The 72,089-nt window shown below is 32.2% G+C and overlaps 2 protein-coding genes and 2 long non-coding RNA genes across 5 annotated transcripts; 3 read left to right on the top strand and 1 right to left on the bottom strand.

Moving 5' to 3' along the window:
- The first annotated feature begins 30,228 nt into the window (after positions 1–30,228).
- Gycbeta100B (guanylate cyclase soluble subunit beta-1-like) lies at positions 30,229–47,237 on the top strand. 2 transcript variants are annotated; one of them, XM_090116680.1, is made up of 15 exons: positions 30,229–30,372; positions 30,937–30,958; positions 31,044–31,117; positions 31,195–31,295; positions 31,501–31,619; positions 36,859–37,014; positions 37,522–37,675; positions 39,086–39,240; positions 39,617–39,748; positions 39,846–39,928; positions 40,053–40,223; positions 40,568–40,805; positions 41,471–41,608; positions 42,339–42,496; positions 47,084–47,237. In XM_090116680.1, the coding sequence occupies exons 2-15, from the start codon at positions 30,956–30,958 to the stop codon at positions 47,199–47,201; spliced, it is 1,800 nt and encodes a 599-aa protein (XP_089972806.1). In that variant the 5' UTR covers positions 30,229–30,372; positions 30,937–30,955; the 3' UTR covers positions 47,202–47,237. The 2 variants fall into 2 exon arrangements, with proteins under 2 accessions (XP_089972806.1, XP_089972805.1); XM_090116679.1 differs by having other exon boundaries at positions 30,934–30,958.
- LOC149897117 (uncharacterized) lies at positions 31,916–32,828 on the top strand. The gene is made up of 3 exons (XR_016458229.1): positions 31,916–32,488; positions 32,613–32,674; positions 32,749–32,828. It is a non-coding gene; the product is annotated as an uncharacterized LOC149897117 (long non-coding RNA).
- stops (SOCS domain-containing protein stops) lies at positions 43,334–45,570 on the bottom strand. Its single transcript, XM_090117003.1, has 3 exons — positions 45,441–45,570; positions 44,288–44,521; positions 43,334–44,127 (listed from the first exon to the last, which is right to left on the bottom strand). Exons 1-3 carry the CDS (start codon positions 45,568–45,570, stop codon positions 43,466–43,468), a joined length of 1,026 nt encoding a protein of 341 aa, XP_089973129.1. The 3' UTR covers positions 43,334–43,465.
- Positions 47,238–58,094: 10,857 nt separating the features above from the next.
- Positions 58,095–58,883, top strand: LOC149897114 (uncharacterized). Its single transcript, XR_016458199.1, has 2 exons — positions 58,095–58,181; positions 58,550–58,883. It is a non-coding gene; the product is annotated as an uncharacterized LOC149897114 (long non-coding RNA).
- The last annotated feature ends 13,206 nt before the right edge of the window (positions 58,884–72,089 follow it).

Genomic DNA, 72,089 nt, shown 5'->3' with positions numbered 1-72,089 from the left:
TAGACTGGGCGTGAATCGGCGCTTTCCTTTATTAATATTCATGCAGTGGAGACCGCGCCTAACTTACCCTTTATCGGAATCCGTATAAAAACACCTTTTGAATTCAAATATGTCGTGGTGTTGAAGTTATTAATGTTATATGGAGAACTAGGTTGAATATTGTATTTTACTGTACTCATGGCCTTGCAGGTTAAAGACTATATCAAAGTGCATAAATGACTAAGAAATATTGTAGAGATTTACTCGTAAAAGAGTTTCTAAATACTGTACAAACAATCAAAAAGTCATTGCTCTTAATAATACCTATTAATATAATGTGCATAGTGCTCTAGGTTATGACAAAAAATATTTATATGTTACATTTTATACAGCACATTTTGAGAATTAAAAATATAGAATAAAAAATCTGTAATATAATCGTTATAGATGACGAAAATTATTGTATTATTGGCGCATAATATTATTTTAAGAACCAACTTTCTCAATCAAAACGTCACGAAACGGAACACACTTGATTGAAACGCGTATTGTCTGAAATTAATCTCACATAGAAGCTAATCTACGAGAAATTGTCACACACAGACACAGGGAAGTATAATACAGAATATTTAAAACTTTCCTTTGAAGTAAACGTTGAGGAGATTTTTACTGCTTCAAACGTGAAATGTCTTTGAGTATACATATGGAGCTTTGTTTTTTCATTAAAAGTGAGATCTCGAACATCGCTGCGTAAATAATAGGATTGATTAACTTTTATAATATAACCTGGGTTCCAGCCCACGTCTTTAAAATTAATTATTATTTATCTTTATTACAATACAAAGTGTAATAATACTAATTTTATAGCGCAATGCAATACCTTCATCCAGAACCACGCTATGCAATGTTGACAAATTAATGAAAATAGATGAAGCAGTTTTTGAATTTGTGCAGAGAGAGACCGATGAGCGGACGACTTTGTTTAATAATATTATGTATATGATAGTCAAGAACTCATTGAGTGTTCATTTTGAGTACAATTTACTAAAACTGTTCAGACGTAGAAGACAGACAGTTTATCAAACAAATTTTGCATATTTAAACAGTATTAGTGGGAAAGTTGACCCTTCAATACTGGTATTGAAAGAATAATTTTATCACATATATTACTGAATACAGTACATATGAATGTTACAGTGAATGAATAAGTAGAATTCCGCATCATTCGACGCTACAATTTAATCTCCATAATTCACATTCCCAGATTCAATAAGACGACGTGACTGGTGTGAAACATACGTCGAACTAACTAATGTTTATTCACTGATCATTTCGGCTATATTCTTTTCAACCGAATTAAAAAAGGAGGAATTTGATTGTATTTTTTGCGATTGTTAAGTACCTCAGTGCGTTTAGTTTTTTGATCAAAAATTATAAATTTTGTAAGACATTTGAAAGTGTGGGTTAATTTTTCCGAAATTGAAAAGGCATTAGGGCACAAAGACCGTGGTCTATTTTCTTTAAGTGCCTTATTATTAGCCCTTTGTGATGTGCCAGACAAAGACTATTTTAAGTGAGAGTTAAATCCAGGACTCCTCTTTTGTAAAACTCTATACTTACCTACTTATACTATACACCGAATAAAAATGAGATGAAAATGCTCTATCTATAGAAAATATTGTAATAGATCTTAATCTTAATACTATTATAAAGGCGAAAGTTTGTAAGGATGTATGGATGTATGGATGTATGGATGTATGGATGTTTGTTACTCTTTCACGTAAAAACTACTGAACCGATTACAATGAAATTTAGCACACATATAGAGGGTAACTTGGATTAACACATAGGATAGGTTTTATCCCGGAAATCCCACGGGAACGGGAACTATGCGGGTTTTCCTTTGAAAACGCGGGCGAAGCCGCGGGCGGAAATCTAGTAATTAATACAATACAATACTATTTAAGACGGCAATACATATTTAAATCCTTGGAAATTCGTTCACTTCATCCAATATTTTTGTACAACTTTAGAACCTCAAAAACGCATAAGAGCATCGTTTTGCTATACCATTCTGTTCAATTTTATTCAAAAACTGCTACTGTTTAACGCTTTTAACTACTACTACTACTACTACTCTGAGTGCACTATTAAAACTATGAACTTATTTCACACCGAAATGGTTTTAAATATAATATTATAATGCATGCTTTCAACATATTTCTCAAAGGAAAACTCTGAAATGGGGTATCAATGAACTGCACGTATTTTTCAATAAAGTAACAGATATTCGCTTTGACATTCAATATTACTTTTAGCGAACCGCAGTGGAGTCAATAGCATTATTTAGCTTGTGTAGATAAATATGGTTTTTAATATTATTTTAGGTATTTTTAGATATTTCTTTAAACACGCTATACTGCAGGTACGTTCATTGAAAATTATTGATGATTTTAATTTGACATTGATAGAATTAGCTAATACTTGTTTTGTACTCTATTATTGTTATAGCAACATTAAGAGCAAAAGCAGCAAAAGCAACAGGAACAGCAACATCAACAGCAGCAACATCAGCAGCAGCTCGTTCAACAATACTATCTATGATATCTTTGTTTCATATTAGTAATATGTTACCTTATATGCTAAAAGAATACGTTTATGTGTTACTTATCATTGCCTTATCACTGATCCTTCTCTCCATATAATCAGCATTTATTCATGGATATTTTGACCAGTTTAATAGATAAAAAACAAAACTAAAACCATGAAAAGTTGGCGATTCATTCGGCGCCCCTTGTCTTAACACAATAGATGATTCAAGTGTTTCTCGAAATATAGTTAGTATAAAGGTTTCAATATCTTTGGCTTTCAAAGCTCTCCATAAATGAATACAATGTATTGTATAGACGTTAAATAAAGTTATTTTGATCCTCATTGGTAAGCTTGTTTGTTGAAATAAGATTCAGGTTGAATAAGACAATACTGATCTGTATAGATCTTGGTATATTTTCTTTAAACAGTTATATTAGATCTCTCTTAGAAACGTTATATCTTCTTCATTACAATTTGGAATAAATGCAAGTAAGGGAAGTATTAGTACTACATATATACGCGAAAAGAATCCGTAATTAGCTAACTAGATACACATACACAATTTAGCATTTTGCTCCGTACATTTTTTTAAATTGTGTCTATATATAAACACAATAAAGAAACGAGACTGCTACAAATCATAATTTACAGCCACTCAGAGACTACGATAAAAGCGAACTTATTCCAACTATCATTTCCATTTAAAAATGATAAATTCCCATCCAATATTAAGCTTCTTCCAACAGACGTTGTCATCAATCAACGCTAGATTAAAACAGCAAAGTTCAACTTTGATTAATTTCTCAGCATTATGAGTATTGGCTATCGATTTCTATTCTTATAATATGAAAACTACTAATGACCGGGTATTTCATAATTGATTTTATTTGAAATATATCCTAGTAATCTTATATATAAAAATGAATCGCAAAATGTGTTGGTAAGCGCATAACTCGAGAACGGCTGAACCGATTTCGATAATTCTTTTTTTATTATATTCCTTGAAGTACGAGGATGGTTTTATGTAGAGAAAACGTAAATATGTACCACGGGCGAAGCCGGGGCGGACCGCTAGTATTATATAAAAATAAACAATGTTCGATACATATTTACTTATTGTGTTTTTAACATATATTTTCTTAAAAACAATCGTTTATTAAACTTTTGAAAGAAAGCAGATACGATTATTTGCCTCCACAAGAATATAATTCCAACAACACAAAAATATTAATACAGAACACTAAATTTCGAAAAAATAACATTATTATTCCATACAGACCGATAAACACAACTCAATTACACTATATTTACATTTCAATTGTAACCCATCAAAAGCATTCTTCAAACTCCGAACCCGTAAATATTTTACAATGTACGATTAAAAAGGGTCACCCGTTCATCATCATGATATCCCTTATCAAAATGCGGCAAATCTAAAATATAAAGCACAAACCAATATTAATCGACCCAATTATTTCATACCAAGCCATGCGAGCGTTACGACTGACAATATCAAAATGCGGTGAAATAAATTCAATGTTTAGTAACATAGCTCTTATTACAAATGACTAAGTGTGATTTTAGTTGACAGACAGTAATAGGGTTGTCAAAGGAATGCGAGTTTTTAATTACAAAAGTAAACTACAGCCCATCCCTTGTCACTCAATTTCATAATTAGTGAGTCGCAGTTTATGTAGAGTTGATAGTATCAATTTATAACAGTTTACATTTAAATGTAGCAAGTTTTGTTTTGGTTGTAGCCATGTTTAAATGATTATTTTTATAATGTGCTTACGGCATGAAATATCAAATTTACTGTTAAAATGAAATATCATCAAATAATTTATAACATAATCGCAAACGCAGACTTTAATTGCTACAATATAAATGTATAATTTTTATGACACCAGTGGGCTGTTATGTAATTTTGAATGCGAATATATGAATTGATAGTAAAAAGTTTATTTTATTTTTTGTTTTATAAACCTAGCAGAGTTAATTCGCAACTAATTAACAAAACTTCACAGTTTTAAATTGTTTATTTAATATTCTTGAATCCCTATCCAACAGAAACATGTATTAACTTAAGTGTACGTATCTTCATAGTTGCTTTGAACAACAAACTGGCAAAGTTGCAAAAATTGATAAATTTTATGAATCATAGAGTACTGAACCCCAGAAAGTTATCAAATCAAACGTATCATCTCCGAAAAAATTACTTACATTCCCGTCTCATTTATTGAGTTTTCTAAACGTAATCATGTTATCCAATAAAATAAATATAGAAAGTTATTCTAGACGTATTTCCCAGTAAATGAGTACGAAAATCACGGATAAATGTACTAGCTAACGAAAAATCAGCTCAGACAGGCGTCACAGACGCAACATGACACGCAGTTTTTGCTGAATCAATACAATTTTAGCGGGAAAGTTTGGCGGGAAACCACAGACCCTCAATAAAATAATCAAAACGGTGGAAATTGGTCGTGAAAAATAAAATGTATTTCGCTGAGGATCTCTTTGGGTTTAAACGGATTGTGGATGATACTAAATAAATTTTATCGTAAATTTTTCAACTACATGAACCCAATTTGATGGGACTGATAATATTATGATGTTTCATATAAATATAGAGCAAAGAAATACTGCATTACAATGGTAAATTATGTGATTGTAATTAAAAGGTTAAGGTTGAAAAGCTTAGTTATATCAGCATTATAAAGGGTGATTTTTTTGCTGGTATATTTTTGGCAATACTGTTTTTGATAGATCACGCGTGAATCATTTCTTGTGTCTTTATCAAACTTGTTCAGTTTGGTCTATAATTTAACCATGAATCGACTTACGAACGAACAACGCTTGTAAATTATTGAATTTTACTATCAAAATGCATGCTCGGTTAAGAGAGTGTAAAGTCGGTTAAGAAGTGCGCGATGCACTTCTTCGATTGGCGATTTTTTTTTTACCCAAAATGGAAGAATTGGGCATTCCTCACATGTGGTTTCAAAAAGACGGTGCCACATACCACACGGGACGCGAAACAATAGCCCAATTGAGAGCCGCCTTCGGCGAACAGTTTATCTCACGTTTTGGGCCCGTCGATTGGCCGCCTAGATCGTGTGATCTAACGCCTTTTGACTATTTCTTATGCCTACAGGAATAAACCAGCAACGATTGACGCACTGGGAGCCAATATTGAAGCATTTATTTGTGATATACCGGCCGATATGTTGTAGAGAGTGGGCCATCTAAACCGTAGCCGCGGCCAGCATTTGCATGAAATCATCTTCAAACATTAAATTATATTGATCGTTCTATCGATTCCACTATAAATTACATCAAATTTTTCAAATTATTGGTGTTTTTTTTGAAAATCAAATCCTATACCTCTTAAAAAATCACCCGTTTTATTATCTGTGGTAATACTTTTTCAGTCAAAAAATATAAAAAGCAATTGGGTTGTTGCAAAACTTTTACATTGAAATAAATGTTAATAATAACACATCTAGCTATTAAAGCGCTATTTTTAAGCGGTTTTTTTACAACATAAAAACAATATTAGTTTTTGTATTATCTAGCTAATCTATTCAATACATCTTGAAACTTGTTTTATTCCAACCATTTTTCTTTGTCATTTCATACAATTAGTGCATCTATAGATACTAGTATAGTATTATATTAATTGTGCTGTAGAGACTGCAAATAATTATTTAAGATAATATACTAGCATCTCTGTATTCTGTTTCACAGAATATAACTTCAGGCCATTTTCAGTATACATGGTTAATCCTTAAAATTACTTAGTTTATATTACAGCTTGTTGGTGGTTTTGTGCAAAATAGATACAGTGCAAAATAGAATAGAGTGAAATAAAATGCAGGTTTAAAGTTTTAAGAAATATGCATTATTAATATAAGAATTGTTTCATTGAGATGCTAATTACAGCTTTATATTATACTAGCGGTCCGTCCCGCCTTCGCCCGTGGTACATATTTCGCAATAAAAGGTAGCCTATGTTCTTTCTGAGGGTCTAAAGATTATCTGTGCCAAATTTCATCAAAATCAGTCCAGTAGTTTATGAGCCTATTCATTACAATCAAACAAACAATATATAAATATTTGTTACTGAATAAATATTTTTGATTTTTTTTAACAAAGTTTTCCTCTTTATAATATTAGTGTAGAAAACGACGTATAATGTAAGTATTAATTGACGATTCACATGAATTTTATTCGAATCTAATTTAATAAAATACTAGGCAGGATCACATGAAATATAAATTATGAATCGTATGACTTATCTGAAAAAGGTAACTAAAAATTAAAAAAAGACGGGTTGCACTCCGGGAGTGCTGGCAGAAGTGAAAACTTGATTATCAAAGCGCGTCACACACGGTGAAGATACTATAATATTTTATCTTAAGATACTGTTATATTTTATACTAAAGTATCTTAACGCATCCGGTATCAGCGTTCGGATCATCATTTTTCTTTTTGTCATTGCGTACTAAGACTCCTGTAGAACCGCCATCCTGTTACAAATGACCCACAAAATTTCGCGTCATTTGTAACAGGATGGCGGTTCTACTTCCGTGTGTGACGCGCTTAACGTTTGATATTTTGGAATGGTATCCGTCTTACGCATGGAATATAAGGGCTAAAAAAACCGTCTTACGCTTTTTCGATCAGGCCACGTGTCCTGACGCGAGTTTAAGATTTTATACCCAACGCCGCTAAAAAAGTATTCACTTCAAAAAAATACAATATTCCACTTTATTAATAAGCTGATGATATTAACAGTTGATTATATGATTAGGTACTTAAAGGATGAGAGAATACTTTAACAAAAGTTTATAATTCTAGATGACCTAATTCCCGCCTTATTTATATTAAGTCTTAACTATAAATCTTCAAACAATGAATCCTTTACCATTGTGTGTAGTGTAAATCTCATTGACACACTATGAATGGAAATCAATATTATGGTAATGACTCATAAAAACAGATTAGGATTTTAATGGCATCCCTTTATGAATTGAAAAAGCCGACAGGATGTGAAACTAGACTTTAAATATATTGTATCAAATTTGGTATACCAAATTTCATTCATCAAAAAACATACTTACAAAAAACATGCCTGGAAGAGATCACTCTTTAGTGATAAGGCCGCCCTGTGTGTTAGTTTAGCTATAAATTTTAGTTTTTAAGTAATTTGTATAACTAGCAAAGTGTTATAAATAAAAAAATAAATAAAATACTTACACGTATTTCCGGGATCATTAAAAAAATATGTCTAAATGTATCACATAATAATGAACATGCAAAACGAAAAGTTATTTGAATAAATTCGATATGAAATTTTATTAACAAAGAAAAGCCATTATCCTGTCTCACATATCACCCATGCCCCCCCACCCGGGGACATGGGACTGTAGATCTCAATCTTAATGAAATAGTTACAAACAAACAGAATAAACTTCGACCCTCCTAAATTCTTATAGGACCGGTAATAAAAATTTATATCCTATACTTTGTAGCGAAAGTATTGGTTTACAGCGTCTAAAACCAAAGTTTGGTGTTTTGTTTATTTATATGTTACTTACCACCCGCTTTGTCTAAAACCTAATAAATTACATACTAAAACCTTCCTCTTGAATCACGCTATCTATTAGAAAACCGCATCATAATCCGTTGCGTAGTTTTAAAGATTTAACCATACAAAGCGACATAGGGACAGAGAAAGCGACTTTATTTTATACTATGTAGTGATGATATAACGAGCTTAATTGCACGCCTCATAAGCGAAGCGTTGAGGTGGGTACTACTGTCACTTCGCGCAAAACATCTGATTTTTCAAACTTAAAATGTCTTTATGTATCATACATTGCACTTGTAAGATAATACATACACACACATATTAAGAAAAAACACTATTTTTAACGTTCATGATATTTTTGATGTCATTTTTGTTATTTAAACTAGTTAAAAAACAGTTTAAAAAAGTTCTGTCTTGGACGTCCGTGTGTCTGTATGTGCGGATCCTTTTTCTTGTTAACACGATAGCGACCGAAATACTTTACTAATCGAGTCTTTTTTTTTTCTCTTACGCTTGAGTATGCTCAGGAATAGAACCCTTTCATTTTTCAGGGTCTGATTCGATGTGGTTTAATTGTTATTAAATAAACAAAAATAATAATTAATAAATATTTATTAAAAAAAAATTATGAGGCGTGCACTTTTGGATTTTCCAAATTATTTTTAAATTCTCCTTGCTTAATACCTATAACCTGTTTCCGCCCGCGGCTTTGCCTGTGTTGTCTATTAAAAAAATCCCATGGAAATTAGATTTTTCAAAGCAGTAAAAAGTAGACTATAATATAGCATCCTAACTAGGTATCTCCAGACACAAAAATCAAACGATACAATCGCTTAGTTGTAAAACGAAAGTGATGAACAAACATACTTTCATATTCATAATATTCTAGTTATAGGAAAGTTAATTCGTTTTCTGACCTAACATAATTTTTGTACAAAATTCTATGGAAAATACAAACACTGATGTAGTTTTTTAAGCTTTCTGATAAAAACAGTTACAAAATATTTCAATGAGTTCACAAAATTCATTTGAATAAAGAGGAATTCTGTTCAATTTTTATTTCAAACTTTTGTCTATTTTATTTTTGTTATTCAAAATTTTTCTGATTCTGAAGTCATCATTCATTTTTGTATTTTAGTCAATGTTGTTATTGAGATTTTTAAAGGACAATTAATTAGAAATATGTTGATTTGTAACGACCCCATTGACGAAAAGGTCACTGATTTAATATTCAATAAAAACGGTACCATGATGTCTTAAAGCAGTATTAATTCCGGGGTGGAAAAATTCCACCGCTATATAGGTCGTCGCTTCCAAATTCCCCCTGGATTTCGACTCCCTGTACCATAGACAAATATAAATGCCTGTACTTACGTTCTGTCGATAACATATATTTAAATTATTAAAAAACAGCAATTATTACATTAATTCGTATTTATATTTTGAAAGAAACATCTTTATTATAATGTTGAACAATTGTAGAGTTCCCAAGGTATAAGCTATCCAATAAATGTTAAAAGAATTATAGACCAGGAGATACTGACACAAAATTTCGAGTCATTTGTAACAGGATGGCGGTTCTACAGGGGTCTTAGTACGCAATGATAAAAAGAAAAATGATGGTGTGATCGCTGGTATCGGTGGTTTAGTCGCGTGGGCGTTAGCCGAACTCGTCGGAAAAATAGCGAAAGTCAAACGATTTGTAACACAAAAATTTTAGTATTTACCGATAGCCCATAAAAAAGAAGTAGGCGGTAGTGTCATGCCATACTTTTCCGGTGTGACTTACAGCCCGCCATACCGACGCGAATATGTTGATTTAAATAAAACAATTATTCAACCATTTGTACCAGGCTAACTTTTGCACAGGTAACCATCGTCGTGCAGCCATTTACGAAAATCGCCATGCCATACTTTTCGGACGATTCCAAATGGTCGCCATACCGCCGAAAATCTGCAAAAAAAATTTATTTCGCCAAACTTTTTGTACCAGTATTGCATTTGGATTTTTGGAGAGTATTTGATAAAATGTGACCATTATTATATTTGCCATACTTCTAGTAGGGGGAAAAAGTCCTGTCATACTTGAAAAATTAATTTAGTATTAATTTATATAAGTGAAGATTTCCAACACCTAGATTTTTGAAATTTTGTATTTATATTCTTTGATCCTCAAACTTCCAGGAAAAATAAGCGCCATACTGTTACAAATCGTTTAACTTTCGCTATTTTCCGACGAGTTCGACTAACGCCCACGCGACTAAGCCGCCGGTACCAGCGTTCACACCATCATTTTTCTTTTTGTCATTGCGTACTAAGAACCCTGTAGAACCGCCATCCTGTTACAAATGACTCGAAATTTTGTGTCAGTATCTCCCGGTCTATTACTTATTATTTCATATTTACAAAATCGGAATAGTTTATCTTACTTTATTATACTATATAAAAAAGTGGATATATGTAATCTCATCTTCAAATAAACCCTAAATTTTTAACTAAAATACGTAAAATCACATTTTTATCCCCTTCACACCACTGAGGTGTCTAAATTTCCAAAGAACATGTTTACAGAGATAATACCCGCATGTATTTGATGTAATTATATTGACTTATCTCGACCTAAGACCTGAGAGATTTTAACAGTTCAAAATTAAACTCTATTTCAAATGGTGAACGTCCAGTTTCGCTTGGTAAAATGATTATTGAATTCACCCGAACTGTTGGAAACTAAGTTCATACCTTTAGGAGATGTTCCTTTAAAAATATTCTGTGATAATCTTTTTAAGGATTGAAATGTTATTTCGATCCCTAATTGCTTCATGTTTTCACGAATCATTTATTTTAAAATTAAACCATTTCTGAAAGTTGTATGTTATATATGCGATGCACAATTTGTGATACAATCATAAACTAAGAAAATTCTAAGAAAACAAAAGGCGATTTACAAGTTTATTTTTCATTAATTAAAAATTCACATTGACATTACAAATTCACCGTAAATTTTCACTTCAAATAATAATTATAGTTCTACAAGAGTCGTCATTAAAACCGGTAAATGAAAACCGGTAAACTATAAACCTCGACCATTACTTGCAGTCAACCGAAACGCGTAGTCTTAATGACCCAACACTCATTCTCTTTAACCGTAATCGTGTCACAGCGTGCTAAAATCTACAAAGGAATTGCAGGCACACAGGTATTACCCGCTTGTAGACTGGGCTAGGGATGTGTGGGTGAATCGATAAACCGTTATTTTAACAGAAACTGAAAGAGTTGATCGCACTGGGCTAAAATAAGATCGTGTATGTAGGTTTTGTTACGTAACTTTTATTGTTTTGTTTATTAATTAAGCTATTGCATAGCTTCGCGGGCCTTGAGCGCGGGGACCGAATCCAGAAATTTAATAACGAAAAACCTCACGCTCCCCACTCCAACGGGCGCGGAGGTGTGGCTTGAAGGCATAGCATGCTTCTAATAATGGCTTTAACGCGGCAGTCCCCGAGTGCCACACGTCTTTTTTATTTTGTTTCCTGCCAATGGTATTGTTGCAAATAAAGTATACCTATACTAGATTTCCGCCCGCGGCTTCGCCCGCGTTTGCAAAGGAAAACCCGCATAGTTCCCGTTCCCGTGGGATTTCCGGGATAAAAACTATCCTATGTGTTAATCCAAGTTACCCTCTATATGTGTGCTAAATTTCATTGTAATCGGTTCAGTAGTTTTTACGTGAAAGAGTAACAAACATCCATACATGCATCCATCCATACATCTATACATCCATACATCCTTACAAACTGTCGCCTTTATAATATGTATTAGATGTTGGGTATGTACCCATTGTCCGTTTAGATGACGTTTCCGATAAAATATACAACGTGAATAAAATAATGCACGTAGAGAACGCTCTTTAAAAAAAGTAAGTGTAAACGGAACTAGTGAAAGAGACAATACTAGTAACAGACTATACGAATTCAATATTTTATCGATATATATAATATTCAATACTATTATTATATCGACATTCTTAAAAAAACGTCGATACCGCCGATATCTCTACATCACTAGCATTTTCATAGCTCGAGTTCATTTGAAATGCACAACGAAGCTTCTCAACCACAAAGGAAAGCACTTGGTACATACATATTAACCAAGAAAATGATATGGGCTCTTCTAGAGAAATAAAAAAAAAACTTATGTTTTTTAAAATAAATTCCTTGTATATTTCTACGATAAATAATTTATTAAATCAATTCCTCTACTTTTCAGATAAAAATACAGAATAATGGAGACAGTGAATCTTTATTCAATAGCATTTCTTCCTGGCTTTACCCGGGTTGATTTGGGATAATCGCAATGAAGTTTAACCCTAAAATATAGGTATCACGTACTAATAATGCAGCTTTCTGATGATTAAATTAATTATTTTAATGATATTAGTGCAGAAAAACCTGTACCTGCGGAGGTACAAGTTATTTTTTTCAATTGGCATGGTACATAAATTTAACTACTTCTCTTTCATAACCTTTGTACTTACCAACTATACATATACTAGCTTACCGCCCGCGGCTTCGCCCGCTTTGTCTAAAACCTAATAAATTATATACTAAAACCTTTCCCTTGAATCACTCTATCTATTAAAAAAACTGCATCAAAATCCGTTGCGTAGTTTTAAAGATTTAAGCATACAAAGGGATATAGGGAAATAGGGACAGAGAAAGCGACTTTGTTTTATACTATGTAGTGATAACTAACCATTACATAATTTACTTCTATATTTTATTAGTGCTAATTGTTCCTCCAAGTATTATCATTTCAATCGTAGGTACTTTGTCAAGTTTATCTTAGTCTGGTTCCTACGCAATAAAACTTTTAAAATGTATTCAGGAAGAAAGATAAATAAAAGATTCGAGACGAAAAAATTAAGACAATACAAATTGAACGCTCTGAATGAATATTCAAAACAAATAAATATTCAAATAAGGTTTTTAGGGATATTAGAAAATTCATTAATTGAAATAATTTTTTGGTAATTGTTGCCGCATTGATTCGCGAATAATTTGATTAGTAAACACTCAATATAAATAAACAATTATCATCTAAGTTATCATCTTTTCAAATTAATTTAATTCTAATTCTTTTATACTGTTATATTATTTTTTATAATTAAAAATACTTTACAGTTAATGCTTATTAAAAAAAATGACACACACACAACGATATAAAATCGACTACTACGTCAGTTAAGTCCTGGATAGCGGAAGATGACACTGATACCTTTAGTGACTTAAGCTTACAGCCTCTACGCTGATCTCTCACTTTACGGATTTCTATGGGATAACGTAATGGAATAGACAGATATATACGAAGAAATGTTCGCAGTGTAATATAAAGCATGAAATATACATTACACTGCAAACATTTATATATAAAATATGGATTGATTACCTATAATTAAAAAAAGAGGTGTGGCAATGCCTTCAAGCCACACCTCCGTGCCCGTCGGAGTGGGGAGCGTGAGGTTATTTTCGTTACGGAATTTCTGGATTCGGTCCTCGCGCTCAAGGCCCGCGATAGAAGCTATGCAATAGCTTAAAAATTTCCAAGTTTTATTTTATTGAATATAATATAGTACGACGTAACATGGGTCTACGATTAGTAGTCTTATGATGAGTAAGTCGCTTTAGAAAAGTTTTTTCAAACTATGTTACGACTAACAACCACTTTTTTTTTTTATATATAAGAGGAGGCAACAGAGCAGACGCGTCACCTGATGTTAAGTGCACTGCGTCGCCCATAGGCACCAGCAATGCCGGGGACATTGTTAGTGCGTTGCCGGCCTTTAAGGTAGGAGTACGCTCTTTTCTTGAAGGTCCCTAAGTGAATTATTATTATTATCCCACTTATTACAATCTTATTACAATGGCTGTTAGAAAGTTAGTTGTATTTTGGATTCCCCGTAACTCAGTAAGCGTGATTTGTACATTAGCTACAATATGGAAGATGGCCTGCTAATTACAATTCCAGATAAAAAGTAATTAATTTTTAATACATAACACCTATGATCGTCCATTACATGACTAGTTGATCAATTTGTTAAAGTAATTCGTAGAAATCATGTAAAAATCGTTACGCCAGTTGCATATATGATTGCGTAAAGTCCCTTCGTTTATTTTTTACAAAATTCCCAATTCCATTAAAATGATATATTGCATACTGAAATGTGCGATGAAAATAAACGCCATCCGAGCAATATTGATTACGTAAATACTTCATTCATTCAGAATACAGTATTTCAACCCCATCTTCGGAAATTGCATTTGCATTTTGCGATTAATTAATTGTATTCAATCATTCTTCTTTATGAATGTTAAATGATATAATTTGCATAAAACAGCGTGATATTTATTACACAAGAACTCTTATTAAATTAATGTTTTTATATGAGTATGTATGTAGTCTAGTAGGTCTTTTAAGATTACACTTCATTAGTCCATGATTCATTATTTGAAACAAGTTTGAAACTTAAAAAAAATAATAATGGGTGTTTTAAAATTTGTGTCTTGTTAGGAGATGAGATAGTAAGGAGGCTATGGAGTCATAATACTAATTATAGAAAATTATATACTTAGCTATTATAAAGTAGCCATTGCCATGAGAATGAGATATTTCATCTCGGTATAAACCGGGATGAAATATCTCATTCCCATGGCAATTTCCTTTATAAATGCGAGCAACAGCTAGTAAGTAATAAAGACAATGCAAGACACACATTCATACTCAAAATAAACACAATAAAACCGCAAACAATATACACTAACAGCCATACACACAAATTAGCTATCCACATCGCAAACAATAACATTGTCTGTTTTTCTGCAATTTAAACTTTTTACGAGAACAAAGCTGCAGTGGCGCTTCGCGAGATTCAAAAGTTTGAAGCCTTAGAAAGCTTTTAAAAGTTCATTTCATTCAATGACACTGTTTCTAAGTTTTATGAGATGTTTATCTGCATTGGAATAACTTTTCTCAATTGTTGTACGTTTATTGTCAGTTTGAGTGAAAGATATCGTAAATGGCTGGGTTTTAAATTGATTCGTTTTGTTTGAGAACATTTCGTGGCTAATGTTCTATGAATAAATTTGGTATGAAGTTTCTGTTATATACGAGTATTATTTTTAGAAATTAAAAGACTTTTTAACGGATTTTAAACGCGATTTGTGAAATGAAATGTAACCACCATTAGTTTATTTTTATACTTTTCAAATAATACAATGTATCACTCACTATTATTACTATAATCTAGAATAAAATATTTGCTTCATAATTAGAATCCTAAGTATGAATAGTCTGCAAATTTTCATGTTATTATAAGTTGTTTGAAATGTAAGAAAATTTACATTTCAAAAGCTTTAAAACGTGCTCTCGCATGTAACTCTCTTACATACGTCAATTTAATACACATTCACTGTTACAACATTATTTCATTAATGTTATTATGTAAGTTTGTAGTTTTTGCTATATATAGGGTTACTTGTAAAACACCAGCAACCTCGCATAAAACAATAAATAAATTATCAACATGTTTCTTAAACTTTAATTTATTGTCCTATTTTTTTAACTCTAAAGCCTAGTAAAATAGTAGCAAATTCAAGAAACAAATTAAATTATTTTACATTTAAGTATAAACAACATACGATCCTTTTATAATAAACAGCTAATATTCTCCACAAGATAATCGTATTATGTTTGTGTGCGTAATATCCAGGGTTTAAAGAAATTAAGCGGCCACTGTAAATTCCATCTCTTGGGTGTGACGCTCTACATTTTGGCCCCTAAATATAACCTATTTACATTGGTCGCTTTACGCTTAGTGTGTGTATGTTCAGACCTCATAGGGGTAGACCCTAATGATTTTTATAATATGAAGCATTTTTATAGTGATTTTATAATTTTAAGATAATAATCCATAATGTATTAATACATATACAGGGTGTCCCACTGTTGGTATACTAAGCTCAAAGGAGGTTATAGTTTTGCATACGCTGAGTACGTAAAAAATAATTAAAAAATTCCAGACGCATTTTTTTTTTTCAAATAGATGAATTCTTAAAACTCTATGTGTACACTACACTGTACACCCATAACAAGCGAGCCGCCCAACTTTGCCACCAGCACGTGAGCTATCTTTTAAGATTATGTTTTCATAGATAAAATGCTCATATTAGAGAAGCGGTATATGCCGGCTGCGCGAAGCTAGAGAAGAAAACATGGATTTTCAGGAAAAATTTAGCAAAAAATTTTGGACGTAATTTTTTTTAAAAGTATTTTTTACGTGATCAGTGTATGCAAAACTACAAGTTCCTTCGCGCTTAGTATACCAATAGTGGGACACCCTGTATATCACTGTGTTTAGCTTTAGATGTGAGTTATTTATTTTTCCTTTTTCAGACCATTGTAGTAAATATGCTGTTATACCGTCCTTAGACTATCAACCTGAAGTTAATTTTAGAAAATTATTAACATCGCCACTGTAAAGGTATAGTAGGCATAATTAAAAATTGCCATTAAAAAAATGAGACCTTAAAAGTAGCCTACTTTCCATTTTTCACTATCATTATATGAAACGTGCCTCATTTTTAGTAGTTAAATTTGCATTAATAAATTAATTTTTGTAAGCTCGTTACTGGACCATAGCTTTCTGGATATACCCATTATTATATCTTATTTCATGCCAGAAAAGCAGTTTTTACACTACAGAGACCTTCCTTCGTCCTTCCGAGACTTACCTTCTAAATTCCATTGTGTCTTTAGCAGCCTGTCAGCGAACCTAGAATCTTCTGTTTTAAACGACGGTTTATTCCAAAAAACTTTGTATGTATTGAAATGACAAGCAATTGCGGTAAGCGCATATAACTCGATTATTGTCCAATCGGTTTACCGGTGACAAACTCGATTATACCAGAGCCACGGGAATACATCAAAGTCCCTATTACCAGCTTAGTTTAACACTAACTTTGTCAATGTTATGTCGTGTTATCGTTTATTAGGATATGTGATGCACTTACCTTGTGGTGACAGGTGTATCTTTTGAGGGTTATGGTAAGTGTGTCTTTGGCTGGCTTGTAGGGATTTTTATGAAGGTGTGAATATCAAAAATAGACTATCTTTACTAATAGTATAAATGCGAATGTGTGTTTGGTTGTTTATTTTGATTTCTTATACGTGGTAACGGAGCGTGTTTATGATAGATATGGTTTTTGTGTCTGGAATTCTGGAGAGTTTTAGGAGGCTAGAGTGGTACGGGCTTCTTTGTTCCGAGGTTAAACATCTCATTGCTATGGGACAGATTTTATTACGCACCAAATAATAAAGACAATATAAAATAGCAATTGCCAATTAGTAAACATAGGTAGCTGTGTTTCACATACATTGCTTCGTTAGTCTCTTCTTAAATAATCAGATAAACTCAGACGAAAACTTCACTTGAAATACAGACAGTATATAATTATATGTTTCGCATACAAATGAACTGTAAGTAATTGTATTTATTATTACACCAGAAGAAATGTAATATAACCATGGATTAACAAAAATATATATATGATAAACCAATCGGTAAAACCTTTACCTATTTGAGATCCTTTGTTGAACAAAAAGTAGATTAACTACTGCAATTTCATATTTTGTATGCAATAATTAAACATGTTTCAATCAACACATTCAGAAAAGAAGTGTCCAATAGTATAAAAACAATCACGTATATTGTACTCAACATGTTACTCAATATTACAACTGTTCCATTTTATACCGTAATAAAGAGAGAAATAAAAAACGCAATAATGAATAGCTAGTTACGCGGTTTTGTATCGCCCACGAGGTAATTACCGCTGACCGAGCGTTTATTGGCGAATTACTCTCATACGGTTAGTACAATGTATGAAACACGACAACTAAATAATATGTTCTAGATTCTAGAAGATTCGATAATTTAGCAGAAATGGTCGAGCCGTTCTCGAGTTTTATACAATTTTAAACGATTCATTTTTTTATACAATAGTACGTCTGAGGTAAGACAATATGTATTAGAATAATACATCAGCTATGTAATACTTGATTTTCGTAAAACCGCGTCACACATGTAGTTACTAATATTATAATGACATCTAAAAATTACCTACTTACCTTTTACTTACCTATTAAAATATACTTAAAAAAATAGTCTTTAGTCTATAAAATACTTATAAGCACCTTTCCTTTGGTACAAGGCTCTAACACGTCGTAAAGCTTAACATTGTAACGAGAAAGTCGTGGCACAGTTATAGAGTTATAGGCCAGGGACTTTCTGAATCTCGTATATATGCTATTAAATAATTGCGTAGTATTAAATGCACCAAAACATTAAAATTACACTATAAAGGACAATGCCAGATTTAGAATGGAAAGTGGCGTATTTTATATTTTTAGTAGTAAGTTTGGTTTTCATTATTTTGTATTAAAAAGCGAGGTTTAGTCAATGGCCGCCTAAAAATAAAAAGGCGCCATTTTCTCTCATTGGTTTTTTATAACAAGAACTCATTTACTCCAATTCTTTAACTACAAAAATGTATTTACAACAAATTAAAACAACCAGCTTTGAAAAAATAATTAGTAGGTTAAATAGCCTCTACAATTTGTACTTTAAACATACAACCAACCGCAATAGAAAGCAATAAAGCGTAAATTCATTAGGATCTGTTATGAATACTAATGGGTGACCTTGGCTGTATTAGAAATGCAGGCTCGGAGGCAGCTCGCGAGGAATTTCATTATGTCTCAGCGTGCGAGCATGTGAGGTCGCGATTTGGCTGCTACCACGGGATGAGCGGGAGCGGGAGCGGGAGCGAGTATTCAAGGAAGTAAGGATATGATTTAACACGAACTTAAAAAATAAATTAATATTTCAGGACAATTTCACACATGGCACGATCTGATCCTATACTAAGCTTTCGTTTGTGTTATGGAAGCCAGATGGCTGATAAACATACATGTATAATTTTAAATAAATATTTATAAAGATAATTAACACCCAGACACAGGGCAAACATCAAATGGAGAAGTTATAACTAAATTTGTCTAGGTTGTTTGAAAAGTATTAAAAACATAGTATATATATATATATATATAGTAACAAAAACAAGATACTCAAATAAAAAAATTGGAACTAATATAATATGTATGAATAACGATTTTATGAATAGATAGATATAGATTTTACTACTAACTACTAGTAAGTATAGTACAGTTGTAGTATATGTGTATAAACAAGTAAAAGCAAACAATTTTTCTCTTGTATCGATATCAATGTTCAAAGTTTCATACTCTATGTTTAAATACTTATAATAAGTGATTAATCATTTTATATATTGTTTGTATTATTTTTTATACCATAGATTATAGATATCATATTAGTGACTCCTCCAGACGTTTCCAGTAGTCGCCACCGCTTACGCCTATCTGCAACAGCAACCTAAATCGCTTAAGGATATCGACAAGGTCGCCTATCTTTAGCCTGTGTTCTATTAAACTGAATTGAGTTAGCATCTCTTTAGTGAACTACCTTCAATCCGGTAGCTGATAAAACAAGCATTATTTATGTTTACTTTAAAGTTCATAATTGTGTGACCTTCACGTAAATATATTGGTTGCTTCAGTTCTATAAGACAATGATTATGATATTCTTACCACCCTTACAAATATTATAAACGAAAATGTGTATCTATTTGTTTGTTTGGCTTTCTTTTACATCGAACGGAGCGATTTTATAATATCATGATATATTTGGTGTCTAGTTAGGAGGCTAAAGAATATAATTATAGGCTTAATTTTACCGCGAGAAACATTTCATTCCCATGGAAATTTGGGCAAAACCATTTAAAAACTTAGTGATACATATAGATGCACGCATCAATAATTTACGAACGCATTAAGCGCGTCACACACGGTGAAGATACTATAATATTTTATGTTAAGATTCTCTAATATAAAATATTATAGTATCTTAAGGTATCCGGTATCAGCGTTCTGACCATTATTTTTCTTTTTGTCATTGCGTACTAAGACCCCTGTAGAACCGCCATCCTGTTACAAATGACCCGAAACACTGACACAAAATTTCGGGTTTCTTAACATAAAATATTATAGTATCTTCACCGTGTGTGACGCGCTTTAATACTAATAAAATTGCATAAAATGTTAAAGAAATATGTCATCTAACAACTTCCTGTAAATGTGTTAAAATCTTAAACATTGAAACCTAGATAATTAGGTCACCTACAAGCCATATTACCTGCTAATTAGACTCGTGATGCATGAAGCCGTTTTAATTTATAAGCGAGGAGAATAAAGCTCATTATGACTTCGTGTATATTCATTAAGTCTACACTTATTTCCCTTTGTCATTTCTCTTTGTAATAATTGACCCTTGTCACTATTGTGTTGTGGGGATAAATGCAGATAGTGTATATGATAGATCAAAGTGTTAGTGGTTGTTATTTATTATAAATTAATTTTTAGTTCAATGAATGGTTATCAAATAAATTAACTGCTTTCTAGTCTTATTTATTTAGTAGTGAAATTAATTATTCATACAATGATATTGCTTTTTATCCTAATTGCGATTAATTATTGATGAATTAGAAAATTAAAGCTAAAATAAATGATATAACAACAATTTTATGCTATGACTACAATGGCTCGATTCTTTGCACGTATTTTAGAGCGTCCTATCCAAATACTGCGAACATATATCATTATTTTCCTACTACAATGCAATTTTGTCAAATGTTTCAACGCGATACGTGCAGTGGATCACAGATGAGAGTCGTCAGAGTGAAAGAGGTCGATTTTTGGCGGACAATCGTAGAATGTGCTACGGCCTACGAATTTATTCGTAGCATAGCTCTACGCGACTCGAGAATGCAGCTACAATCACAAAATTAATTGTATTTGAAACCTATACTCCATAATTAAATGAAATGGCATTAATGCTACGTGTATGTTTTTGAGGTTTTGATTTATCCTTTGTGAATTTAAAGTACCTAGTTGAGACATGAGCTTTACAAGCGTAGGTTCAGCTTTAGGTGTGACTGCATCAAAATATGTAAGATTTTTTCGTACAATCTGTTTTTATAAGTTTAATATTATGTTTAAAAATTAACGTTAATGTTAAAATTAACGTTAACGTTAATACCATCAGGTGACCCACCACTCCTTTGCCTACTCTTACAATCTAAACAGTGTAGCGAGTCATAGATGTGTATTACAACTCAGAATTAATTGAATCAAGCCCTTTCCCACTACCTGAGTGAAACTAGGTTATACAGTGTCAATAAATCGCTCTACAATGGGCTATGCAACGGCATAGTTCCAAAATCAGTATTAACTACACTACACAATGGGTACATGTAAGTTAGAAGCTCTACAACTTAATGTTACATAAGTTCTGAGGTAAGTAAATGATTTATTGTGTATTTGTTGACGTATGTGGAAATTATTTGTGTGCTATTTCCGTTTTGAGTAAGATAAAAACGTTTATCCAAAATACAAACTATCCGTATGTACAAATTTTTATCACAATCAATAATTTGATATTTTTTATTTTATGGCATTCAAATGCTTTATAAATATAAATTTATAAATAATATATTTACAATCAAAGTCTTTTAACGGGAGTATACAACAAACAAACAATAGTATCGGGCTATAATTATACAATATTAGTAACAAAAATTGGATTGGTTAGATGCGATGCATAATAATCGAGATTTGATTTATTTCATTAGCTACTATCAAAAATTGGAATTAATAAACCTTTATTGTATTTTTTTATTCCCTTTCTGTCTATATTCAACTATTTTAATTCACCTTTTATCAATATTTTGTCCAACCATCATCTCACTTTGCAAACCTTAACATGTATATCAAGGTCTTTGAAGCTGTAATTGGCTGTAAACAGATATACGACACAATATACACCGTACACGCCTCGACAAGACTAACAAGTTGAATTAATTAACCCGCTTTCAGAACTGGAAGCAATACATGTATAATTATTCCTTTGGTGCATGAGATGGATATGTAAAAGAAGAGAGATAGAGACAATAAGAAAAGGGAAGAAAAGTTTCAATAAAACATAACGGCTTCGCCCGTGGTACATATTTCGCAATAAAAGGTAGCCTATGTTCTTTCTCGGGGTCTAAAGATTATCTGTGCCAAATTTCATCAAAATCGGTCCAGTAGTTTATGCGTGAAAACCATACATACATACATACAAACCTTTCCTCTTTATAATATTAGTATAGATTATTGTAAAATAAAATAATATTGAAAAACAGACGTCGTATGGTATGTTGAATGTTGATAGAAGAAATTTAAACTTTGTAAAAGATAATTTTTTTTGATAATATTTCATATTTTTACATGTATTTAAAAAAACAAGGAACTTAAAACTTTAAAAGAAGAATTTGTTGCTTATTTCCTCATATAATATGTATTATAGTCTAAGAGCCATAAATACCAATAAATTCACATTTCCATCGATAAATTGAAACGACAGACGCACACTAATTTGAATAATAATTGAATATGCATGTTCGTGTTATTGATGCCAATGTTATTTTATGGAAAATATAATTAGCGCTCAATCAACGTACAATTACATCTTGTGATGTTTGGGAATTACTTATGGATTACCGTTTGAAACTTAACTGTTTCATGTGGTTAGATAAACCTGTGGTAACTATTTAACCGTTGCCTGGAAGAGATTGCTGCTAGCGATAAAGCTCCCTCTGTATTCGAAACATATAATACAATCTTATGAAAATGAATCGCAAAATGTGTTGGTAAGCGCATAACTCGAGAACGGCTGAACCGATTTCGTTAATTATTTTTTTATAATATTCCTTGAAGTACGAAGATGGTTCTTATAGAGAGAAAACTGTATAATTAATCTAAATTAATTTAAGGATACCGATAGTATATTTAAATAACTGTATCCTTAAATTGGTGTATAATAAAGTATGTTTACTCTTGGTTTACTCAATCATTCGGAGCTTTTAAAACCTTAATAGAAACGAAAATGTATGAAAGAACTTTCGAGAAAAATTCAGCATGAATTTAAAATCAGGAATCTATCGTGTCAGTAAATATGCCTGAGGGAGTAATATATCTACACCAACGATTTTCAGCTTGATTTCTCTATCCTGCAGGAGAAATTTACTCCCATAGGACTTAAAGTTCTGTGGAAGTAAAATAGTGTCTGGATAGTGGAAAGTTATTTATTACTTTTTCTTTGTTAGAAATTATCAGTTAACTTTTGTAGTAAAATGTAGTTAACATTAGAATTATGTGTGATAATTTAATTTAATCCTAGAAGATTATCGTACTGTAAGTCGAAACTAAATTAACTATGTACAATGTACATCTCTGTTTATTAGTGCAAATTTTTCGCGCTTAAATAAATTATTATTAGGAAGAAGAAGATATCAAAAATGGAGCCTTACATTTTTGATATAGTCGCGATCGATTAATTATCGATATAAGTTGAGTTTGCATGTATCTTCATAAAATTATAGTATTTAAATAAAATAATATTCACTCATATGTCTGTGTTTTTATTATTTATTTTGTGATCCCTGAATACAACATTCCGTTTATCTTATGTAAGAAATAGTCTTGTTTAATGGTACAACTTAAATAATGGCCGCTGTTAGCTAGTGAATTCTGGACGAAATTACATGAAAACATGCGAATTTGCCATATTATTGTGTTTTATATAAAGAGAACTAATTAATAGTACTTAAGATCTAATAAAAATGAAATTATATGTTATATTGTGTCTAGGTTATGTGGGAAATACTATTTTCATTGATAATTTTTTAACTATAAGCTCAGTTACATAGTAAATGATAATAACTACCTATAATACTTTTTAACTAATACGTAACAATTTTCCAAGAGTAAAATTTCGTGGCTGCATAGCTAGGTGCAGCTAGACCTTAATAATATCTACTATAAACATATAAACACCCTTATCTTACCTGACCCTTACCTGATCTTAATATCTACTATAAACATATAAACCCACTATAAACATTTAAACCCGAATAAACAAGGTACAAGTACAAAAAAAATCTTTACTACCCCTAGAGAAACCAACCACTCAACTAAACTAAAACTCACTCAAATAAATGACCATCAAAACTCTCGTTACATTTTTTCGAGTCACTTCAGCAAATGTTTCAATGCAACAGCATTTATAATTGAAATCCGCGAAACGAGTTTTAAAACAACTCAAAACTAGCTTTTTAAAAACATTTAATTAAGTTACAAGCAAAAGCAGGAGCGAGCGCTAAAATACTGCTTTGGGAGCTTAGTGAATTTATTTAAGAGGATTTAGTGATTCAATTTAAAACTGTTTTTATTACAAATACTGTGGGGTAGTTTTGAAATTTTATAGTCTGTGAAAATAGACTATCATCTGCCTTTATGCGCATGAAATGATTTCGAAATGGTAAGTAAATGTGGAAGGAAAAATAATAGAATAGGTAATATGTTTTAATAATTAATACCGTTTTAAATGTTGTTTTTGTATACAGACATGTAAAATGAAAATAAAGGAAAGTTTTTGTAAAATAAAGAACAACTTTATTAAACTCTCACTTCTCAAGTCCAACTTGGAACCATCCGAAAATTAATAAAAACACCGTAAACAATTTCAATAGTATCAATACTATTTTTCTGTAAACAAAAAGGAGACTTAACTATTTTAGTTAATGCTGTTTCGTTTTGCTTTCTAAAGTTAAAAGAAAGGTGAAATAAAATTGTATGCAGACTTGGGTGTGCCTTGACATAGAATGACACCATCAACGGAACAAACTTTTCACATTAGAGCGAGCGCGCACGAGCAACTTTGTCTCCGCAACTATTTTGTCTCTCCCATCAGTTTGTATGGGGAGTTGCGTCGCTACGTGCGCGCACTTTCATACTAGCCCATGGGTGGGAGAGACAAAATAGTTGCGGAGACAAAAAAGTTGCGGAGACAAAGTTGCTCGTGCGCGCACTGTCTTATAGTCAATTTAATGCATGACATGCATTCTCATTTTATGGTGGGTTCAGACGCTTGCGTTCAAAGTGACATTCAACAAGCACAAGCACGGTATGTAAACATGTTATTAGTGCATGCGCCCGTGTTTGTTTGTTTGTACCCTAAGCGCACGGGCTGCTTGCCGGGCTACTTGCCGGGCTGCTTGCCAGGCTGCTTGCCACGCGTCTGAACGTACCATTATGTATGAAAACAGAGTTGTGAAATACGTAATAATAAAGTCTTATGTTTCAGATCTAACTTGAGTCTACGACATATGTAGATACATAATGATAAAAAACATCAGAGCAAATAACATTCATTTAAATGGTTCATTTTTTTAGCAAAACAACCAATTTACATTACTTATAATATTTAGTAAATTATTCTTGACATCTTCCGTAGTACTGAATAAGCTAAATGTTTCATATAAAAAGCAACATTACATAAAACGCCTCTGAACTTCTGATTACAATCTGACGTAACACAGTTTAAACTTCAGTTTAAGGTATTACACACGAAAAAGAGCAGTTTAAAACCAGTTTAAATTGGAAACTCGGACCTCTAGACGTGGATGCAAAAAATTCAAATTGAATCTTTTCAATTTACCTGCACATGATTTATATCGTCCTATTTCCAAGCGGTGAAGAAAAATGTTATCATGCATCCTCCATGAGATAGAACTCAGAAAAGTGATTGCATATAGCATTTAGCTAATTCCTTTTATTTATACCTATATATTATAGTATGAAGTATCCACAATAGGTATATCTTCTCTCCGTTCGTTTTGTTGTCTACATAGCAACATCACTACGTAGCGATAAGACCATTAATTTTTAAATGCATTCTTATGCTAAATCTCAAAAAGAGCGAGTGTGCCGAGCACAGGCGTCAGAAGTGAAATTTCTTTGGCAAGATTCAAAAATACCAAAATCGTCGCCTCCATGACATGAGGTTTTACTTTCAACGCACCTAAAAAAATTTCACTTCAAAAGTAAATAAATAATACCTACATGATGATGAACACAAAAAAAATGAAAAAGCTGCCCGGCATTTTCTGAAAAATGTACTCAAATATTTAAACAGGCGAATCACGCTTCAGCTAAACTAGTTAACATTCAAATTGTGTTCTCACTTTAAAATCTGAAACTTAAATTTTATCATTAAATGTTTTTGTTTATCATTCTTGTTATACTTCAAGAAGCGAAAGTTTTCTACAGACTCATTGTTACTTTACCAAGGTCCATAAAAGATTTTCAAATTAAATGTTTTTAAAACTTAGTTGGCTGTGTTGTTGTAATGTTAAAATTTCATGCTTTTTGACGCATTTCAATTAGAATAGACGTTAACTTGACCATCTTTGTGTTTTTTGTAAGCTGACGCACAAAATTGATTAAATATTTTACCGTATGTTTTGATAGTTTTATAGAAATTTACATATTTTTATTTTATCCCAATGAAGTTTATCTAATTAACTGAGTCAAAGTCAAGTACTGAAAAATTCTTTGAAAATTCACTATTTCCCGATTCTATCTAACCATAATAATTATCCAACAAGTATCCATTTATAAGGCCAATGCTCGCTTTACAGAACAAAAAATCACCAAAAATAACCAAGTAACTAACGAAGTAATCATACAGGGCTAACACACCATTAATAAAAAGCAACAAAATCGCGTCCTTGGCGAAACATGCGATCCAAAATTACAGATTTCCATGCAACAATACCGTGGGCGAGACGTTTAGGGGTGAACAAGGGGAATGATTACATTTTTGATGGAAAATTTATGTCATCATCACTTCTCCTATAATAAGTACATAACAGTATATAAGAGGGACTAAAATTAAATATACCTACATATCGCATTTTTTAATTTAATTTAACATGTTATTTTAAAGAGACAAAATTATACAAGAAGGTTGCCCCGCAAATTAACACGCCAAAAATGCATAATACCTGATAGAGACAAATATAAAAAAACTTACATATTGGTACTAAATAGGTATAGCCTAAAGGTAGAGAATTTCAGTTTGAATTATTATTTTGATATTCCTACATTAAATGCTATTATGCCTGGTGAAATTATGTAACGTTTAAAAAATCGTGTCATGTTTCGTTTCAATTCTATTACGATTGTATAGAGAAGGTGACTTTTAAAGGTCAACTCGTAGATAGAGCCTTTAGCATTTCAACTCGCCATTACACTAACATTTCTAGCATTGTTCTGGCGCGATTAAATTATACAGAAAAAGATTATTACAATTTTCTACAATTTTTTCCAATAATTTTTGCATTTAATTGTTGTCTTTATTGTTTCAAAAATCAACTTTAAAGATCCATTTACTACGAATCTCCATTTTTTTTTCATAAACACTTTTTTGTCAGCCCTAACCAGTAAAAGCTAATTACATAAATGGAGTGATACATTCAAGGGAAATTTGATGGGTGTGTGTGTTTTACAGCAGTATGATAAGTTAGTCGATTAGCAAACATATATAGCTCGGGGTCATTTCATTGTGAATTCTCATTTTTTCACTAGTTGACACACATATTTTCAGCGATTTAACTATATTTCACTACTTTATTTTTATTCTAAAGAATTAAACAATATTTACAGATATAATTTATAAATACATTCATGCAAATACATAAACACAATTTTGAAGAAAATTTGAATGTATCGATTAAGTTGGTTGCCAATTTATGACTTGAAAGGGGAAAAGAAGATACCAAGTGATACCAATAATATGTTTTTGTGTAGAAGTAGATTTATTGTATTTAATCTATCTCATTTTACTATAATTATATATTTTAATTTTAATTGTAGAGTCTTAGTACGTACTTAAATATGGTCCCTAATAAACTAGTTTAAATCACTACATAGTATAAAACAAAGTCGCTTCTCTGTCCCTATGTCCCTTTGTATGCTTAAATCTTTAAAACTACGCAACGGATTTTGATGCGGTTTTTTTTAATAGATAGAGTGATTCAAGAGGAAGGTTTTGGTATATAATTTATTAGGTTTTAGACAAAGCGGGCGAAGCCGAGGGCGGTAAGCTAGTATTAGATGTAATGTAGAACAGACATTTTAATCCAAAGTCCATTTCAATCCAAATAGATTAAACATAATCAAAATTAATTCACCAAAAATGATTCCAGCTTGTACAACTTAATATCGCATTCCATTACTCATCATCAACGTCTCAAAGAATTTATTAAAGTCTACGGATTTAAAACAAGCAGAATAATTTCATTTATTAAACGTACAAATGTTATTAATCATTCGTCTTTTCTTAGAATAGACTTTGCTAAAGTAACAAGTCAATAACTGCGTTAAAAACAACCGACTTCAAACTTGCACTTGCAACATTTACAAATACAGACAAAAATGCTCATAAAATAAAAACTACTGGGCCTATCCGAATAAAATTTTTATGGGACCAATTCGACACCATCCCGCATCGAACAAAAAAAGAATCACGTAAATCGGTTCAGAAACCACGGAGTAATCGGTGTACATACATAAAAAAAAAAAAAAAAAAAAACATACCGGCCGAATTGATAACCTCCTCCTTTTTTTTGAAGTCGGTTAAAAAATGTTAAAATAATAAAATAACTGTCTAGAAGAAATCGCTACTTAGTAATAAGACCGCCATTTGTTTTAATTTATAATTAGATTAAGGTCATAGTGAATTTATAGAGCCATAAAGTAAAATAAATTACGTCAATACGAAGTATTCAATTTTTTTCTATCTATATTATTATGTACCCATATATAATACTCTTGTACAAACTATGCCTTCCTTTTGTATTTTAATGTTATTTTTGTCCTAATTTTGTTCGTGCAATAAAGTAATATAAATAAATAAATAAATAAATAATAAACAGGTTATATGCAATTAATTTCTATTTGTTTAAACGTATGTTTATATAGCATATTAGAATAATAATTATTATTGAAGTAAAACTTCTTTAGGTGCGTTGAGAGTAAAATTTCAAGGTCGCGTCATGGCAATACCATCACGTCAAGGAATAAGGCGACGATTTTGGTATCTTTGAATCTTGCCAAAGAAGTTTCACTTCTGACACGTGTGCTTGGCACTCACTATTTTCTCACTCTCTATTTTTTATTTAACGTGGTATTTCACACAATGAATACGTGTAAGAATCCCTCGGGAAATAATCGTTGCCGCAATATAATAATTTTATTTTATAGCTAGGAAAAATTTTATCTTCCTGTGAGATAGGTTTTCCTAACGTCAATGAAAAATTTAATAGTTACTTATTACACAGTGGGGTTTTAGTCGGTAAGAATCCGACATAACCCACGGCTCCTTCCCCGGGGGCCGTGGGTATCTTTGGAAGATTTCCCCACTATAAAAAAAAAAAAAAAAAAAAAAAAAAGGTTAATTATACATACCTACTAGTAGCTTTGCCCTGTGGATTCACTAGCGGTCTAAACTTCAAGCAAAATGATAATTTTATTCTTTTACAATTTACTTTAAGGTGGAAATAGAAAGTAGGGAGTTATCATTTATGATTATGAAACCAATAGATAATTCGTAAAAGTCTAGCATTATTCCAAGCGACTCATTATATAACGCAAATGGTATTATAAAAATAATTGCTATTACACTTTTATTGAACAATGGTGTTAATCGTTTATCGTTTGCTATAAGTATAGTTTTCATTTCTAACTACTATAATAATGCAATGCGTGCTGCCATCTAGGGGTTATTCCACGTAAATCGGAAAATTGCTTTTCCAGAAGCTATTTCAACCACAAAACCAATTAATTCAAGTCTTATAAATACATGAATATTCAATTAAAATATTTTCTTTTAACAATATAGCAGTTATTTATTATATTTTGCGATAAAATTCAATTTTAAGGACCATTTTGTACAGCGGTCCGCCATTCTCCAATCAGGCTTCAGTATTCGCCTAACTGTTGGCTTGGTTGGTTGTGTAAGTGAAGCGTTTCGGCCTAAATGAACAAAAACATTACGTAGATTCGAATTATATGGCTTCGATACAAAAAATCATAGTATAATTTGTATAAAACTATCCCTGTAACCTGAAAACGTAAGTTATAGAGGATTGTTATTTGTTTCACTATTTTTTTAATGCTTATTGCACATTCAATTATTTTTTTTACATATTTTGCTCCTTTGAAGAACTATTTTGTATTATAATAAGATATTGAGACATATTTTACTTACCATCACTGTTGATAGTAAATATTACTTCTCACATAATTTTTAAAGAAATATTTTTAGTAATCTTTTTGTTGTTTTAAGTATATCGAATATAAAAAGTATGTATGCACTAAATACATCAAAATATATTTTAACAGAAAGTATGTATGCACTAAATACATCAAAAAGTAAATCAAAAAGTATGTATGCACTAAATACATCAAAATATATTTCAAAATATATTTTATTTTGTTTTTTTTCTCAAGCATAATTTTTTATGATTATCACAAAGAAAAACAATTATTTGCAAATAAAAACAATAACTAGATCTTTACCGCCATCTATAGGCTATTTTGGTTCAACTTTCATTCGCTACCACAGATTAGTAATAGTGCGCACACCGTATACTAGAGGGCGCTGAAATAACATATCAAAATTCTATTTTCAGAAGCGGTAACACAGGCAGCAAAATGGTAAAATTTTTATTTTTAAATATTATTTAAATTGAAAATAAATATAATATGGTAGAATATTAATGATATTTTTATGCTCTTTCAGTACGGGTTTGTAAACTATGCCTTAGAGTTGCTGGTGATGAAGGCGCATGGTGTGGAAACATGGGAAAAAATCAAGTAATGATTTTTATTTTATACAAAATTATTTAAAATTCGAATACATTAATTATTATTCTTTTTTATACAATTTCCAGGAAAAAGGCTGAGGTTGCGATGGAAGGAAGTTTTCTCGTTCGACAGATTTATGAAGATGAAATAACATACAATTTGATTACTGCTGCTGTTGAAGTTCTGCGTAAGTTGAAAATTATATAATAATATTATATATTTGAAATTATTTTATTTCTATACTCGACTCCATGGTATAGAGATTAGAATAATAATTATTCTTAATTTAATTTGTTTCAAAATCCGTACACTAGATGGCGCTATAATCAATGCATTATGTACATAGTATGGAATTGTTCATTTACATTTAATATTGTTTATATTAATTGCAGAGACCCCAGCTAATGAAATTCTTGAGCTCTTCGGGATGACTTTCTTCGAGTTTTGTCAAGATTCTGGATATGACAAAATTCTGCAAGTGCTTGGAGCTACGCCTCGTGATTTCTTACAGGTTGTTATGCTAATAAAAATAATCCTAAAAGTATTTTCCTGAAACAATTCATAGTAATAACTAATCACTTATTTTCTCTTCTGTATATTTTACACAGAACAGTTTTCTATTATTACACAAATTATCATACACCATTTTTTTACATAATATTAATAAATGTGGTATATAATAATTAAATTGTTTCACAATAGCCCATTCGAATTGGATATAATATTTTGTCTATCATCAAACATACAATAATTTTATAGATGAAGATTTTTTTTATTAATTGCAAGTACAAAAATAACATTATTAAGGTGATGAATTAATTTTTCTAACATTTACGGCCCTTTTCAAACCTTCGTAATTTTTATATTATTAAAGTTGTCGTGATGAAAATTCTTGACAAGAAAGTTCAATAGTAACACAATACGTCTACCGTTTTAGAAACATGATTCCATGATATTTTCTCGATAGAAAAAAAATACAAAGTTCTCATTGTTATTTTTTTTTAATCTCTGGCATCTTCAAAATAACAAACGTAAAGTTACGACTTTTTGGATATTAACTATAAAATATACAACCTATACGTCTACCGTGTTAGAATTTTGAAATATGCGATGGTTTTGAAATAAACAAGAAATACTTGAAATTAGCGCGCGACCAGCCAATATAGCGAGAGCCGCCCTGTACCTTCCTACCCCGATCGCTGCACGAGTCATTCCCGCTACGGCCGTCACACGGGGAACTTGTGTCGCTTGCGCAATCGTAAAAAAGGGTGACAACACGATAAGACAAAATGAGACAAATGGGGACAATAAAGAAAATAAAAAGAAGAAACATAAAGGTTGGAGGAAAAAGAATGCTTACAATTGGAACAAATTAATGAAGTAAGTTGGTTTTATTTTAAATTTGATGATAATTGGTATAGACGATATTTGATATGTACCCCTGTTTTAAGTACATAACGAATGTGTAAGATTTTTTCATTTATAGCATAAATAATCTTTTCAGAAATCCGGAATCCAGAAGGAAAATAAACCCACTGATTGTTCACAATGTGAACCCACTCCTTCGTAAGTACCTTTATTCAGTCAAAAATGTATGTTATCAACGCTCTACTGGTTTTATCGCATGATTCCATTTTTAGCAAAAAGCAACAAAGTGCAAAGAAATAAAAAATTATGGTGAACTTAGTGGAAGTATGGTGGATGTAATATGGAACAGGAGCTCATTGGAGTAGTATTATATTTAAAAAAATACGAAAAAATTTTAAGAATTACATTTCTTAGTAGGTGGTAGATAAGTATGTTGTATAAAGAATTTGATGTTGATATTTATTTCATTTATACTTACTACACCTGTGCGGGAAATTGCTTAGTACTAAAACAGGTTTATATTCATATTTACATAGTAATGTGAGTTTTCATTTCGAAAAATTTTGTGTAAGTATATTAAATTGAGTTCCTGGGTGATCTGGAAACACAATTGGGCCCGGAAGATGGCGCTGCAGTCACTCCTCCTAATCACATGAACCGATTTGGATGAATATTTGTGTGCACATTTCATTGTTGTGGTATGATTGGTTGATTCGTTTTCACATTAGCTAATATTATGTATTTTTGTTGTAAACTTAATTTAATGTTTATAATACATTATTTTTGGTATAAATAAGCCAGTGTTCGTCTCACATTGCTGTACCTGCCTACCTACCCTACCAGGGCCTAACTTTGTTCTGGCTATTTTATTTTGATTATTTGTAATGAATAATTACAATTATAATAGAGTGCAAAAAATAAATACATGCGTCAATATATTTTGTGTTTTTTTTTAAAACAATTTTTTTATTTAAAAAAATATCATTCCGACCGCGGCTTTGCCCGCGTGGAATTAGGTTATATCGTGAATCCTGTTTTATCCCACAGAAGTGTTCAGTTCGGATAAAAAGTATCCTATGTGTAAATCCAGGCAATTAGCTATATTTTATCAAAATTGGTAATGTAGTCTTGACGTGATTAAGTAACAACTAACAAAAAAATATACAAATTAACATCCAAAGTTTCGCATCAGTTTTACTGTATTAGTGATATCTTCCACTCTTGACTTTGACTGAGAAGAATTAGGGTTTATAACTTCTTTCAGAAATAGTACCTTTCATTTCTGGGCATGATGTAATATCTACGTCAGCATCAAATTCTATCTAAATCAATTCAGTAGTCCGCGTTATTGAGTACCATTTCATTTTTTCAGAGTAACAATTTTATTTATTTATTTATTTATTACTCTTTAATAAAACTATACATTTAGTACAATTATATTTAACTTATAACTAATTTAAACAAAACAAAACAAGAAAAGTATAGTTTATTAGGCGGCCTTATCACTTAGAAGTGATCTCTTCCAGGCAACCTGGGCAAAAGGTAACAAGCTTACTGAAACTACGATGGTAGGTAGAAAAAAGACAAGTAACAAAAAACAAAAACAAGATAAATAAATAAATAATAATAATTAAAATAGATATATAGACAGATATATGAATAAAGATACATATAGATAAATATACTACACTCGAATATATATAATTATTTTCAATAGTAATACTATATACAATTTACACATATACTTATATGACTATAAATTAAATACATGATACATATTATTAAATACATACATACTACATAAAACAAATATAAAATACTACAAATACATACATACATATCAGTGTATAGTTAATAATATGTAAATACATAGTTAATGTGCCGAGTTGAAAGCAGTAGTTAGAAAATGTCGTCGCAAAAGTTTTTTAAATGAAGATATATTTTTAGCTTGTCTAATAGGTAGTGGCAAAGAATTCCAAAGATTGACAGCAGTGGCAACAAACGATTTAGCGAGGAAGTGAGTACGTCTAACAGGAACACTCAAGGTGAGTCTATCAGCCGAGCGAAGAGAATAGTTTTCATTATGCAGGAAGGAAAACTTGTTTTTGAGATAAATAGGAGCAGAAGGATCAAAAAGGATACGGAACAGTAATTGCAACAAATGAAGATTCCGGCGAAAACGGATGGGGAGCCACTTGAGCTGTTTTCTGTAGATAGAAACGTGATCGTATTTTCGAAGGCCGAAAATAAACCTAATACAAAAATTTTGGAGTCGCTCAAGTTTATCAGTTAGCTCTACTGATAAATCAGGAAAACATGCATCAGCGTAATCAAGAATAGGAAGTAGAAGGGATTGTGCTAGCATAATTTTAGTGGGAATGGGCAAAAAGTTACGAAGCCTTCGGAGCGTAGCGGAAGCAGCATAAATCCTACGGCTCAATTCCTGGATATGATTAGACCAGGATAACGTTTGATCAAACAGAACACCTAAGTTTTTGACTACCTTTTGGTAAGGCAAGACTACGCCACCGATTTTGACGCTAGGCAAAATACCCCAGTCGATTTCAGAAATAAGATAAGGACTGCCGATTATGATGACATTGCTTTTGGAAGGATTTAGGTTTAGACCAAAATCATCGCACCAACTAAGTATAGAGGCTAATTCATTATTACAAGAATCTATTGCCTTAGGTAAGTCAACGATAGTAGACTGGGTATAAATCTGTAAGTCGTCTGCATACATATGGTACAGAGCCGTCAATCGGGAACATAAGGAATTGATAAAAATGGAGAAGAGGAGAGGAGACAGGACACCGCCTTGCGGAACACCAGCAGAGACTGCGCACCAAGACGAGTGTTTAGAACCTATCATGATACGCTGCCTCCGACCGGTAAGGTAGGAATGAAACCAGTCAGTTACCGAAGGAGATATGTTAATTAAACGCAGCAAACCCAACAGTATGTCGAAGTCAACGGTGGTAAAGGCATTGCTGAAATCCAGCAGAGCCAGTACTGTGAGCTTCTTATTGTCAATACCAGCACGAATGTCGTCAGTAACCTTGATAAGAGCTGTAGTCGTACTATGACCAGGACGGAAACCAGATTGGAAATCACTAAGGATATTGTGTGTATTAAGGAAAGAGGTGAGTTGGTTGTGAAGAAGACGTTCAAGGACTTTGGAGAGGAAAGGTAGTATAGAGATGGGACGGTAATCAGAGAAGGAATTAGGATTAGATTTTTTAGGCAATGGAATAACTTGTGCATCTCTCCAAACACTTGGAAAGACGCTAGTGGAAATGGAGGTATTGAATATGTGAGTGATGATGGGTACAATGAGGTCAAGGATAGGAATGATCATATTACGGCTAACAAGGTCACAGCCAACTGCGTTTGATGATATTGACAATATCGCTTTATTAACATTCCGTTCAGTAACAAGGCTGAAAAGGAAAGCAGGATAGTCAGGAGTAGGGAGCGAGGAGAGTCTGGCAAGAGTACGGTTTTTCTTACTGGTTTCAAGAGAAGGAGACGATGTAAAGTGCCCATTTAGCTGTTCAATGTCGAGATTGTTAGGAGAATTATGAGTCACTTTACCAGCGCCTAAACTTTTCAAGAATTTCCAGTTAGAAACTGAATCACCGTTCTCAAGAGACTTGTGGATATGACGACGTTGAGCGTCTCTGCACAATACATTGCAGCGATTACGTATACGTTTGTACTTTGCCCGCGCTTCGTCCGTTTGAGCAGTTTTAAGTTTGGATTTAGCACGATTCCTCCTCAACGAAAGGCTTTTTAGCTCAGGTGAAAGCCAAGGTGCCGGTGTGTGCTTCTTTTTAACTGGTCGTAATGGCGCGTGTCTGTCACAATATTTTTTGTTATTTTAAAGATTATTTATAACCTGTATTATTTTGTAATAAAGTTAACATTACGAAATAATAATAATTATTAATAATGTCTAAGTAGTTGTTAAAAAGAAGATTATTTGTTTATAAGCAAGAAAATAAAACCAATAAATCAACAATTAAATAAATACAGTATAACAATATTATAACTGTATGACGACTCCATACATGTTTGTCCCGAGTCGGCCAGCGGCAGCGCGGCGAGTTTGCAAGAATGACTTCGCGCACACCCGCGTTCGCGATAGCGAGCTATTAGACTCCGCCCGCCAAGCAGTGGATTTTTTTTTGTGTATCGTCTTAATGAAAGAATATTGCTATAAGTAAAATATTTTCAACCAATTTTGTTTTCATCAACTCCCATACACAGAAAAACTTCGCAAATTCCTTCATTTATTATTTAACTACTACATATAAAAAGCAAATAAATATGTTCACATATTAACGTTACTTATATGTATATATAAATATCTATAATTCCAGAACTTAGACGGTCTTCACGACCACCTTGGCACATTATACCCCGGCATGCGCTCCCCGTCGTTCCGTTGCACGGAGCGGCCGGAAGATGGCGCGCTTGTCTTACACTACTATTCTGACAGGCCGGGGTTGGAGCATATTGTTATTGGTATTGTTAAGGTACGTTTTGTAATCATTATTTATATTCAAAATAATTGACGATTTAACAATACAGTAAATAGAGTAGGATAGTTTATAGTGGATAGATGACAATATTTAATTGGACCTTTTTGTATTTTATTTGTGAAGGCCGATGTGTGTTCGAATCGAAGGGATGAATAATGGGATACATAAAATACATCTTATATTCTTGTAGTTAAATAGTAATTTCCAAACCTAATAAAATACAAAAAAAAACTATATTTTTTATTCAGAATGAAATAAAACAAGAATATTATGAAAGAAGTACAAAAATCCCCCTTACCATCATACCCTAAAACGACGGCACACATTCCACACGTATTTTCATTATAAAAATATATCTATAACTGGGGGTAAAAATACATCTATAACTAGGGTAAAAATACATCTATAACTAGGGTAAAAATACATCTATAACTGGGGGTAAAAATATATCTATAACTGGGGGTAAAACACATCTATTAAAGTGGAGACTTTAAATTCTAGACGGTAACAAGCAAGCTCCACAACACAGAAGTGCAGGTGGACATCTTGAAGACGAAGGAGGAATGCGACCACGTGCAGTTCCTCATCACGGAGACATCGTCTACTGGGAGGGTTTCGGCTCCTGAGATGACTGAGATTGAGACGCTTTCTATTGGTAAGTAAATAATGTTAAAACTTAAAAGCTTCCATTAGTTTTAAGATCAAACTGTTGCTAATTGGAGCAACAGAATTTTGGAAAATTTGATAACAGTATTAACTATTAGGTATAAGGTACTGCATATCTATAGAAAGTCCGGAGGTGAAACGACGCTTTTTGTATGGCTTGAAGAAATTACTAATTTTTGAAAAGAAAATAACCATTAATATTATTGTTGTTTTTTCTGGGGGAAGAATTAACTTTCTCTACATACCTACTTGGCTACTTAACTATCCATTATAATATTATTTGTGCCAAAAACTTAAAAAAAAATGGTGACGGCCAAATATCCGCAGTACCAAAACAAAAGTATGTTAAAAAATGTGTACATTAACTGCCAAATCAAAAGTAGTTTTGACACGAAAAACTATTGAATATCAAACATGATATCAAACACATCACAGTATCTACATCCGCTTTCGGCTTTTAACGCATAAACATTAGTAGTTTTAAAAGTGCGAGAGCTGAAAATGTATGTGAAACTCAGTTAATGGGGATAATTTCACAATTTTATATGATTTGTGCCGCAATAGCTAGACCAAAACAATGCCAATTAAATTATGTGTGTTGAGTACTTTCACCGCCTTAATTTAGCGTAAAGTTATGGAAAATTATCATTGCAATTACCAGCATTGTATTGTATTATTGACGTAACTCGTAAGACGTAAGCTAATACACTACGTGTGACTACAGCTCAATACATTGAAGAAGAAGGCTTACTTCAATTGTTTTTACAATTTAAAATTTGTTTCAAATTGAGCATTAAGATATTCATATAAATATTATGTGGCAAATGATGAAATGTAATACACCAGAATGTGGCTTTTTATTGGTCTAAAAGATAAAATCATACATATTAATATGTATATGTACTTTTCTTATAGAGCCATATTATTCTCTATAAGAAAAGTACATATACATAATATTATATATGATTTTATTTATTATTATTGCCTTCTTTTCTAGCAATACATCTCAAACTCTATAACAAAATTGCTACTTCGTAATCGCCCGCTGTTTTTAATCTATCAATTTAAATTGAATATTTTCATTCAGATTTAGGCTAACCTCTAAATTCTTACATACTTCATCACTGACCAGTTACCACATCTATTTTATTGAAGTGAAACTTCTTTATCGGGGTTGGAAAAAAAATTAGTGTAACATTGTTTCGTTACGCGTGACATATTTCCGTTACGCGCCATCTTTTTCTTATCGTATCGTGATTCGACGTATTTCTGTAAAGTTGCATAATATAGTAAATTATTTTTTGAAAAATAAGGTCATAAAGAAGTTTCACTTCTTACGTGTGTACACTAGTAGACGCACACATTTTATTATCAATCTCATAAAAAACTCCCATTCTAGAGCCAAAAGTGAGTCCAGCAACATTCTGCAGAGTATTTCCCTTCCACCTTATGTTCGATCGTGAACTAAATATAGTACAAGCTGGTCGTTCTGTCACTCGGCTTCTTCCACGGCTTATGAAGCCTGGATGCAAGATTACCGATGTTTTGGATACGGTATGAGCAACCTTTTTTTATTACCTATATTTTTTACATATTTTAAATTTTTATTCATTATTATTGATGCCTTTTTGTATATTATGAAGCTAGATATTAAAAAAATTACTAACATAGGAAATGCAAAATAGTACATCTGATTAGTTAAACACATAAAAAACATTTGGAATTATTAGCTCATGTTTTGGCTGAGAGTCAGAAATTCTAATCTGTTAAAACTTCCCACCAATAATAGCTAAAGCTAACTCGAATGGACTACTATAAAATTCTACTATTATAAAATTCGGGTTAATGAAGACAGACAGAAGTTACATACCATTATAAAAAAAAATCGGCACACTCGTTGGTCCAGTATTAATTATTTATGTTTTTCTAGGTTCGTCCCCACTTGGTAATGACATTTTCCAATGTGTTAGCACACATCAACACTGTCTACGTGTTGAAAACCAAATCTGAAGAAATGAGTGTGTCTAACCATCATGAGGAAATTGCTCCTTTACGTTTGAAGGTAAAATATTTTATTTGACATGAGTTCAAACACCTATGATGTTTTTACTAAATTCCGTGAGTTGATTATGAACGTCCTATAGAAAATTTTCTTCTAGGGTCAAATGCTATACATTCCTGAAACCGATGTGGTCGTGTTTCAATGCTACCCCAGTGTCACTAATCTCGATGATTTGATCCGGTAAGACAATTTTTACACAAAAGAATAAACCTACTACATATATGCCAATCACCTTACACATTCAATAACATCTTAAATGACTTTTACTCAGAATTACAGCTACTTATTGACCACTACTTTTTAGCCGTGGACTTTGCATCTCAGACATACCCTTGCATGATGCTACCAGAGACTTGGTGTTGATGTCCGAGCAGTTTGAAGCTGATTACAAACTGACGCAGAATTTGGAAGTGCTTACTGATAAACTGCAACATACTTATCGGGAACTGGAGGCAGAGAAACAGAAGACTGATAGGTATGTAAAAAATTTGTTAACATTACATGATGCGATCAATGTTATTAAATTTAATCAACCTCGAAACGAACAAATGGACAATCAACTGTTGTTAATTTTATTTTCATACTATAAATTGGTGAAACATTGTATAGAGTATATAATATAGACTGACTTAGAATTTGAAAAAGATGTAACTGGATAAAATACAAAATAATCGGTGTCTGACTCATATTTAGAAATACATATCGTAGTATCTACAATATTTTTTTACATCGGAACTTTGGTAGCTTATCCAATATATTTTGTATTATTGTCCCTTCCCATAAAACGTCCCAAAAAATATGAATTTTCCATACTTCTAGGCTCCTCTACTCAGTCCTTCCCAAAAGCGTAGCTACAGAACTCCGCCACCGTCGTCCCGTACCTGCTCGCAGATACGATCCTGTGACCCTTCTCTTTAGTGGGATTGTGGGCTTCGCTAACTATTGCGCCAGGAACATCGACCATAAGGGCGCCATGAAGATTGTCAAAATGTTAAACGATTTGTATACAGCTTTCGATGTCCTGACCGACCCGAAGAGGAACCCAGATGTGTATAAGGTATTTAGAATTTACATATATGAACACTATAACAAAAGTGTCTTGGTATTGTGGGCTTCGCTAACTATTGCGCTAGAAACATCGACCATAAGAGAAATAAGGGCATAATGGCGCCATGAAGATGGTGAAGATGTTAAATGACTTGTCCAGCAGCTTTTGATGTCCTGACCGACCCGAAGAGGAACCCAGATGTGTATAAGGTATTTTGTAGTCAAATATGCGGACATAACAAAGTCGATAATAATATAACAAAAGTGTCCAAGTTAATGGTGAATCTCTGTTAAGACAATTAGCACCTTACGTTTTCCGTTACTCCGCTTATTATTTGGAAGTGGTTTGCGATAAATCACATTTACATTGCAATTTCGATATAGAAGATATTATTTCGTGTCATAATCAGCTTTGAAAATATTAATTTGTTCAAATTATTTTAAAAAGAAGGAATATAAGTTTAAGTATTAAAGAAATTAAACGATCCATCTCCATTTAAGCATATCATTGTGTTGTTTGGTTGCAATGAATCTTTTTGTATTATATTTTATTGTATTGTATCCGTCTCTTGCCTCAAATATTTTCCGAAAGAAGACTTATCCAAGATGCTGTAATATTACTTATTGTCGAAAAATAATGAAAACTTTACACCTTATACCAATTAATTATTTCAGGTTGAAACAGTAGGAGATAAATACATGGCAGTATCAGGATTGCCCGAATACAAGGAAGGTCATGCAAAACACATCTGCTTATTAGCTTTGGAAATGATGGATCTTTCCAAAACTGTCACCGTTGATGGCGAACCAGTGGTATGTAGATTATGATATTTATTTTAGTGATAGTCATAGCATATTTCATTTTCGAATAGTTTCAGTACGATTCAAACAATGTAGGTAGTGTAACGTTTTCGGTTTCATATCTTTTCGGTGTTATTTCAAACGCATAGACTTTTTATTTTTTATCAGTGTTGAACATAATGACAATTTTCTCATTATTTAGTACCTATTTTTTAAGTGCGTCCTAGTCGTACGCAAAATTTTAATTCTTATAAACATTATACCACTTCCAAAATGCAAAGATAAGGCATCTAATTCCATCTCTGAAAGATTTATATCTTTATTCTCTTCTTATGTGTTAATGTTTTGCATATTGTTTTTATCTTCTCCTTCCCTCAACTTACGCCATCAATTATATGATTTTCATCCTTTCCTTTAAATGCACCCTATTGATTTCTTTTTCATACATTTTGTAAATTATCTGCTAATACGTTCTCTAAGATTTACTATTTGTCACTCATTAATGTATGGTCTATGTTGTTGATTTAAATGGCAATAAATTTATGTCTCTGTTAAGCTATTGCATAGCTTTTAACGCGGGCCTTGAGCGCGGGGACCGAATCCAGAAATTCCGTAACGAAAAACCTCACGCTCCCCACTCCGACGGGCGTGGAGGTGTGGCTTGAAGGCATAGCATGCAATAGCTTTACCGCGGCAGTCCCCGAGTGCCACACGTCTTTTTTCTTCTTTCTATTTATCCCAGGGTATAACAATCGGCATCCACTCCGGCGAGGTAGTGACGGGTGTGATCGGGCACCGCATGCCGCGCTACTGCCTGTTCGGGAACACCGTGAACCTCACCAGCCGCTGCGAGACCACGGGCGTGCCCGGCACTATTAATGTTAGCGAGGATACTTATAGGTAATGTTTAGATTGCTTTTCGTTATAAATTATTATACATAACTAGCTTTCCACCCGCAGCTTCGCCCAAAGAAAAACCCGCATAGTTCCCGTTCCCGTGGGATTTCCGAGATAAAACCTATCCTATTTCCCGGGGTAAAAAGTAGCCTATGTCCTTTCTCGCGTATCAAAATATCTCCATACCAAATTCATGAAAATTGGTTCAGTAGTTTAGGCGTGATTGAGTAACAGACAGACAGACAGAGTTACTTTCGCATTTATAATATTAGTATGGATAGATAAAATTCGATCACGAGGCGGGACCAAATTCGAAATTTACAATATTTATTTTACAGGGCAAAACAAATCTGATAATACGACATGCAAGAATTTGACGAATTTTTTATAAATTTATATTTATAAAGCATTTGAATGCCATAAAACCAAAAATATCAAATTTAATTACTTATTATTTACTTGGATAATGTGTACAAAAGTTGACAATTAAAAATACATTAAGAATATGATTGAGGTTGAAAATGTTTGGTTTTTGGGTGTGTGTATATATAAATGTGAGTGTGAAATCCAACATTTTGTACCTATATTTCCTACCAACACAAATTTAGCTGTCTTTGCAATTATATTAACTACCTTTTACAAAATAAAAAAATAGAGGATATTAATTTAATAAGTTAGGATAAAATTAAATCAATAATACAATTATTAATAATTAATTAATTAATATTTACTATTTATTTATATCACAAATATATTATTTAGTACATAAAATATTGCAAAAGTGACTAGACTACACTGCTCTGTATTCGGTAATTCCGTAATTAACTTCGTAATAATATTATTATCTTTACCAAAATAGTTCATTCCATGTTTTAGAAAACTTAAGTTATTGGGACTAGAATTCAAGAGATATTATCGAGTACAGATAAACTTATTAGAAGTTAAATCAAGTGTAACATAAATATCGGTATTTTAATCATCGAACAAATCCAGATATTTCTTCAGAGATAATGGTATAGGCAACTTCTGTATACCAAAAGGTAGTTCAAAGTTCTTCCACAATATCTGCCTAACTAGACATCGACACAGATGCTTTAATTCTACCGGCTGTAACCCACACCTCGACGAAGGAACCAAATGATCATTCAATATATCCCCATACTTTTCCAATGCAATCTTTCTCTGGTAATTATAATCTTCAGGCAATTCCAATCGCTTTGCTGCATCCTTATCAACTGTCAAATTTAAATGAGGCACCGCTCTCAACGTTAGTTTAAGACATGTGACTAGTTCATATGGATATTTTCTATTGTATTCATTGAGCCTATCCAAGATTGATTCTATAGGGTTGGATGAAACATGGTCCGCAGTGATTCTAGCCCCAAACCTTAGCAGAATCATTAGCATTTCTGCAGCTCCCATTTGAATAACAACTCGTACTGGGGAGGCTTTTCCACAGCTTTCTAAAGGGACGTCTATGAAGCGATACGTCTTATCGTCATCTCGGAATTCTAGATTGGCGTTTGTCGCGTGATCTAGGAAGAAGACTAAAGCGTGGAGATTTTCTTCTCTGTCCACGAAGTCTGATTTCCACCCAGCTAAGAAGAATGGTGCTGATGTTCCGAATATTGCCCCTGAAAATTATTTTGATACTATTTAGTTCTGAATGGAAGATGAAATTTAAAGATAGATACAGCAACTAAAACAGACAGAATAATTCAAAGTTTTAAAGAAAAAATCAATATTGACGGCCACTATTTAAATAAATAAATCAAGAAAATAATATGTGTTTACCTAAAAATATCCTTTCAAAAGTTCGTTCGCATGCATATAATTCATCCAAAAGTGAAGCCACGACGCCATTATCCTGCAGGCTCCAATCAAACGCGAGTTTCATGGCAATATACAGAAGGTTGTGATACTTTCCCATGAGGCAAACATCACCATTATTGGCTTTGCAGTTGTTGTGGTACCGAAGGGTCGAGTTGACGAAATTCTTGCATGTTGTATTGTCCGATTTGTTTTGCCCTGTAAAATAAATATTGTAAATTTCGAATAATTTGATTTAGTCATTTTACGCATATTAATGTATATTCAATCTGTTGAAATTTGTGTGTACAATGCGTAAATAACATAATTCAATTTCCCAAAAAGTAATAATTAGTAGTACACCACTTTTTAGTCTTAGTTTTTGTACGAAGGCAACGCAAGCGTAACAAACTGCACTTCTACAAATACAATACAAAAAGTTACTTTCACACTATCAAATTAAAATTCAGTTTCACAAAAAATGTGGTTTTTAACTTCACACAAAAGCATGGTAAGAAAACGGTGACATGCATTTTATATTATATTAATTATTAATTATTATATTATTGCATTTTTCATCTTAGAATACCCAACTTTTTCTATATGTATATTTAATAAAATTTACTTTTCACTTTTGTTCCTATGTTTGTCTTATATGGCATGCCTGGATGGACTAACCATTATTTAAAACGATGGACAAGCGATAGTCTTGATTTATTCTAATAATAAAAACCAAAGTAATGCAAATGTTTGCATGCTGTGTCATTCCTAAATGGATGGGCCGTTTATAATGGGATTGACGTGTTGATTTTATCATTTAGAAACGCTTCGATAATTCTGGTTTTATGAACGTGACTCTGCACGATATAATAGTTTATTTGCATTTTTAAGGCCATTTCTTAGATTATTTTGCATTTTTATTAGCGTCTTTATTAACATGTGTTTTTTAAATAGACAGATACACACACACAGCAACACTATATTATTTTATAATACTTTGTAAGTGCGTGTGCGTAACTATGAAGACATCAAATGATAAAACTTTCCTTTTTTCGAAAACTTGCAAACTCAAACGTCATCGGTACATCACTAGCGTTAGGAAAAGAAGTAAGAACAACACTATTAATAAACACTACACCTTTAGCACATCCAGCGATAACAGAATTAAAATACTGCACAAGTTCGCGCCGTTTGTATCTATCATTGAGACAATCTCTCTCCATATTAATGAACACTTCGTCAAAATAGAAATCCATAAACGACTCCATTATCACCGAAAATTTTGTACAATTCAAACACTCATTGACTTTTAAACTGTCAAAAATGGCGCGAACATAAGACCTCCTTTTACGGCGACGTTTAAAAAAGTAGCTCGATCAGCGTCTGTTGGTCAAAAAGTAGTAAAAATCCGATATATCCGCTTAACAGTGAAAACAAATAAGTGCATTTTAATCTCGTTACCGGTTTACTGACAGAAGCCATATAATAGTTTCCTATCGTAGTCGAGTGTGGTTTGGAGCGTATCCATAATTTTAGCGTTGATAATTAGTTCCAAATGATTAGGAACCAATTTTTTAATTACATCTCTCCGAATGGGCTGATGAGACCATTAATCAATGATTTACGATAATAACATAACGAGTATATATAAATTACTATCTATGATGTATCTTAATAAGTCTAATTGTGGGATGAAATTGCAAGAATGTGCCTGATCTGAGGAGGCATTTTTTAAAGCCGTAGTGGCTCAGTATTTAAGGCCATCGACTTCAATCAATAGTTGGAGTCAAAATGAGCCTAACAAAATTTCAATATTTTATCTGCACAATATAACAACTGTTCAAATCACAGAGCCAACCAACGTACAAATAACTTAAAATATTATGTCAGATTTTATTAAGGATCTATTAACCGGCATTTGGCCAGCTGATTACCTTTCCTTACACATATAATGATAAATAGGTACCTACATCAAGTTCACAACGCAACGGTAACATATTTTAGTAACTGTTGAAGCTGCCAAGGTCAAGAATTAAATTAAAATTAACCTTAAACTAAGCATACGTGATTGCAATATTTACGCACGTTAAAATTCTTCTTGCGTAGGTAGATTTAAGATTCTGCCTTCGGTCTGGAATGTTGCATCAATTCAATTCTTTTATTTTGTATAATTCTAGGTGTTTTTATATGCATCTTTGATTTCTTTCGTCTTAAATGACTTGCTAAACTTTAACTATAGGCGTCAAATGTCAAAATGCCATACATATAGATAACTGGATTCTTTACAGAGTGATTTGCAGATTCATAACCAGAAGAAAAAGATTGTCTAGAACTGTGACAACTTTATAATGTTTTACAATTTTTATATTTATTTATGGCATGTGAGCCTTGTACCCACATATTGTACCATTTAGTTTCGATCAATCATAACCCGCCAAGTCGAGCAAAAAAGCGGCACGGCCGACTATTCTTTTCTGGATTACATATTTGCCACTTTAGTAATTATTAAAATAAATACGTATTTACGCTATGTTTTATCCAATATACTTCATTTTATTAAACATCAAGAATGGTTCATGTTACTACCAGTGGTGTTACCATTATGTCTTACAGCGGTTAGCGGTATTAATTCCAGTCTGGAAAAATGACAGCGCTATGCTCGTATTGCACCATCACTATCACACTGGAATTAATACTGCCTTTATACTGCTATATAACTGCTATATGCTTTTATACTGCTCCCAGATATTATACATATATCCAAATTATCTTTGTCCACAGCTACCTGATGCGCGAAGACAACTATGATGAGCAGTTCGAGCTGACCTATCGTGGCCACGTCTCCATGAAGGGAAAAGCGGTTCCCATGCAAACATGGTTCCTGACCAGGAAGGCATAAGAATGTTCTGGAATCTCAATAGTTTTTGGTGTATTTGTATGGGTATCATTTAATCTATCACCAATTTAATTAGTTTTGTGTTTCTTAAATAATAGGGTTTGTCCTCAAAATAGTAGATCTGTCACCAAAATGTAGTCACCAAACAATGCAAAATCAGTTCCACAATAAATCACCTAAAATCCTGAGATATAAGGTCTAGTACCAAATAAAATGTTTTTATATGTATTATAATAGGTGTGTCCTAATAAGTATTTAAGCAAACTAATTTAAAGAGATCACCAATAAATCATATTATGTTACTAGAAAATTGCATTAAGTTCAAATAAAAAATTAGGGTTGTCATCATCGTTTCAACCAAAAGATTCTGCTACCTTACTAGACTCCCAAGGTTCTAAATTTCCACTGGTAGTATAAATTATATTTAAATTTAGCAGAGTAGTAAATAAAACAATTAAAGTCAAAATAATCAATATTTATTGTTTAAAATAATTACCACTGAACAATCAGCGCTGGTTTAAAATAGCTGGCTTATGGCTAGCAGAATAGTAGATAAAACACTTAGTTAAAGTTAAAATAATCAATATTTATTCTTAATTTTTAAAGCGCGCCAATTTGTCTCCGCCCCTTTGATCATTTTTTCATTAAAATTATAAAAGTTTATATTCATGTAATGCAATATAATTTTATTGGTTATCGATCTCTTATTTAACACATATATTAACATTAATTTGATAATTGATACCTGGGAACAATTTTTGTTTATCTGAGAACGAAAATATTCCGTGGTGATAGATCTATTTATTAGGTGATACAACTTGATGACAAATATAAATTTTGGTGATAGAAAATATAGTTCCCTATTTGTATGGCCTCAAACCTGGTTACTAGGATGATATTATTCTGGCAATCTCAATAGTTCTTGGTGTACTTACGGCCTATATAAGCCTAACTGGTGTTAGTTTTGGTGCCCTTGTAAGGGTGGTATTATAGTTCAAGGTAATGAGTTCCCAATTTTATTTAAAGATAGAAGAAGAAGAACAAGTTGACAGTTTACCCGATTTCTATAAAATGCGATTGAAAAAACGAAGGGAATAGAAACATTGAGGGAGTGGTTTTAAAATAAATGTATTTATTTTACAATATGCCTATCTATTTGCTGGTAATTTATTTCGCAGATAATAATAATAATTATAGTATAGTCCATTTGGCTCTAACTATTCTCATTCTATCATAATCTGAAATAGGCCAATATTATTACTTCTACACAATTATGATAAAAATATTTTATATAGCCAAATTGATATATTAATCAAATTATATTTAATTACGTGTTGTTAGTAATGAATCGATGTTTTTATTTATTCTTGTTACAATATAAGATTTTCTAAATAGCTCAGATTTTCGTAATCAAATTAGGGCAACTATTTATTGTTTTTTATTTCTATTTATTGTTATTTTAAAGAAAGCCTATTGTATCTAGTCATTAGTAGTAATAAGAAGGAATATTGTGCACGTAGATTAGAAATCTGTCGAAATATTATATTGTGTCCAAAGTTTAATAAATTGTACCAAATATTGAATGGTGTTTTATTGCATCGATATTGACTATTGCTATCTATATTAGCTGATTAGCGAATCCTTGATAGAGTTGTAAAGCCGGGATTTATTTATTATTATCTTCGTTTTATAGAAATTTAAATTGAGTCAAATTTGTATGAAATTTGATGCAAAATACTAGACAAATGCTTCTGCATGAGTATAGATATATATTTGGCGCTGTGATACAAAGTACGTTACTAAAAAATATATTGACTAAATTTTCCTCAAATATTTAGTAAATCAGCACTAAAACCTAAGAACTAAAACGTAGATTATATTAATCTGACTAATAAATGAGTCAGAACTTTGAATTAAGAAAAAAGCGTTTCATACTTTCATCATTCATTCGTTTCGAACGAACTTTGTCTAAGACTAATGACTCGGTTTGTTCTTTTAGTTCAAAATCGATTTCCTATGACATTATATTTTAGTTGATCTAATTTAATTTAAATTGCACAAGTTTTTTAATAAACACAATATGTTAAAAAAGCTTGCAAATTAGCATTACAAACGCAAAAAATGTATAGAAACGTATTTTTATAGTTTTCTAGAATGAGAAGAGACGACATTGCAAACAAAAATTTAACGACTGTTTCCGTTTCTAAGGAAAAACGTTTTCAAAAGTGCGTAAAATGAAGGCCTTGTCCTGTTCATCGGGTTCATTTTATTACCAAGACGCGGAATGTCGACTGACGACCTCTACCATCCGGCTGCGTTAGATAAATCGATTTAATTGCCGTTAAAATTGTCCTTTAACATTCTTACTGTACTGAATGAAGTAAATCGTGTGTAGAGATAAACTACGATAACATCTATAGCGCGCCCCTCCAAAATTCAAAACGTTTGAAAGTATTTGTGAAATTCATAATAAATAATATTATAATAATAAAAATTATTATAATAATAAAAATTAATAATTTAATTATTATATTATTATAAATAATAATAATATAATATTTAAATATTTGTATTTCACTACACACATTGAAACAGTAATTTGGAGGGGCGCGCCATGTTATCGTAGTTTATCTCTACTATGTTATACTATGTACTGTGAAAGGTATATTAAAGATGATAATAGGTAATTTGTACAGAGGGATTGAGAACAAGTGGCAGCATATTTTTTTAGAATAGAATTTTCTAAAATAGGGCTTATTTATATTTTATATCATCACTGTTTAAATTATAATTACCTACATCACAAAAAGTCTGTTGAAGTTCAAATTCTATGTTCTTTTGTTATTTATCTAACTAAATAAACAGACAGGTAGGTAACTAGGTAATTTTCAATCGTTTTTATTGAAAACATTAACCTAAATAATAATTTGCTAGGTATGTTGTGGAACTTTGAAACGAAACAATTGAGTATTTGAATTAAATTTTTTTTTGTGATAAATGGAAAGATTTTATATTAGTTTTATAACAAAACTGTTTTTATTTTTATTTTTTTTGCAATAATTCAAAAGTTATTTCAAAATAAAAATTAGTCTTTGAATCCAGTACCGAAGACACGCCGACAACTCCCGAAGCGTCACCCGAGCGCGTGTGACGTCATAATGTTAGTTTTCACTCATTGCAGTTGATAGAAAATTAAATATAGTTTGAAAAACTAAACAGGATAAAAAGATAAATTCATGAAATTATTGTATTGTTACCGGGTTTTTATAAGTATACAAAATTTAAATTAAATCCGTCGGTTTATAGTGGGTCTAAATCGAATCGAAAGGAGAATTGGTTACATACAAACATATGTTTTAAGCTGATCCTGGCGATCCTTATCAGGATAAATTTATGATATTATTCTGTGGATTATATTCTGTGGATTATATTATTGTATTGTCATCGGACCTTGATAAGTGTTCAAAATTTGAACAAAATCCGTCGGTTTTAAGTGGGTCAAAATCGAGTCGAAACTTCGAAAGGAGTCGGTTACATACAAACATACAGGTGAAGCTAATAAAAGCTTGTTAATAATAAATACAGTGTTTTGATCTATTTAATTTTGTTGTCATTATTAAATTACATATTAATTATATTAATTGTAAATTATATTATTTAAATTTATATTAAAAATGGCGAACCTCAAAAGTTATCGTTTTGTACCATTATGTACGAATACTACAAAGGCAACTCCTGACAAAAATCGGTGATCATAAATATATCAACATCAAGAATATTATTCGTAACTAACTAACTAATTCGGAACCAACTAACAAATCGTATGTAAACGCTATGTACTGCAGTTAATAATAGCTATAACATTATGACGTCACAACTGTGGTGACCAGTCATGGCGCGTTTTTAGTCACGTGATTCTAACTTAAATTTCATCAATTTTTAATTGCTTATAATTAACGGAAAAAAATTTTTTTGTAAGTTATTTGCATTAAATATCAATATTATTAATAATAAAGTTTCAAAATACATAAAAAAAATCAATAATTTTTTTTTATTCAAATACTCAATTGTTGGTAACAAAATATAACAATACTTATGTCGATGATAAGATTATACGCAACTTTAGAGGCAAAAAGGCGAAGATGTATCTAATATAACTTGGATGAGTTTATGTTATTAAAAATGAAACCCGTTTCGCGTTGTCACGGCATCACGTGTGAACGGCTGAACCGATTTCGAAAATTTTTTGTTTTATTATATTCCTTGAAGTACGAGGATGGTTCTTATGTAGAGAAAACGTAAATATGTACCACGGGCGAAGCCGGGGCGCACCACTAGTAGACAATATTATGTATCTAACGATTTTGAAAAATCGAGTTTAAAAGTTTAAAATAAGATTTCATGAAGAAACAGCCTCTATAACAGATTTTTAATAATCACTTACGTCATCTGTAAGTACGACCTTAAAATAAAAGCCTAAAACATTGCAGTAACAATTCCAACAAAATAACAGCATCCTAAAATATTTTCGCATACAATTTCTCGGTATCTTACGAGATCGACCAATAGCGATCGAGTATTTTTAAGACACCTGCTTGACCACTTTTGGGTTTTTCATACAAACATATCTACCTGAGGTCAGTGTGTTGGTCATCTGCCAATTTTAAAGACGAGAAACGATATCGATTAGATATACATTGAAGATTTTGTACGCAACAATCTGTTGCTTCTCTTAAATCTGTTGTTAATAAGAAGCAATGGATTGTATGCCATAGCAATAATGCTCATATTGTTTCGTTTGAAATGTGCCTTGTTACAAGGCTTTTGAGGAGATGATATCATTGGTTAAGAGGTTATAAATATCATATTATTGTATAAATTATTAATTTAAAACGTAGGATATAAATTCTTCACAGAGTTTTACGTCACTCAGCGTTGTTGATTTATCGAAGTTATTTTTAAATTCTTGGGAATTGCTTAGTTAAAAAGCTTATGTAGAAGTGTGTACTTTCAGCGTAGATTATTATTTTATAGTAAATATAATATAACTATTTTAAAATATTCAAATTATGTAATTATAAAATATGCAGTATGCACACACATCATATTTTAACTGGTAGGTACTAGGTACCTAGGTAGGTAATAAAATATAATATTGTGCCTCGGTGGTTGTAAAGTCTTTAATAAAATACCTAGGTATGAGATTTAATTGATAAAATATATTAGTAAAAATATAATATTCTCTTACCTATCCGCCAACACATCACACATCCCGCATCCGCCAATGTCCACCTAAGTTTGGAAATATTATAATACCGAATTCCTGTATGACATTTGACAGCAATACACATTAATACCTAACTGATCAATGCTAAAAATATTTCTTATAAATGCCAGAAGTATGAATATTTTATTAGTGAACGTATACTAGAGCCTTCGATTCATTTGGTAAAGGCACCCCGCACCATTCAAAAAGAACCAAAGAAAAACAGAACAAGTTACCGCAAAAAAAATTAACTCGTGCGCATGTGAAGGCGACCGAGGTGGCAATACATTTTTGTAAGTTTAAAAACAGCCTATATGCATCGCGCCGTAGCCTAATTGAAATCTTATTGATTTGCAATAGAATCTAAAATTCATCGAACGCAGTGACATATTTAAGACAGTTTGAAAAAAGAACGCGGCTCGATTCAAATCAACCGTCATCGTCGCTTAAACCGTTTTAGCATTTAGCCAGTTAGCTTTCGTCCGTCATCTGTGCAGGTTGTACGGTTGCGCGCACGCATCGCGATTCGCTAATTTGAATTTTATCACGTTAAACCGGACTTCGCGTCCGATATTCTCTTGTGTTCCGTTAGTGTGACTTAGTGCTTGTGACATTGGAAACGAAACTTGTATTGATCTGTGGTGTGTTTTTTTGTTTGTTTGCGCCGGATTTCTCACGATAAGCAGGTGAGGTAGACGTTTTAATGTGATTGATGATGGATACGATGCAGGCATGATGCACTTGGCAAATCTATTGTTCTGTAGTCCTAGGTCATATTACAGGTGCTAAGAACACGTGTTACTTAGTTAAATCAAGATGTTTCGTCTATTTAATTCAATAAATTTCGTTTTTTGAGAAAAAAAAATATTATTTTAAATATTTAGTAGGTACCTCCATAGTTAAGGAATTCCATCGCTTTCTGATTGGTCAGGGAAAAAAAATGCACACCAGCTTCAAATCAAATTTACAAATGAAATAAATAAACAATGAAATAGGTAAGTAGATATGTAACTGCAATACATAGGTAATTGACAATAATTATTGTTATAATATTTTACTAAGTTTATGACGAATGCTAATTTTTATTTATGTTTGAGGTAGGTACCTATCAAAATTGTTATTCTTTTTAGTTTGATACATTCATGTTCAAAATAAAAGGTAGGTACATAAATTACTCTAAATACCTATCAGGATCACCAACACCAATAACAATTATTGTGTTAAAAATTACAAGTGCCTTAACAAACGCCAAGGCTTCAAACGGATTCCTGAGTCATAATCGGTATTATTTAATTATGGCAATTATCAATCATTATATCACAATGTTCGCAACAGAGAATCTTTACCTTGATCTACTACATAATACCATACCTAGTACTTAGTAGGTATTCTATTTCTGCGGAGTGCGGACGCGGTTCTACCGAATAGCCGCGGCCCCGTCAATAAAGCGGCACGAGTGACACGACCAAGGGCGGATCCAGCTTTAGTGCCAGGGGGGGGTCACATAGACGTGGTCAATTTTCAAAAGCTATATTTTGGTAATTTAATTGATACTTACGTAGATTTAAAAAAAATGGTCAAGTGTGAGTCGGATTGGCGAACCAAGAGTTCCGTACAAACATTTTTATATGTTTTAATATTAAATTTATGCTTTTTGCAATTTTTCCTTTATCTGTGCTATAAGACGTAAGTTTCTATTAAATAAAGATTAAATATCAAGATTCTGTGTTCACGGGAAGTACCCTGTAGGTTTTGATTCCTGGCAACAATTGCGAATGTTGATAAGCATGAAATGTATGTTTTAGCAATTTTTCCTCCATCTGTGCTGACATTGCTTTTAACCAAATTTCAGAACTCTGTGTTCACAGGAAGTAGTACAATACATATAGATTTTGATTCCCTTGCGATAATTTACGGCATAAATGGCTGTATCTTTTGATTGCGTTGGCTTATAAGTTTGATTTTTTCACAGCTATAAGGAACCGTAGATTTGAGTATTCGGTATGAATTTCAGATTGATACCTCCACGCGTTCCTGAGAAAAAGGGTCTTCACAGGCAGACAAACTTGAAAAATATATATTTTTTGCAATTATTCCTGTATCTGTACTATAAGATGTTGCTTTGTACCGAATTTCAAGATTCTGAGTTTACGGAAAGCACCCTGTAGGTTTTGAGTTTTGATTCCCTTGCGAATGTCGAAATTTGCGAAATTTTTCGGCATTTACGGCTGTATCTTCTGATTAGTTGACATAGAAGTTTGATTTTATTATAGCGTAAAAGTATGTATTTTAGACTTGAGTTTTGGTATGAATATCAAGTTAATACATGTCAGCGTTCATGAGTAACAGGGTTGTAAGTTAAAATTTTTTAAAAATATTTTTTTATATTATAATCTAAGGAAAAATTCATGCTTTTCGCAATTAGTAAACAAAGTCGTTGTCTCTGTGCCTATGTTCCTATGTATGATTAAATCTTTAAAACTACGCAACGAATTTCGATGCAGTTTTTTTAAAGATAGAGTGATTCAAGAGGAATAGTACATATAATTTATAAGGTTTTAGAGAAAGCGGGCGAAGCCGCGGGCGGTAAGCTAGTCTGCGTTATAAGACGTTTGATTGTAGTTACTAAATTTCATGACTCTGTGTACTCAGGAACTACCCTGTAGGTTTTGATTTCTTAGGGAGTGTCGAAAAATTCCAGCAATTACAGCTGCATCTTTTGATTGCGTTGGCTAAAACGTTTGAATTTTTCACAGCATCAAGGGACCGTAGACCGTAGGATTTCGACATTAGCAAGGGAATCAATACCTGCAGGGAGCACCCTGTCCCGTATACACAGTCTTGAAATTGAGTAAAAAGTATCGTGTTATAGCACAGATGTAGTAATAACTGCGAAAACCCTAATTATTTCATTAAATTAAATAAAAATATATTTTTAAATAATTTTAAACTTACAATCCCTTTACTCATGAACGTCTACATGTATTTAATTGATATTCACATCAGAACTCAGGTCTATAATAACTTAAATCTGTTATTTAATTCAAATTCTATGTCAACGCAATCTGAAGAAAAAGCAATTAGAGCCGCATATTCTGTAATTCGCAACTACTTGCAAGGGAATCATCAATCAAAACCTACAAGGTACTTCCCGTGAACACAGTCTTGAAATTTACACTTACAAGCACAGATAAAGAAAAAAATCCTTTAAACAAAATTGTAAGATACAACATAATGAAAAAATATGTTTGCTCGGAGTCCTCGGTGCGCGAGTCCGACGCGCACTTGGCCGATTTTTTGTTGTAATTTGACTGTATTTTATAGTGTTCATTTGAAAAAAAATTTTGCTATTTTATGTCTTATCCACGAACTGGGATATTTCGATATTTGAGGTTTTGTGTGAAAAGTGTAACAGCAAAAGTTGTAGAAAAAAAAATTAATTACTTACATACAACTTTACCATTACACTTTATTCCGCAGTTATAGTTTTTTTTTTAAATCGAAAAACCTGTTATTACGACCACAGGTCGACCCTAATAAACTTTTTCTATCATTTTTGTTATATTCTCTTCCGTTACCGTTTGTAATTGATTTCATTGTTCTATATTACTTTTATGTCTCAAAATTCAATAAAAACATCATATTGAACAGTATTAATTTGTTAATTTAAAAAAGTTAATATTAAATTAGTGGTCCTCTTAGGTCGTGGACCTAGCCTAGGGGGGGGTCATGACCCCGTGACCCCCCCCCTGGATCCGCGCTTGGACACGACATAACCCAGAGCTCTTTCCCCGAGTGCCATCCATGGGTATGCCTAAATGCAGTCTCCACTATAAAAAAAAAAACCTGACTATAGTAGGTATCTATTCATAAGTAGGTAAATCTATTCCATTTGAAATTAAATGCAGCATAGGTACCTACCCAGCTACATTATGAAAAAAAGTAAACGTCTATCTATTACAAAAACGCGCTTGAAACACCTGAAATGAACATACAAGGACAAAATTGTTAACTTTCAACTAATAGGTAATTAAAGGTAGGTAAGTACCTACCTATTTTTATTTTTTACTTTAAGTAAGTAGGTACCTACCTAACCAGCTACTTAAATGTACAATGTTTTATATTATGATTATCGATTTCTTATCTAATTTAATATTCAACACTTTAATTGGTAAGAGCTATTCCTATGCGATTATCGTGTTGGAATAATTATTACATAATTGTCCACATCCTATACAATTAAACAACCAGTAAGGGTGACAAATCAACATCGAGCTATGCTGCGCTGTACTGCGCTGTGCTGTGCTGTGTTTCATAAGTAGGGTTGCCAACCGTACTATAATATATAGTATTGTACTATATTTCGGGTCTGCGTACTATATACTGTTGAAAACATATATAGTACGCAAAAATACTATATTTTCAACACCGACAAATGTAACAAACAAATCCTTCATTAAAAAAAAATAAGAACGCGCCTTTTAATTCATATGATGGCTAAGTCATATAACCTATTGCGCATATACAGAGTTACCGGGAAAGTCGTATAGAATATTGAAGGACGTTATTATTCAGGTCATTTCTGATCGAATTGGTCCCATAATATGGTATCCGAAACTTAACCGTTATGGAGATATTGAATTAATTTTATTATTAAATTTATATTGAAGCTGTTAGTAATAGGTTCAGTTTTTATTGATCATTTTTATTAATTGGCATGTCTTCTAATTGGAAACATAAAAAACCGAGCCCTAGTAGCTCCAATCGAAAAAAATCGATAGAAAAGCCAAAAGAAATAGTATTTTTATTAAATATCTTTAAAATTCAATATCTCCATAACGGTTAAGTTTCGGATACCATATTATGGGACCAATTTGATCAGAAATGACCTGAATAATAACGTCCTGCAATATTCTGTACGACTTTCCCGGTAACTCTGTATACCAGTGGCGAGAAGAAAGAAACAGAAGTAGTGTATCATTGATAAAAAATGAGCTTTTGATTTATATTAATGATATTAATCTAAAAATTGAATGTGCTAAATAGCATATGACACTTTTATTTTAAACAAAAAGCTGTTACACAGTGCGAGAAGTGCAAAAAATATAGTTTTTATAAAAAAAAAAATGTTGTGTGGTTTTATGAAACCACGGTAAAAGTGAAACTGTTCGAACGGTTCCGAACACTGCTTTGTGTAGCGCATGTCGCGTGACGGTACACGCGACATGCGCTACACAGACCAAAAAGTTTGAGACGATGTAATAAAAGTTTCAATTAAAAAATACAATATATTTATCTATTTTTTTTGTTTTCCCATAAAATACTATATTTTTTTAAATGTACTATATTTTTTACACCTTATTTTGGAAAATACTATATTTTGATGATGAAGTGTTGGCAACCCTATTCATAAGCTACGTTTTTTTAACAATTAAACGATGCTGCGCTGTACTGCGCTGTGCTGTGCTGTGTTTCTTAAGCTACGTTTTTTAACCTTCCTATACTCGCGCGTTGGTCTGTGAGACCGACGAAACACATTTTCGTAATTATTTTTATGCAGGTAAATCCTGTGAAGTCGAGTTCCTTGCTAGTTTCCGGATTTGGGGCTAACTTCATTTTAGTGCAGGTCGCGGCGTGGTCGGCAGAAGTTCACGTGTCATAGCATTTGGCGCCAATCGGTCCGTGAGACCGACGCGAGTATAGGTGCAACTTTTTGTGTAAGTATTAATCTATACATCTATACAAATATTATAAAGAGGAAAGGTTTGATTTTTTGTTTGTTTGTTTGTTTGTATGAATTGAATAGGCTCCGAAACTACTTGGCAGATTTGAAAAATTCTTTCACTGTTGGAAAGCTACATCATTTCTGAGTGACATAGGCTAGGTTTTATCCCGGAAATCCCACGGGAACGGGAACTATGCGGGTTTTTTTTTTGAAAACGCGGGCGAAGCCGCAGGCGGAAAGCTAGTATTATATATTTTGTACATTTATATATTTTTTAAGACTTTGAATACTTTATGAAGTATGTATAGTAAAATATATGTATGAATGTTGCTCTAAATTACATTTTGACCAATTTTTTAGGCCATACTTCATGTCAAAATGAACGATGATCAAATCAGATTGTTGCTGGAAGAATCAAGTTCTGTTTCTGCTATGAAGACGAAAATGACAGTGAGGTGGAAGACAACGTGGAGAATGGAGATACAAGAAGAGACATACGAAACCGAGCAAGACGATGACAATGAAGAGATATCTGAAGTTCCCGTGATTTTTACTTGGGAAAAGATGGACAGACAAGGCTCAAAACTAAGCCAAACATAGATAAATATGTGCTTTGATATGTTTATTATTATTACTTAGAAGTTTATTTTGTTTTGAAAAAGAAGTTCTGTTTTTAAAGTGAAACTTTTATTACATCGTCTCAAAATTTTTGGTCTCGGCAGCCGACCGTCACGCGACATGCGCTACACAAATCAGTGTTCGGAATCGTTCGAACAGTTTCACTTTTACCGTGGTTTCATAAAACCAAACAACATTTTTTTTAGTTTAGTTTAGCCGGGCGGCCGGCCGGTACCGCCGCAAACGCTACGTCCCGCAATTTTTAAATCTGTAATATCTTCGAAAATATTCACTTAAATCATACGGTGTAAAGGGCCATAATATATTAAATGAACAATGTATTCAAGGTATTTAATTGGTTAAGGATTAATGCTGTATTGGTTAAAATCGCTTCGAAAATTAGCCATTATTTGTCGTAAAAAGTAAATGACAAAAATAAGTTATTGTGGGTTATCCATAAGAGATAGACATATACCATCGCGGACTTTTCTGTAGACCTTTTCAATGTGTATAAATACTTAGTACATTATTTTGATAAAACTCGTAGGGCGTTCAGCCTGCGTTTGCAATGTAAGTGGAATAAATGTAATTTTTTACGACATCACATTAGAAACCTCAAAAATAACAGTAAGTACTTCTCCACTATTTAATGGATGTTATTATACATATAAACCTTCCTCTTGAATCACTCTATTAAAAAAAAACTGCATCAAAATCCGTTGCGTAGTTTCAAAGATTTAAGCGTACAAAGGGATATAGGGACATAGGGACAGAGAAAGCGACTTTATTTTATACTATGTAGTGATAAGCTCGACACAGCGCAGCATGGCAGAGCTCCATAAAAACATAGCACAGTTCGGCACAGCGCGGCTCAGCATGGCGGGTAGCGCGCCTCGCTCGAGACTGCTGCGTTTTTAAACAGAGCGTAGCCTCACACAGCGCAGCACAGCATGGTTTGTTTGTATCCTCATTAAAATATTAGACGAGCGAGTTGACCAAACACAGCACAGCGCAGTACAGCGCAGCATAGCTCGATGTTGATTTGTCACCCTAATTCAATTAACGAGCGTAAAATGACATTAATAAAATGTCTAGATTTTTAAAAGTCGTCGGTCAAGACGCAAGTTAAAAAATATAATCATAAAATAAGTAGGTATGTTCCACTTTCGCATTTCACTGCTAAGAAACGCTCTGTTTGACACGACCATCGATTTCGTTCTTATAGTATGTTTATAAACAAGGTAGCTTTCTTGGTTTTATAGCGAATGTAAAGAAATAATGATAAACTTTGTAACAATCCGCCAATCAGCGTAAAGGAAAAGGAATACCTGTAACTGACAAGTAGGTACCTATTCCTAGAAATAGAAATTCGTAGTGACAGAGTAGACACTATAAAAAATCTGTCTGGCAAACGCTGGATAAAAATAGACAAAGCGATATCCTACATAGCTAAGAGGTTAATTTTTATAACTAACAAAAATTCTATAACTTAAAAGGTTTTTTTTCTATAAAAAAATAATGGGTTTCATTTACCTACATAAATGTTACATACTATAATGAAATTATATTTCGGGCAGATTCAGCAAGAACATATTAAATTATAAAATGTATCATGTTCTGGGACATAAAAAATAAAAATAGAAACAAATTTAAAACGTTTTTAACATACGACCTCTTATACTTTCCATTCTAGTTTATTATGAAAATTTAGATACGGCATGTTTATACCATTTGAAAGTATACGGTGATTTCTAAATTAAAATTGATGATGCAAAAGTTAAAATTAATTAATTCTTTGATTGCTGGTGCATTTTTTCAATAAACCACGTCGATAGATCACGTTTAAAGAAATATGTAGAAGTTTTTTAATTCGCAGCGATTAAGAGGTATTTAGTTATAGCGAATATTTAACCCTTAATCGGCCATGACTTCAAACAAGTTTATTTTAATACATCAGTACGGGGTTATATCGAGATTAAACAGTAAAATATTAAAAAGTAAAATATTGGGTAGCTTATAGGTTTTTTGGCGGTGGGATATTATTTCCCTATAACCATTAAAAGTTATGTTTTGTGGAAAATTATTTCCCTATATCCATGAACATTGAACATACATGTGGGAAATAATCTCCCACTTTTGCCGCTTTTGCCCGCGCCCACGGACATGTATCAAGATAGACTAAGCGAGTGTATGTACTTCCCGTGTCCAAACTACGTTATTGAAACTTACTTGACGCTGGCCTACACTCAGTCCGCGCTTGCAGTTCGCCAAGGAAAGACGTGAAGCTGAATAAAGTAAAATGCCGAATTGCGCCGTTATAAACTGTAGAAACTCCACAGCTGTGAGTGGCCAAGTTAGCAGAGATGTTTCCTTCCACCGGTAAGTAATTTTCTAATCAGAATATGCACTATTTATTTTAAAATCAAATAAAGAATATTTGTGGAAAACGATCGTGACAAACACGGATACCAAATCATACGAAATGATTCGGAATACATTGCGGCTTTTACTTGGCACGGTAAAGATCGCGTCGTATGATAACAAGCAATGAATAGCGTCTTCTCATTTTTCTGTTCTCATTTTTCTGTCCAATTTTGTGGTTAGTGATGTTCATTTGATGCAACAGTTCTCGATTCTAATCGATTTTATAATCGAACAGAAAAATGATAATTTGTAGGAGCAATTTTTCAGAAAAAAAGGCATAGATTTTTTTTGTCATTTAATACGACTTGACCTAGAACTTTTAAGTATTTTAATACAAAGGTACTAAAAATAAATATTACGACATGGACGCCATTAGTTAAAGTGTCATCTTGGGAGTTTTTTAAGAAAACTCCTTATTGCTTAGACTATGTTTGTTTTTTCAGTTTTCCAAGTAACCCGAACATAAAAGGAAAATGGATCGATGCAACGGGACATAAAGATTGATTGATTGACAGTTTCATTACTTTCTTTCGATGGCCTCTCTAGTACGTAGTACATGGTAACTCAATGGGCATATGTAAGAAAAAGCTAAAACACATTAGTTTACTTGTTAGAATATTAAAAGGTTTATAACTTTATTTTATCATCCCTCTGTCTATGGTAATTATCATTTTTCTGTCTTGAATCGATTTAGTAATCGATTACGATTCATTTATTTGACTACCTCTTAGACATAGATCTAGTTTGATCTGATTTCTTTCGATTTACTTCGATGGGATAGGACGATACTAGAATCGCCGCGCGAGTGGCGGCCTAATCGATTTAGCGTAAAATGAAATTAACATCACTAAAAAGCGCTCGTGACGTCATAACGCGTCAAGGTCAGTACAAAAAATATGACACGCTTGGTTTTCATACAGATCGCGGTACTTGCGTTGTCTACTTAAATATACATGTCTGTGCCCGCGCCTTTACTCGTCGATTTTAACACAGGGACAAAAAATAAAAATGCATCATTAAATTTATTATTTATTGAATATGTATGAATTTTTAAATTACTTTTTACTTTACTCAACTTTTTACTTTTTATACCTACTTGGTATCCTTACAGGATAAAGGGAAATATATTCCCACTTGAAGATTTCATGCACGGCTACAGGGTATTAATTTCCCACCATTTTTTAAATTAGAAAAAATAACCCAAAGTAACAGCTTTCGTACGTTATTTTGTTTATATTTGATAAATTACACGTTCTTCTTTACGAATTATAAACAATTGCATATTAACAGGAATTTTTATGGGCGTAGATCCAAAAACTATCTTGAATTTCGGGGAAAAACGGTCGTTTTAATGAACTTTTTACTTCGATTGTCTACTGACATTCACAGTTGACGTTTAGAAAGAAGTGTTGCTAGAAAAAAATTAAAAGAACTATCTATCTTAAGGTGCGTTCCTTAAATTTTACCGTATCTTTAAAAATACAAGAAATAATAATAAATTTGTGGGCAATGCCGAGGTGGGAAAATAATATCCCCATGGCTTATTAAAATACGATTTGCTTTTAGTTCTATTTGACACTAGTTGCGCTCCGCGGTTTCACCCGCGTGGCTCCGCTTCTGTTGGTCTTAGCGAGATGATATATAACCTATAGCTTTCCTCGATAAATGGGCCATCTAACACCGAAAGAATTTTTCAAATCGGACCAGTAGTTCCCGAGATTAGCGCGTTCAAACAAACAAACTCTTCAGCTTTATAATATTATAGTATAGGTAGATTAAATGCAATTTGTTTTTGTTTGCTTTGCAGTATCAGTTTTTATTCATTCAATAAATCTGTTTTTAAATTTTTAATCCACCCATTTGGTAACTACCTATATCATATAATATTATCTTGATAATTGTAAGGTTCCTATATTGTATTTATTATTTTATTCGAACAGTTAATAGATTTGTCTATTCCAAATAATGTTTAAATACAACAATTTTATAACGTAGTAACCTGTTTGTAAATACAACAAACATCTAGAATTTTCCATGTTGACATGATTAGCACGTCTAATAGGCACTAACTTATCACTTACTTATATGAGAAAATCACGTACAAACCTACTAACATCATTATTTATTACACAAAACTAAATTAATTACAAAAAATTACGTAAATCGACGAGAAATCGATACTTTTGTGAGAACATTTAATTATTATTCGATTTGGTAATTAATATCGATCTTATAATTAGACAGAAGGATTATAATGTTATTTTAATTGTATATAAGCGTACAATTATTGTTTATATTTGGTAAAAAAAACGAATACGAATTAAGCTATTAAATATCAATCAGCTAAAAGGAAACTCATCTTTAAATGTTTTTATGGAACACAAAAACTTAAGGTTGGTAAAACCTAGTTGTATGTACTGACTAACATTGTTTACTTTATTTTTAGTTTCACTTTATTAGTTATTAGTTATTACTTATTACCCTTAACATAATTTCTGCTTGATATAAATTGTTGAAATTTATTATTTCTTCTGAATAAGGAATAAAGAATGAACTTCATGAGGACTCTCAAAATCGCTCCGCATTTTCAGAGATTATCATCAACAAACATACATAATCTAGTACAATTTTAAATATATAATATCTAGATTCTAGAGCATTCACGCGTATTATAATGCTTAGATAAAAACTACGCTCTTACTTTTCGTCAGTAAATAATAAATCTTAATCTGCGAAATGTCTGTAACAATTGAGATCTTAATTTATTTAATTGTATCTTTTTGTGAATTTAAAACTTTGTAATTCGTAACTTAGTAATTAAATTTAAAAATTAACTATAACAGTTTGGCTTATCACGTCTTCTTGTAGAGTAAACTTACATATAACTGTACATTCCATGCGACATGCCATAACCTTACTTTCTCTGCTATTTGGGAAATAATTTTGGTATTACGAGAGACGAAATTTCAATCAAACTGTACCTAGGTATAACGCCCCATGTTTTTTTCATACATAGAGCTCAAGTCATGTAGTATTCACTATTATTAGTTCGACGTTCTATAAAGCGTTTTAGCTAAAGCTGTGGCTAAAGTTCTGTAAAAGAAGACAACAAATGTAACATGCAAATTACTTACCTATCTGTTGCAAGTTGCAAACGAATAAGTGACATCAGACTCATCTAACCTCTTTCCTTTACTACACCATAAAATACCTTTTATATCAATACAAACCACTCCATTTTAATGTGTATTATGTAGTACATATAGATCTTGTTGTAAGGCAATGTATACGCCAAATTAAAACTTATGAAAAACTCTTGATGCTATCTAGTTTCACAAATGTGGAACAGTTTTAATACTTTCAATTTTAGCCATTCATTTCTTTACGAGAGAAATTTTCGTGGTTTTATTGCTTCTTATCTAGCTATTAGTTTAATGCTTAGTTATATAATACATTTGGATGATACGTAATAATTAATTTTATTTAAATATTCATACAAGCAATATTTTATTAGGAAGATGATTTAAGTTAAATATGAAATTGTTTATAATTTGTGTTAGTTATGACACAACCCATTCATATTTTACCTACTTATAAAACATTGAAATTCGGAAGTAATCAGACCATATAATATTATATTTTAAATAATGTAATGAAACTTTTAAAAAGTAGGTAAGCATTTAAAAATAATATGAACCAAAAAACCTTAAACACCAATAGAGAATTTTCAGAAACAGACATATTTGCAGATATTATTACCTATTTATATGATATTGATATTTTGATATTTGAAACAAGTAATTTAAATAAATGACGTCACGATGACTAATACTATAAATGTGAAAGTTAGTGTGTTTGATACCCAGTCACGCAAAAACTATTGAATCTATTTATTTGATATTTTAACGATACACATTTGAATAGTATAGATTTTGAATTCGATGAATACTTACCAAAAATTAATAATCTAAAAGAGTTGCATGTAACAGAATGTACCTAAACTCAAATAAAGAAGAGCGTGTGTGCCGAGCACACGTGTCAGAAGTGAAACTTCTTTGGCAACATTCAAAGATACCAAAATCGTCGCCTTACTCCATGACGTGAAGATATTGCCATTGCGCGATCCTGAAATTTTACTCTCAACGCGCCTAAATCCATTGTAAACTGCAATAATTCCTTCAGCTAAACTTAAGGATGTACCTACAAAATTTCTTAGTGGTTATACTTATTGTTATTATACAATCATATAAATAGATATAAGTATTACTTTTTGCAACACTATTTTCTACAATTCTGCACACCGGAACAGAGGAACTTCCTAGATAGTAAACCAGCGTTTAGTCCACATGCAAGTGCTTTCAATCTATCACCACAAGCAATATGTAATTACATTCTCATTACTACTTATGGAGGCGTGTCCCACCATGATTATACAAGAAATGTGTTATATGGGTCACTTATAATTATGTGAGTTAACGGAGGCAAATGAATTTACGGAATGTAAACTGCTATTTCACTACAAATAATATGCCCTCGTCGCAACTAGCTGTGCCCCGCGGTTTTACTCGTATTGCTCCGCTCCTCTTGGTCTTAGCGTGATGCTATATAGCCTTTAACCTCCCTCGATAAATGGGCTATCTAACACCGAAAGAATTTTTCAAATCGGACCAGTAGTTCTTGAGATTAGCGCGTTCAAACAAACAAACTCTTCAGCTTTATAACATTAGTATAGGTAGAGAATGTTAAATTACTTATGCACTATGGATTAGGAAAACAGGGAGCGGAACATACATTTTGATTGAAATTGCGTCTCTCGATCTCTCTCGCAAATCGGATAAGTAGTTCCTGAGATTATCGCGTTCAAACAAACAAACAAACTCTTCAGCTTTATAATATTAGTAAAGATATTTCTATTTCCTGTTCGCGGAAAATTTTAAAACTACTGAACGGAATTTCATGCACTAAATGGTAAAGAGATTTATGAATAAAAATAAAAATTTGAGTAATATATTTAAATATAATTAAATGTGTGTTAAGGAAGTAAATTAAAAAAAAAACTTTTTATTCATAGATTAACATTTGAAAGTTATTTCACGTTTCCCGTCTGTAAATTGAGAATAAATATATTCAACATACCTACTTATATCAATTACATGGTGTTGGTTTAAATTTAAAGAATTAAAACAAAGCCAGACTGTTTTAAACAGACAATATAGTGTTGATGAACTCACTCATTGTATGCACGGAACTACGTGGTCATACATTATTGATGAGTATTATTTTTAATACTGTCTTTATTTCTAACCACGTGCTAATAATTTAAATAATTTGGAAAATCCAAAAGTGCACGCCTCATAATTTTTTTTTAATAAATATTTATTAATTATTATTTTTGTTTATTTAATAACAATTAAACCACATCGAATCAGACCCTGAAAAATGAAAGGGTTCTATTCCTGAGCATACTAAAGCGTAAGAGAAAAAAAAAGACTCGATTAGTAAAGTATTTCGGTCGCTATCGTGTTAACAAGAAAAAGGATCCGCACATACAGACACACGGACGTCCAAGACAGAACTTTTTTAAACTGTTTTTTAACTAGTTTAAATAACAAAAATGACATCAAAAATATCATGAACGTTAAAAATAGTGTTTTTTCTTAATATGTGTGTGTATGTATTATCTTACAAGTGCAATGTATGATACATAAAGACATTTTAAGTTTGAAAAATCAGATGTTTTGCGCGAAGTGACAGTAGTACCCACCTCAACGCTTCGCTTATGAGGCGTGCAAAAATAATTTGGAAAATCCAAAAGTGCACGCCTCATAATTTTTTTTTAATAAATATTTATTAATTATTATTTTTGTTTATTAAATAACAATTAAACCACATCGAATCAGACCCTGAAAAATGAAAGGGTTCTATTCCTGAGCATACTCAAGCGTAAGAGAAAAAAAAAGACTCGATTAGTAAAGTATTTCGGTCGCTATCGTGTTAACAAGAAAAAGGATCCGCACATACAGACACACGGACGTCCAAGACAGAACTTTTTTAAACTGTTTTTTAACTAGTTTAAATAACAAAAATGACATCAAAAATATCATGAACGTTAAAAATAGTGTTTTTTCTTAATATGTGTGTGTATGTATTATCTTACAAGTGCAATGTATGATACATAAAGACATTTTAAGTTTGAAAAATCAGATGTTTTGCGCGAAGTGACAGTAGTACCCACCTCAACGCTTCGCTTATGAGGCGTGCAATAGATTTTGTATTAGAATAAATGTTTGGAAGTTAAGATTATAAGAAATCGTTTGGTAACTCATTGAATATTAATTCATTTAATTTTTTTCAACTTGTCACTTTTACAAATATTTAAAAGAATTTATATGATTTGAAAACAACAGTACAGTTACTTGTTGACTTTCCTCCTAGAGAAGGTGGTGTCTTTTTGGTAGAAACAAAAGCCGTCTCAAAGTATTACATATAGGTAGTTGAACAATCTACTATTAGTTAGTGTTTTGACTTGGTGCCCATGTAAAGAAAATAAATGCTTTAACATATTATGCCTTACCTTAGAGTTACAGTAGGTAGTACCTATACATATATAATAATCTTATATATAAAAATGAATCGCAAAATGTGTTGGTAAGCGCATAACTCGAGAACGGCTGAACCGATTTCGATAATTCTTTTTTAATTATATTCCTTGAAGTACGAGGATGGTTTTTATGTAGAGAAAACGTAAATATGTACCACGGGCGAAGCCGGGGCGGACCGCTAGTCACTACATAGTATAAAACAAAGTCGCTTTCCCTGTCCCTATGTCCCTATGTCCCTATGTCCCTTTGTACGCTTAAATCTTTGAAACTACGCAACGGATTTTGATGCGGTTTTTTTTAATAGATAGAGTGATTCAAGAGGAAGGTTTATATGTATAATAATATCCATTAAATAGTGGAGAAGTACTGTTATTTTTGAGGTTTCTAAAGTGATGTCGTAAAAAATTACATTTTTTCCGCTTACATTGCAAACGCAGGCTGAACCCTACGAGTTTTATCAAAATAATGTACTAAGTATTGTACACATTGAAAAGGTCTACAGAAAAGTCCGCGATGGTATATGTCTATCTCTTATGGATAACCCACAATAACTTTTTTTTGTCATTTACTTTTTACGACAAATAATGGCTAATTTTCGAAGCGATTTTAACCAATACAGCATTAATCCTTAACCAATTAAATACCTTGAATACATTGTTCATTTAATATAGACCTATATGGCCCTTTACACCGTATGATTTAAGTGAATATTTTCGAAGATATTACAGATTTAAAAATTGCGGGACGTACCGTTTGCGGCGGTACCGGCCAGCCGCCCGGCTATCTATCGGAGCGGGCCGCTATGTTTTTACTTTTTATATATGTCACGGCTAAAGGTAGGTGAGAACATAAACTTAAGATTAGCCGGCTAAACTTAGGTTTATTTTCGACGAGGTGTTAATGTTAGTTTGTTCTATCTTTAGCCGGCTAAACTTAAGTGTAACCGCAGGCCCGTGGCTAAAAATGTCGGGGTGGGTAGATTTGGTTAGCGCCGGGCCGGTGGAGGGCTTGAGGGGCCCGCACAGTGCCAGAAAACACTCGCTCTGTTCCTTACATGTATTATAGTAACCAAATCTACCCACCCCGACTCAGGGCAGAAAGCTGGTGGCTAGGTTAGGTTACGTTAGAACTCTTAAGACCCGCACGAGCCGAGCGAGCGCAGCGAGCGTGCTGCGGCAGCAGCCGGCGAAGTGCCAGAAAACACTCGCCCTGTTCCTTACATGTATTATAGTAACCAAATCTACCCACCCCGACATTTTTAGCCACGGGCCTGCGGTTACACTTAAGTTTAGCCGGCTAAAGATAGAACAAACTAACATTAACACCTCGTCGAAAATAAACCTAAGTTTAGCCGGCTAATCTTAAGTTTATGTTCTCACCTACCTTTAGCCGTAACATATACAACGTTCACAGTTTTTCTGTAGTGTATTTAGTATCAGCATTGCACCCGTGCGAAGCCGGGGCGGGTCGCTAGTCTTATATATAAAAATGAATCGCAAAATGTGTTGGTAAGCGCATAACTCGAGAACGGCTGAACCGATTTCGATAATTCTTTTTTTATTATATTCCTTGAAGTACGAGGATGGTTCTTATGTAGAGAAAACGTAAACACGTACCACGGGCGAAGCCGGGGCGGACCGCTAGTATTATATATGTATAGGTACTACCTACTATCCTTACGGACATTCCGCGAAGCAAAAGCTGAGCTTTAAATTTGCGTGAATTGAATTATAATAATATTTATATAATAGCTAGATTTATGCATAGATAGACCAAACTGAGATGACTAAAAAACTTTAAGACCTAGGTGACCTAGGTCCCAGATCTTGCATATTTTTGTCTGACATTTCGGCACGATGTCATGAAATATAGTCACGAATCACGAACTCTTTTAATGGTACAGTAATAAAGATAAATTATACATTATAAGACGCAATTGAAATGTATAAAGGTAAGCATTTATTTAGATTATTTTTTGTTTTTTATTCCAAGTGTTTTAAATCCTGTAATTGACATTTTGTTTAAAAGTAACACACAATTATGTATCAATTAATGTATTAGCTTTAATTAACTTCATATAATAACTAGCGGTCCGCCCCGGCTTCGCCCGTGGTACATGTTTACGTTTTCTCTACATAAGAACCATCCTCGTACTTCAAGGAATATAATAAAAAAAGAATTATCGAAATCGGTTCAGCCGTTCTCGAGTTATGCGCTTACCAACACATTTTGCGATTCATTTTTATATATAAGAAGAAGATATGTGGATCCTGTTATTATTATTTTGTTAGTACTAACATTGTATCCATTCATGTATACCGTATAGGTACTAGATTAGTTTTTTTTTTGTTATTTACGTTGCGTAGTTCCCAAATAACTGCTAAAAACCTGGTTCTTCAAATAAAATTTTTGACTTCATACTCAACTGCTTAGTTGAGTATGAAGGATTAGGAAACTTTAGGAAACTTTAAACTTCCCTTTACTTAGGTCTGAGCTGCAAAGTTATTAGGTAATGTATTTATTTTACTAAGCGTCACCTTGTTCCACACAATTGGCGGAGGTACAAACAAAAGTACGTAAAATACCATAAAATGGGTTGATTACGAAACCACATAACAATGGTGTTATACAAAATTTTCACTCGACTCGCTCGATCGGGCGTGTGATTGTCGAAATTTCCATTTGGCGCACCTTGCTCTCTGCCCAGCCTATTGTTAAGTAAAAACGTTTATATATAGTAAAAACTAAAAACCATAAAACGTGGGTGTTTTAAACGCGATTTATTATCTACTATTATTTTACTATTTATAGGTAGGTAATAATAATATTAATAAATCACTCATACATTGATTAGATTATAACTAGGTTCCTGGAAAATTATTAAAAAGTAAGGCATTTTTTACTTCTGCCAAAACGTTAGGTAAGAAATGAGAATAAAATAAACTTGTATTACATAAGTCTTGTAACGAAATAAACGGAATACTACTACCAAAACATCATCAATAAATAACATCAACGTACGGGCAGATCCAGTTTTTACTTCGATCTCTAAATTTGACAGGTCCAGGAATCCTGAGGTCGTTGACCACGAAACCTGATCCTACATGTAGGGTTAAAAAAAAAGATAATGACTTCGTAATTTTGGGAACAAGATTTATTATCTTCCACGTAAGAATAAATGTCCACTTATGTTCGTCAAAGCAATTTGTGCACATGAAAAACGATGACATGATTGAAGTTTATGTAATTATTTTTTTTTAATATTGTGCTACAGTGATAAAGTTATGTTTTACTGCTACGGGAAATCGGTTTGATTCTTATGAAAAAAATTCTGAAAGTATAAAATACTAGCTTTCCGCCCGCGGCTTCGCACGCGTTTTCAAAGAAAAACCCGCATTGTTCCCGTTCCCGTGGGATTTCCGTGATAAAACATATCCTATTTGTTAATTCAAGTTACCCTCTATTTGTGTGCTAAATTTCATTGTTATCGGTTCAGTAGTATTTGCGTTAAAGAGTAACAACCCACACATACACATCCTCACAAACTTGGATCATGGGTAACTGTAGATGTTTTCTGATATCCCAGACTGGCAAACTTAATTATAATACATAAATAAATTATAACATGGTTGAATCACAAACAAATTATTTATTGTTTTAGACTAATTTAGTAAACATTAGTATGTAATATTATCAAGTAGACGAAAGTTTCTTTATAAAATTAAATTTACTTATCTTACGCAATAGGTACAAGTTTAGAACATGTTTTCTAAGAATTTTTTAATGTTAGTTTTGGAATTAATTACTTTTAAGATTCGTATCTCTTGTAATATTATGTAAGTTCTGAGTCTTAGTTATGATTCCTTCAAATTTCTAAATTCAGGAATAACCTAAAAAGAAAACAAGGAGAGACTTTTTTAAAGATTTACCTTCCCGTGAACTACATAAAACAGACCATTTCAAATATGTCAATTTATAGTTAAGTACTGTATTTGAAGATAAACCTCTATGTTATTATATTGAAAGTATAGATAGCAAATAATAAAAAACATATAGCCTCGTTATGAAATTTCGATGAATTTATATGTATTTCTATGAAACGATAAAAAGTTTCTTAACACCGGTAGATAGCTTTATTGTATTCTTCTATTGTGTGAAAAATATAAAAACGTGCTATTCTCATAAACTTGTTGGGAAATCATAAAAATTTAATAGTTGTGAGGGCAATGACATTTAATTTAATACAAATATTGCTT

The sequence above is a fragment of the Colias eurytheme genome, chromosome 26 (genome assembly GCF_061535395.1).
Source record: "Colias eurytheme isolate Ceu_HAF_F1 chromosome 26, ilColEury1 Martin Lab GWU primary, whole genome shotgun sequence".
NCBI classification, from domain to species: Eukaryota; Metazoa; Arthropoda; class Insecta; order Lepidoptera; family Pieridae; genus Colias; species Colias eurytheme.
This window is presented reverse-complemented; position numbering and strand designations above follow the sequence as displayed.

Coding starts and splice junctions, on each gene's coding strand:
- Gycbeta100B (XM_090116680.1), top strand. Junction 31,296..31,500: donor TGCTGCTGTTGAAGTTCTGC/GTAAGTTGAAAA, acceptor TATTAATTGCAG/AGACCCCAGCTAATGAAATT. Junction 40,806..41,470: donor GGAACCCAGATGTGTATAAG/GTATTTAGAATT, acceptor TAATTATTTCAG/GTTGAAACAGTAGGAGATAA.
- stops (XM_090117003.1), bottom strand. CDS start 45,570: ATGGAGTCGTTTATGGATTTCTATTTTGACGAAGTGTTCATTAATATG. Junction 44,522..45,440: donor TATCGCTGGATGTGCTAAAG/GTGTAGTGTTTA, acceptor TTTATTTTACAG/GGCAAAACAAATCGGACAAT. Junction 44,128..44,287: donor TTTTGAAAGGATATTTTTAG/GTAAACACATAT, acceptor AATAATTTTCAG/GGGCAATATTCGGAACATCA.